The following is a 72,089-nucleotide window of genomic DNA, read 5'->3' as shown; positions in this document are numbered from 1 at the left end:
TGGTTTTCATTTTTACTATAAATTGTTATTCTTCTTTTAGGTTTGTTATATTGTAAAGTATTTGAAATGGTTCTTTAAGTTGGGGGTTATATTTTGTAAAACCACTTCAAGAACTTTTGTCAATGAAGTAGAATAATAATAATAATAATAATAATAATAATAATAATAATAATAATAATAGAACTATTTTCTGAAAAAACAACAAAGTGTCTTATAGCACCTTAAACATGAACAAATTTATTCTGGCATAAACTTTCATGGACTATACTGGGCTTATGGCAGAATAAATTTGTTAATCTTTAAAATGCCAGAAGTCTCTTTGTTGTTTTGCTGCAATAGACTGATATGGCTATTCCTCTGGAAATAGTTAAAACAGAAGGCACTGTTTTTTGGAGGATCTTTTACAAAAAGGCACTTTGAGGCAGAAGCTGGTTTCATTCATATGAGAAAAAAACAGTATTGTGTATGTGTTCACATACATACTAGAATCAGACAGAAGATTAACAAGTTCCTATCACCACTTTACTAAGCACACCATAATCATAAGATCATAGGATAGTAGAGTTGGAAGGGGCCTACAAGGCCATCGAGTCCAACCCTTGCTCATTGCAGGAATCTACCTTAAAGCATACCAGACAGATGGCTGCCCAGCTGCCTCTTGAATGCCTCTAGTGTGGGAGAGCCCACAACCTCCTTAGGTAACTGGTTCCATTGTCGTACAGCTGTAACAGTCAAGAAGTTTTTTCCTGATGTCCAGCCGGAATCTGGCTTCCTTTAACTTGAGCCCTTTATTCCGTGTCCTGCACTCTGGGAGGATCGAGAAGAGATCCTGGCCCTCCTCTGTGTGACAACCTTTCAAGTATTTGAAGAGTGCTATCATGTCTCCCCTCCATCTTCCCTTCTCCAGGCTAAACATGCCCAGTCTTTCAGTCTGTCTTCATAAGGCTTTGTTTCCAGACCCCTGATAATCCTCGTTGCCCTCCTCTGAACATGCTCCAGCTTGTCTGTGTCCTTCTTGAAGTGTGGTGCCCAGAACTGGATGAAATACTCAAAATGAAGCCTAACAAGTGCTGAATAGAGGGGAACCAGTACCTCACGCGATTTGTAAGCTATACTTCTATTAATGCAGTACAAAATAGCATTTGCTTTTTTTGCAGCTTCATCACACTGTTGGCTCATATTCTGTTTGTGATCTACAACAATTCCAAGATCTTTCTCGTTTGTAGTATTGCTGAGCCAAGTGTCCCCCATCTTGTAACTGTGCATTTGGTTTCTATTTCCTAGATGTAGAACTTGGCATTTATCCCTATTAAATTTCATCCTCTTGTTTTCAGCCCAGCACTCCAGCCTATCAAGATCACTTTGAAGTTTGTTTCTGTCTTCCAGGGTATTAGCTATCCCACCCAATTTTGTGTCTTCTGCAAATTTGATAAGCGTTCCCTGCACCTCCTCGTCCAAATCATTAATAAAAATGTTGAAGAGCACTGCGCCCATGTCTGAGCCCTGCGGTACCCCACTCGTTGCCTCTCCCCAGTTTGAGAAGGTTACGTTGATAAGCACTCTTTGAGTCCGATTCTGTAGCCAACTATGGATCCACCTAATAGTTGTTCCATTCTAGCCCACTTTTAGATAGTTTGTTAATCAAAATATCATGGGGCAGTTTGTCAAAAGCTTTGCTGAAGTCAAGATATATTATGTCCACAGCATTCCCACAGTCCACAAGAGAGGTTATCCTATCAAAAAATGAGGTCAGATTAGTCTGACAGGATCTGTTCTTGACAAATCCATGCTGTCTTCTAGTAGTCGTTCCATTATTTTCAAGGTGCTTACAGGCTGACGTCTTTATAATCTGCTCCAAATGTTTGTAAGCAACAGCTGGCAGCAGCTGGCAACAGTTTGCATGTGTGTGGATGATGGCCCTGCCTTTTAGGAAGAGGGGAGGAGAGCTGGCGTGCATGGGCTTTTGGGCCTGCTCAAATTCTATGATCTAGTGTAGCTAGTCAGGTGTGCTGTGATTAATAAATCATATTTGGTATACTTAAAATGAGTTGATCAACTTTAAATTGATTAATATGAGAAGCCCTTTGCTACAACTTTTAATGCAGTGGAAATTTTCTGAGCAGATAAGAAAATGGTAGGCTTGAGGGTGAGTTGCTGAAAGAATGATATGGGGGATTTATACCAAGAACAAAAGCTTTAGCAGCTCTCACCCTTGTCAAAGAGCAGCACAGAGGCCATCCTGTGCTTTGTTGAATACACAGTATATCTGCAAATCTCTCAGACAGAAATGGTGACCTTTGCCCTCAAAAGTTAACAAAAACTGCTAATGTGCAATACCTTTTGCCATCAGATGCTGCTCATGAAGATCCCACACAGGAATAACCTGGGGACACGTAAGACAAGCCTTCAGTGATTGTCTCTATCTCGTTCTATTTCTTCCTATCCTGTTTACAATACAACAGCTTTTCCTTGAACAAAACTCCCCACCCCCATCCCATCACTGCATAAATAGCCCTCCATGCTTCTGGCTGTTGTCCGCTATTTGAGTCAATTTGCACTTCTCAATATCTCCCCAGAGCATCCGAATTTCTTGAGAGGTGTGCCAGGTTGCTGCACCTGAAATAAACAAACAAATAAATTCAGTTTTCAAAAATTAGAAAAAGAACATATCGATTAGCCTTTTCATTGAAAGAGCAAAAGACCTCTCTTTGGAAACTTGAACTAAGAGATCATAAGCATGGGTTGATTTCCTTGACCACCCTGATGTTGTTCAGCCTTTCAGCTTTGCCAGGACTAACCCAGGCTAATTATATTTTCTATTTAGATAACTTCTTTTTGAACCCTATTTCTGTAATACTGATAATAGTCTTCCCCATCCTCATGCCCTCCAGATGTGTTAGATCACAACTCCCATCATCCCCATGTAGAATACCCATTGGCCATGCTGGCTGGGGATGACAGGAGTTGTAGTCCAAAACATCTGGGAGGCACCAGGTTGGTAAATGCAGACTTATAACAACCCTGTAAAATAGATGAGTATTGTTGTTTATTCGTTCAGTCGCTTCCGACTCTTCGTGACTTCATGGACCAGCCCACGCCAGAGCATTCTGTCGGCTGTTGCCACCCCTAGCTCCCCCAAGGTCAAGTCTGTCACCTCCAGAATATCATCCATCCATCTTGCCCTTGGTCGGCCCCTCTTCCTTTTGCCTTCCACTTTCCCTAGCATCAGCCTCTTCTCCAGGGTATCCTGTCTTCTCATTATGTGGCCAAAGTACTTCAGTTTTGCCTTTAATACCATTCCCTCAAGTGAACAGTCTGGCTTTATTTCCTGGAGTATGGACTGGTTTGATCTTCTTGCAGTCCAAGGCATTCTCAGAATTTTCCTCCAACAGTACAGTTCAAAAGCATCTATCTTCCTTCGCTCAGCTTTCCCTATGGTCCAGCTCTCGCAGCCATAGGTTACTACGGGGAATACCATTGCTTTAACTATGCGGACCTTTGTTGTCAGTGTGGTGTCTCTGCTCTTAACTATTTGATCAAGATTTGTCATCGCTCTCCTCCCAAGAAGTAAATGTCTTCTGATTTCCTGGCTGCAGTCAGCGTCTGCAGTAATCTTTGTGCCCAGAAATACAAAGTCTGTCACTGCCTCCACGTTTTCTCCCTCTATTTGCCAGTTATCAAGATGAGTATTACTATACCCTTAATACCAATGAGTAAGTGGGGTGAGACCAAGAGAAAGCATCTCGCCTAGGGAGTTCATTCATGGCAGAGGTGAGATTCCGGGGCGGGGGGGGGGGGAAGAGTTAAGAGACAGCAGATTAGAAATTCTCACTGCTAAGCACAATTCTATGCACACTTACTCGGGAGTAAGAACCAATGAAGTTGAACTCAGTGGTAGTGATTTCTGAGTAAGCCTCCATAGGATTGGGCTGTCAGCCTACCCACTTTCATACTTCAATGATCTTCTCATGGTATCATAGAATCATAGAATAGCAGAGTTGGAAGGGGCGTACAAGGCCATTGAGTCCAACCCCCTGCTCAATGCAGGAATCCACCCTAAAGCATCCCTGACACATGGTTGTTCAGCTGCCTCTTGAAGGCCTCTAGTGTGGGAGAGGCCACAACCTCAGCAGGCAACTGATTCCATTGTCGTACTGCTCTAACAGTCAGGAAGTTTTTCCTGATGTCCAGCTGGAATCTGGCTTCCTTTAACTGGAGCCCGTTATTCCGTGTCCTGCACTCTGGGAGGAACAAGAAGAGATCCTGGCCCTCCTCTGTGTGACAACCTTTCAAGTATTTGAAGAGTGCTATCATGTCTCCCCTCCATCTTCTCTTCTCCAGGCTAAACATGCCCAGTTGTTTCAGTCTCTCTTCATAGGGCTTTGTTTCCAGACCCCTGATCATCCTGGTTGCCCTCCTCTGAACACGCTCCAGCTTGTCTGCATCCTTCTTGAATTGTGGAGCCCAGAACTGGACGCAATACTCTAGATGAGGCCTAACCAGGGTTGAATAGAGAGAAACCAGTACCTCACGTGATTTGGAAGCTATACTTCTATTAATGCAGCCCAAAATAGCATTGGCCTTTCTTGCAGCCATATCGCACTGTTGGCTCATATTCAGCTTGCGATCTACAACAATTCCAAGATCCTTCTCATTTGTAGTATTGCTGAGCCAAGTATCCCCCATCTTGTAACTGTGCCTTTGGTTTCTACTTCCTAGATGTAGAACTTGGCATTCATCCCTATTAAATTTCATCCTGTTGTTTTCAGCCCAGCACTCCAGCCTATCAAGATCACTTTGAAGTTTGCTTCTGTCTTCCAGGGTATTAGCTATCCCACCCAATTTGGCGTCATCTGCAAATTTGATAAACATTCCCTGCACCTCCTTGTCCAAATCATTAATAAAAATGTTGAAGAGCACTGGGCCCAGGACTGAGCCCTGCAGCACCCCACTCGTTGCCTCTCCCCAGTTTGAGAAGGTTCCATTGATAAGTAGTCTTTGAGTTCGATTCTGTAGCCAACTGTGAATCCACCTAATAGTTGTTCCATCTAGCCCACTTTTAGCTAGTTTGTTAATCAGAATATCATGGGGCACTTTGTCAAAAGCCTCGCTGAAGTCAAGATATATGACGTCCACAGCATTCCCACAGTCCACAAGGGAGGTTACCCGATCAAAAAAAGAGATCAAATTAGTCTGACAGGACTTGTTCCTGACAAATCCATGTTGGCTTCTAGTAATCACTGCATTGATTTCAAGGTGCTTAGAGATTGACTTCTTTATAATCTGCTCCAGAATTTTCCCAGGGATGGATGTCAGACTGACTGGTCTGTAGTTCCCAGGTTCCTCCTTTTTGCCCTTTTTGAAGATAGGGACAACGTTAGCCCTCCTCCAGTCGTCCGGCACCTCACCCGTCTTCCATGATTTTGCAAAGATAATAGACAAAGGTTCTGAGAGTTCTGCCGCTAGCTCCTTCATTACTCTAGGATGCAGTTCATCGGGCCCTGGGGATTTGAACTCATTCCACCCATCCTGCACTCCTTTTCTCATTAGGCTCACTTGCCACAGAACCTTACTTATCATAGTTCTGAGTTTATTAAAATCAGCTTTCCTAAAATCCAGAGTACGTGTATGGCTACACTCAGCTTTTGTCTCCTTCATAATCAAGAATTCAAGTATGACGTGGTCACTTTCCCCCAGAGTTCAAAGAACAGTGACAAACAAGGATTTAGTAAGAGGAGTGGTCAAAGGCAGTCCAAGAGTAAGTAGCATGAGAGGTCAGTTAAAGGAATAGTGAAGTCAAGCAAGCAACATTTCAAGGTATCATAAACTGAGGTAAGGTGTTGTTCCAGCAGTTCGCAGATCCCAACTGAAGGCTTATAAGCTGAAGTTTTCAGAGCCCTACCCAGGACCTAGCTGTAGTACATCAGTGTTTTTTCAAAGAAGTCCTCTTCATGGGGAGGGCCCTACTCACAATAAGTCCTTTACTCATGAGGAGCCTTCCTTTATTTATTTATTTATTTATTTCATTTCTATACCGCCCAATAGCCGGAGCTCTCTGGGCAGTTCACAAAAATTAAAACCATTCAAAGTATAAAACAACAGTATAAAACAACAGTATAAAACCATAATATAAAATATAATATAAAAGCTCAACCAGATAAAAACAATATAAAAGCTCAACCAGATTATAACCTGACACTTCTCATAGGAGATCAAATCAAATCAAATCAAATCACTTTATTACAGTCCGAGACCAGCACAACATTAATCCAGCAACAGCAACCATACAAAGTAGTACAGATCCTTAGATCCCATCTCCCAGAGATTTAACAGTCCTCCGAGGTTAGTAGGTTATGACATGTCATCATAGCCAAGTGGCAGAATTTAGCAAGAATTTCTAGCTCATAGAATTTCTAACTCATAGGAGATCTTCTGGCCTGCCTATTGAGACACCACTACTTTTGGGGGTAGGCGGTCCCTCAGCCTCTTTCTCAGAGATGCAGTTCTCTTCCTCTTGCAGGGATGGACCTGTAGCCATCTCCCCTGAGGGCCCAGGCTCCTCCTGGTCTTCCAGCTTGGGCGGTTCAATGGTGTTCTCTGCCTCTGGGAACTTTACAGGGAGCATGACATGATCAAAATGGTACCATTGTTTCTTGCAATCAGGAGGTACATTCCCAGCCATTGCAGCCAATGGATTTTTGTACTCTCCCGATGAACTGTTCACCCCTTCCATGCCCATCCCTGGCTCATTCACTCCATTTCATGTCTTTGTTCATTCTCTCATGCATTGGAATACTTCTGGAGGAAAACAAAAGAGCTAGCTGATTTTGTGCCTTACAAATTCATCCTGTCTTCCTTCTCCTCTTCCATCTACCAGGCCAACGACATGTCTTCTGATCCACACCAATGCTAGAAATCCTCAGCACCTCTTCTATAACTTTAATACTCTCATAAGGCGTGCCTTGCCCCCTCATGTCTCCTCCAACTCTGACCAAGATTTTGCTTCCTTCAGTACATGATGCTTAAGAAATCAGAGATGCTGCCAGGTGAACATGTCTAGGGAAACAGTTCCCTAGTTTGGGCACCAAGTCAGAAAAGGCCCTCTCTCCAGTAATCACCTGCCTGACCTCAAAAGCCAGAAGTACTTGAAGAAGAGCCTCTGAAGATTATCTTAATTGGCAGGCAGGTTCATGTGGGGAAATGCTTTTAGATACTCCAGCCCTAGGCTGCATAGGACTTTAGAGGTCAAAACTTCATTTGAATTGAGCCTTGGAGATTTTAACACTGGAGTATTATGTTCAATATTCTGCACTAGTTGAAGTCCCTAAATACTTTTGGGATGACTCCAAATGAGCATTTATTGTGCCCTCGCATTTTACCAGAGGGCAGGAGGAGTCCACTGGACATCATCGTTCATTTGCAATAATCCTGTGTTTTCCTAGTGCCTCTTCCACTATCTTCCAGCTCACTGCCACTATCACAGTAGGGAAAATATTGTGATTCAAAATGGCATGCAACTGCAGCCTGCACTGGCCAGTGCAGCAGTTTTCTTTAATGTGTGACAAACTTTGCCAGGTTACAATGGCTGCAACTTGCCTGGAGATTGTTTGGCACCTTGGATCTGTTGGTGCCATAGGTGACCATCCACTCCCACATCCCTTTGCCAACTTTGGAGGATGTGTGCACCCTATGAGGGCAGTGGAGCAGTTAGAGGCTTGCCCCCTCAATGCCCCAGGGTCCTTTGGGGCTGTATATTCCCAAAGCACTGTCTGATAGTTTCAGCTCACTGCTGAATGGGCAAAATAATGACTGCACATTTAGCCTCCTATATTGGGTTCTACAAAAGCCAGTGTTAATGTTGTTCTCAAGACACACAATTGTTTATGGACCTTCTTCCCCTTGGCAATAGTGCATCTTGCAAGAGGGGACCTAATGACTCTCTCACACACTGGCTTCTTCAATAACAAGGGTATTTAAAATATACATTCTTTAATTGGGGCAAAACACTTAACATGTTCCGAGAGAATCCAGTTGTGGAGAAAATTACCTTAGTTCTTCCAGTGGCTGGAGCAAGTCCGAGGAGATTGGGGATAGGCAAAAAAGAAACTCTAACACTAATGGGAGAGAAAAAGGCATATAGAGTGAGAGGAAAGAACAGATTTCAAGGAAACTTATCCTAACAGCACATGGTGCTAATCCTGAAGCACAGGTGCAATGACAAAACGGCCAAAGATTGCAAGATGAGGTTATCTATGACTAGAATCATAGAATCATAGAATAGCAAGTTGGAAGGCATAGAATAGCAGAGTTGGAATCGGGTCTATTACACAAACACTAATTACTATTACACAAACACTAATTTCCAGTGCTTTGTGTGCAATCTGTTTCTTCCTGTTCCCAATCAGGGAAAAGGATGGCACTTCAGAAGGCAGTAAGACCTTTCTTCTTGACTATAATCACATTCAACTAAACCAAATCTTCTGGGAAATGTGGCATAACTGATTGGGCATAGTGAAGAAACCAGCGGAAGAAATAGGAGCCTTGGCTGCAACTCTTCCCACCAATTGGCTAGGGAAAGACTGCAAATCCATTGTCCAAAATTAGACCTAACTGTTCTCTCTCTCTCTCTCTCTCTCTCTCTCTCTCTCTCTCTCTCTCTCTCTCTTCAGAAAAAAGGCTGCAGAGTTACGTGGCCATATTTTGTAGATGATACCGCCCTGAAAACAGGATAGAGTTGTGAAAGATACCTTTTGTTGGGTTCGATTAACCCTTTCCTAATAAACTCAGAACCATGATAAGTAAGGTCCCATAGCAAGTGAGCCTAATGAGAAAAGGAGTGCAGGATGGGTGGGAGCATTTAAAAAAGGAAATTTTAAGGGCACAATTACAAACAATTCCAACAAGGAAAAAAGACAGAAGACAACAGAAGAAACCAATGTGGCTCCACAAAAAGCTTAGAGATGACCTGAAAACAAAAAGGATACATATAGGAAGTGGAAGAAACGCCAGGCTACAAAAGAAGAGTACAGACAGGAGGTACAGAAGTGCCGAAATGGCGTCAGGAAGGCTAAAGCTGAGAATGAGCTGAGATTAGCAAGGGATGCTAAAAGCAATAAAAAGGCTTTCTTCAGATACGTGAGTAGTAAAAGACAGAGGAAAGAAATGGTGGTTCAACTGCTTAATGAGGTTGGCAAATTGATAACAGATGACAAAGAAAAGGCTGAAGTGCTCAATTCCTACTTTGCCTCAGTCTTCTCCCAAAAGCTGATTTATGACCTCCCTGGAAAAAGTGAAGCACAAGCTGACGGGGCAGGATTGCAGATTGAGATTGATAAACAAATGGTCAAGGAACACCTACTTTCTTTGAATGAGTTCAAATTTCCAGGTCCCGGCGAACTATTTTTATTTTATTTATTTAAGGATTTTTATGCTGCCATTCAGCCAAAAAAGGCTCTCACAGCGGCTTACAAAAGTATTTCTCGACAGTTCTTGCCCACAGGCTTACAATCTAAAAGACATGACACAAAAGGAAAGGGGATTGGGAGGGAGGAGGAGGAGGGGGGAAAGGAAAGCAAATTCAGGCACTACAATCTTAGTTGTAAAGTTCAGCAGTTACAGTTGACAGCAGGAGGGAGGGGGCTCTCAGTTGGAACTGGACCCAGGCACGGTGGAGAGGTGCCTGGCTGCTGCTTCCTCCCTCACTGGTGGCCTCTCCAGTGAACTACATCCTAGAATAATGAAGGAGCTAGCAGAAGAACTCTCAGAACTACTGTCGATTATCTTTGCGAAATCATGGAAGACGAGTTAGGTGCCGGACGACTGGAGGAGGGCTAACACTGTCCCTATCTTCAAAAGGGGCAAAAAGGAGGAACCTGGGAACTACAGACTAGTCAGTCTGACATCCATCCCTGGGAAATTTTTGGAACAGATTATAAAGAAGTCATTCTGTAAAGCACCTTGAAAACAATGCAGTGATTACTAGAAGCCAACATGGATTTGTCAGGAACAAATCCTGTCAGACTAATTTGATCTCATTTTTTGATCGGGTAACCAATGTGGACTGTGGGAATGCTGTGGACATAATATCTCTTGACTTCAGCAAAGCTTTTGACAAAGTGCCCCATGATATTCTGATTAACAAACTAGCTAAAAGTGGGCTAGATGGAACAACGATTAGGTGGATTCACAGTTGGCTACAGAATCGGACTCAAAGAGAGCTTCGGCTATTGGGCGGTATAAAAATGTAATAAATAAATAAATAAATAAATAAAATTATCAACGAAACCTTCTTAGACTGGGGGGAGGTAACAAGTGGGGTACCACAGGGCTCACTCCTAGGCCCAGTGCTCTTCAACACTTTTATTAATGATTTGGACGAGGAGGTGCAGGGAACGCTTATCAAATTTGCAGATGACACAAAATTTGATAGATAACACCTTGGAAGACAGAAACAAACTTCAAAGTGATCTTGATAGGCTGGAGTGCTGGGCTGAAAACAACAGAATGAAATTTAATAGGGATAAATGCCAAGTTCTACATCTAGGAAAAAGAAACCAAATGCACAGTTACAAGATGGGGGATACTTGGCTCATCAATACTACAAATGAGAAGGATCTTGGAATTGTTGTAGATCACAAGCAGAATATGAGCCAACAGTGTGATGTAGCTGCAAAAAAAGCAAATGCTATTTTGTACTGCATTAATAGAAGTATAGCTTCCAAATCACGTGAGGTACTGGTTCCTCTCTATTCAACCCTGGTTAGGCCTCATCTAGAGTATTGCGTCCAGTTCTGGGCTCCACAATTCAAGAAGGACGCAGACAAGCTGGAGTGTGTTCAGAGGAGGGCAACCAGGTTGATCAGGGGTCTGGAAATAAAGCCCTATGAAGAGAGACTGAAACAACTGGGCATGTTTAGCCTGGAGAAGGGAAGATTGAGGGGAGAGATTATAGCACTCTACAAATACTTAAAAGGTTGTCACACAGAGGAGGGGCAGGATCTCTTCTCGATCCTCCCAGAGTGCAGGACATGGAATAATGGACTCAAGTTAAAGGAAGCCAGATTCCGGCTGGACATCAGGAAAAACTTCCTAACTGTTAGAGCAGTATGACAATGGAACCAGTTAACTAGGGAGGTTGTGGGCTCTCCCACACTGGAGGCCTTCAAGAGGCAGCTGGACAACCATCTGTCAGGTATGTTTTAGGATGGTTTCCTGCATTGAGCAGGGGGATGGACTCGATGGCCTTTTAGACCCCTTCCAACTCTACTATTCTATGATTCCATGATAAGATTTGGTCATACTGAAATTCCTAAGAGTCTCTGTTGGAAAATAAGTCCACTTAAAAAAGGACGTTTCAGTGGGTCTTTTCCTTGGACAAAGTGGGAACATAGGCAGAGAGTTTGGGCAAAAGTTTGTGGAGCGAGTTGGCAGAACCGTGTGTTTGATGCCTCTCAAAGGTTCTCTCTGTGTTATGCGGGTCCACAGTACTCTAGTGTTTGCCCTACTCCAAAAGCAGGTTGGAATCCTGTCAACAGTGATTAGGCCAGGAGATAAGGTGGTTTCAGTAGAGTAAACCGGCACCTAGTGATTTCAGTAATGTGGTGGAACCAATTTAGCAAATTGGCAGACTGAGAGCTTCATCCCACCAGCTTTACATTGTGCTGTTGCAGCGAAATCTACGCAAAAGTCTCAAATGCCGCCATTATTGTCTGCTTTCACTGCGAAGGACTCGGATGACATCGACTATGTCCTGCTGTGATTGGGGTTCTCCCCCACCCCCTCCTATAGTGAAATATTTTGGTGCGGGGAAAGTCTGGTTCTTTCGGGTATGTGAAAACACATCACTCAAATTTCAACATGCGTTTTCATCCATCATTTTCAATGCACTGTATTGTGGGCATATTTTCAAGGGGTGGTATTGCTGATAAAGGAGAGGGGTGTGCAAAGTCAAATCCTTTCCTCCTGCTGCTTCTGAACTCCCTGCTCCCTCCTGGCAGGGAAACAGGAGCGGCTAAATCCCCCAGTTGAACAAGCAAAAAGAAGCAGCAGCAACCCTCACCCACATATATACACAAATCAAGCAGACAGGACAGCAAGGGAGGAAAGGAAGGTGTGCGGGGAGAGACGTTTTAGATCTCTGTGTGTGTTTAACCATTTTCCACTGCAAAGGAACATGTTGGTCCATAGGAGCGATCTTCAAAGCAAGACAAGGCTCATCAGTTTCACCCAAATGTCTTGTCAGTTTCAAGCAAAGTCCTTTGACTGCTTCTGAATCAGTGTGTGTGTCTTTTTCCATCCTACTTTGCCCTGTTGCCCTACCCCCTCCTTGCTCTCCATGGGGGTGGGGCTCCTCCCTACATCACAGACACAGGCTGTTTGTCTCTTCCCTTATTGATTCATCTCCCTAAAAACATGTGTTGCTCTTGTTCGTATTTGGACTGGAGTTGGTGGGGGAAGGACACAGAACGTACTTCCATTCCTTTGAGCATGTGAAGCTGAGTGGGGGATGGCAGGAGACACAAACAGGGGGAAGTAGAGATGGAAATGTTCTCCATGGGAGGGGGATACTGCACCTCCTCACCTTTTTCTTTTCTTTTTTAACAATGGGGGGTCCAGTTTTTATTGGGAGCCTCCACATGGGAAAGGATGGCTTAATCCTCTCACTAACTGTGATTTCCCTCTCAAATTCTCTGTCATTGGAGGTCCTGGCGCTGCATTTGAAATCTTCTCCTCCGCATACTGGGAGTTGAGATGGCCACTTCCTACCTCGCTTCGCTCCCCCACCCCAGCCACCCACCTCACTTCCCCCCTTTTTTTAAAGTTGCAAATATGAAGACTGCAATCCAAAGGGCTCTAATTTGGAAATGCATTCCGTTGAACTCAATGGGATTTATTTACTGAGTAAGCATGCAGAAGAGTTGACTGCAGTCTTATGGAATGTTATACTTTGGTGTTCAGTAAGAAGAGAAGCAAATCCCAATCCCTGTTGTCAGAGGGGGAGTTGTCCCCACTTCAAACAACCAATAAACGGTAGGAGGAGGTACAAAGAAGATCTGGGGGTGGGGATAACAACATGTGTGAGTGAACCTCAACGGATCTCTGCAACGCGCTGCAGCAGAGGTGTAAGTTTACAAGTTTTCATATGCTATATAAGCACTATATAACCAAAGTGGGATAATTCGAGGGTTAACCAGAACAAAAGTGTATGTGGAATGAACTTTTGAGGTTCCAGAGCTTGGAGTTCAGGGGAAGACATGGCACATATTGTTGTACCCCAGCTTCAAAACGCCAGACCCATTTCCTCTATCTTTCTACAAAAGATTTTGCAACGGCACCGACCTCATACAGAAGGCTTTACCTAGCACACCCTTCTCAAGCCATGCGCTACTTCTTGAAAAGCCTGAGGAAAGGGTAAAACCAACACAACCTCTCCCCTATATAGTACAGCAGCTTAATGACAATTTCTGGCCAAATCGTGCACAAGTGTGAAATTTGGTATGGTGGTATTTATGACCATGTAGATTAAAATGAGATATAGGGGCATCTTGGGAAATCATCATCATGGCCACCATCTTGGAAAATGGTGGCCAAAATCTAGTTTTCACACAATAGCTCTATTATTTGTAATCTCACAGAAAAGATGTCTCAATACAAAATTAAAGAGCATAAAATTTGCTACAAAAAAAATCATTAACAATCCTTTCATAGGAGCAACCCTCGGCGAGATATAATGGTTTTATTCCTACCCATTTGTCTGAGATGTCAACAACATGCACTATCTCACCATCATTCCAATCTTGCACTTTGTGTTGAAAGCCTGAAACTTTCAGAGGTTACACTTTACACATTTTTCAACAAAAATTCATACTGAGGCATCAATTTGGGGCAGTTGGGAAGAGAATTAATAGAAATAATGCAAAATTTCAATAAGAGGCTCATTTATTCTTTCTCGATTTGGGTTTCAGATAATTATAGAAATCTGTTTACTGAATAGCAAATGTATTAAATTAACTTGTAACACATATAAAAAATTACATTTAACCATTTTTGTTTTGTTTTTTAAAATAACAGAGCTTAAAACTTTTGGTTTTAGTGATTTTTTTTTTAGTCTCGACTACGTTCTCCATCACACTGACACATCACAGTACAAGGTAGTCCAGCAGTACTGCATTTGCATCTGTTATTAGTGTCACATTTTGTTTTACAGCCACGAGAAACCAACTCGAGGCAGGATTTTGAACCAGGAGGAAGTGTAGTCCATGTAGGTAGCCAGCCAGATTCAGCATCTTTCTCCCATCCCCAGTTGCTGGGATCAGGGTATGATGGTATTGGCTGTAAAGAGGTTTCCCCCCCCCCACATGACCTGCTTCAAAGACGGCACATTTTACAGGCTGTAACAGAGCACTTGAAGTTGGTGGGATCCATTCCATGTGTCTTCCTTTTTTTGCAAATAGTTATTTCCTGTTTAACGTCTTCTTTGATGCTAGTACAATCATACATTACTATAACAAACTTTTCTATTGCTTTCAATTACTGCTGTGTCACATCAGAGACTGGCATGCTGAATCAGAGTAGAGCTCTATCACACCAGTGATTTAATACACTCTTGCCATGCCTGGTGTGTGGTTTTGCAGCATGGTACTCACATGCCTCTTCCCCAGCCTTTTCTGTCTTTTCTTAGAATGGGGAAAGCCTGGATTATTTTCCCAAGTGAATTTAATGTACCCTGAAGCCTCCATGTAGGGCTGTCCTCTTGCTTTTTCCTTTGTTGGGGGTGTGTGCTGTAAGGGAGAGCTTGCTGATGAAAGGGGAGGGTGGGGTGGTTCTCCTCCTCCACACCTTTCAAACCAAGGGGCTGAGCCGGTGTAACATAAGGTACTTTTGCTGCTCCAACCCTATGTCCCTCCTTGCCCACAGCTGCCTTATTTTTAAAGGTAAACAGATGAAACTTGGGACCCTAAGAGCTTTTAAGTAGGGCTTTGGGAATGTCAAGCTTGAATCAGATCGGTCCATCCCTTGATTTTTTTTAATGATTTTTTTTTTTAAAAAAAAAACCCTTAAGCCATTCTCCTGCTAGCCCACCAATGTGAAATTCCACGTGTTTGCATCTGTGGAGGATTGGTTTTCCTTTACTTTGATAATGTTGAACAATGTGTAAAATGTGACCTGTGAAAGTTTCAGGCTTGCAACACAATGTACAAAATTGGAATGATGGTGAGATAGTGCATGTTGTTGATTTCTCAGACAAATGGGAATAAAACCATCTCGACGGGGATTGCTCCTATGAAAATATTGTTAATGACTTTTTTGTAGCAAATTTTATGCTCTTTAATTTTGTATTGAGACATCTTCTCTGTGAGTTTACAAATAAGAGTTATTGTGCAAAAACTGGATTTTGGCCACCATTTTCCAAGATGGCAGCTGCGATGATGGTTTCCCAAGATGCCCCTATATCTCATTTTAATCTATATGGTCATAAATACCACCATACCAAATTTCACACTTGTATTACAATGTGCACAACTTTTTTGCTATGCCACTGTACTAATATGTGAGGAAACAAGGTAAAGGGTTTTGGGAAATAGGTTCTGTTACTGAGGTACTGAACTGCAGGTGTATCGTTAGATGTTTTTACACTGTGTACTATAGCAGGTAATAAATCCGAGCTGACATGTGGTTTGTGGTAACAGAACACAAAATAGAGTTTATTGAAATTTAACAAAACTTTAGTATTTCAATTTAGATCAAACCTGCATATTTTTATATTCAAAACAATCCCAAGTTTAAAAGGTGCTTCAAGGTGGGGTGTGTTTGGCTGGTGGGGGGGAAAGAAGAACAGAGACTGCTGGGGCTTGCCTCTGCAGTGTCTCCCCTCACCTGCTGGGCATCAGCTGACCAAGTGCTCCACCCTTCTCTACAGGTACATCTGCAGCCTGCCAGAGGCTGGGAAGGTGGGGTGTGTTTGGCCGAGTGCGCACTTGGCGCTGCACTTTGCGTCGTACAGAGGAGCTACCATACTGCTGTACCTGCTGAAGATCTCCAACCAGCAGCAATTTGCAAAAAACCCAAAACATTTTAATTACTTTTTAATATGTGCCCAGGGAGCTCTGGGGGATATGGGGATGCCCACATAACTGTGGTCACGGGTAGGGGGAGGTATGGTGCTAGGGGAGGAACAGGCCAGATGAGGAGAAGAGGGGATAGATTCCTTACAGCTATTCCCTCTTCTGGTTCCTACCCCAACCGGATAGTTCCTGGCAGCCTTATCAGCTTGCTCTCGGGTCTGGTGGTGCTGCTGCTGAATGCCAGGTCAGTCCAGAACAAAATCTCCCTCATCCATGATCTGATTGTGGATGAGGGGGCTGACCTGGTATGCATCACTGAGACCTGGGTGGGTGAACTGGGGGTAGGGGGTTGCTCTCACCCAGCTCTGCCCTCCTGGGTACTCGGTGCAGCACCAGCACAGACTCGAGGGCCGGGGAGGGGGGTTTGCCGTGGTCTATAGGAATACAATCTCCCTCTCTAGGCTTCCTGTTCAGTCGAGTGCTGATCTTGAGTGTCTGTACTGTGTGTTGGGTACTCGAGACAGATTAGGGATTCTGCTGGTATACCGTCCACCCCGCTGCCCAACAGTCTCCCTGCCTGAGTTGACGGAGGTTGTCTCGGACCTGGTGTTGAGGACCCCCAGGATGGTGGTTCTGGGGGATCTCAACTTCCATGCCGAGGCTGCTGTATCCGGAGCGGCTCAGGACTTCATGGCTGCCATGACAACCATGGGGCTGTCTCAACATGTCATCGGCCCAACACATGCAAAGGGACACACGCTTGATCTGGTTTTCTCGACTGGGCAGGAGGATGGTGATCTGAAAGTGGGGGAACTAACATCTACCCCCTTGTCATGGTCAGATCACTTCCTACTGAGGTTTAGACTCTCGGCGGCCTTTCCCCTCTGCAAGGGTGGGGGGCCTATTAAAATGGTCCACCCCCAGAGGCTAATGGACTCCGATGGATTCCAGAGGGCTCTGGGGGATTTTCCTGCTGATATGGCTGGTGCTCCTGTCGAAGTCCAGGTCGCTCTGTGGAATGCAGAGATGACTCGGGCGGTTGACACGATCGCACCCAAGCGTCCTCTCCCTCTGAACAGAGCCCGGTCAGCTCCTTGGTATACACCTGAGCTGAGGGCAATGAAGCAAGAGGGGAGACGGCTAGAACGCAGGTGGAGGAAAACTCGTGCTGGGTCTGATCGAACACGGGTTAGAGCTCACTATCGAGCCTACTCTGTGGCGGTGAGGGTGGCATAGAGGCAGTTCTTTTCCACCAGCATTGCATCTTCTCAGTGTCGCCCGGCGGAGCTTTTCCGAGTGGTTCGTGGCCTGTTATACTCTGGGCCAGGGCGTGAGATAGTTGAACCCTCGGTAGCACGCTGTGACGAGTTTGCACGGCACTTTGAAGATAAAGTCGCTCAGATTCGTCATGAATTGGACACCACACTTAATGCAGCACCACTAGTAGAGGTGTTCAGAGCGCCGTCCAGCTCAGTTTTATTGGATGAGTTTCAGTTAGTGAGGCCCGAGGATGTGGACAAGGTGCTTGGCCAAGTCCGGTCGACCACCTGTGTGCTTGACCCTTGCCCCTCGTGGCTCATTACATCAAATAAGGAGGGGATCGCCGGCTGGGTCCAGGAGGTTGTAAATGCCTCCTTGAGAGAGGGAGTGGTGCCGGCCTCTTTAAAAGAGGCGGTAATTAGACCACTCCTGAAGAAGCCTAATCTGGACCCGGAGGATGTTAACAACTACAGGCCAGTGGCTAATATCCCTTTCCTGGGCAAGGTGCTTGAGCGGGTGGTTGCAGGACAACTCCAGGCACTCTAGAATGAAACGGATTACCTAGATCCATTTCAATCGGGTTTTAGGCCTGGTTTTGGAACGGAAACTGCCTTGGTCGCCCTGTGGGATGACCTCTGTCAGGAGAGAGTCAGGGGGAGTGCGACCCTGTTGGTTCTCCTGGACCTCTCAGCAGCCTTCGATACCATTGACCATGGTATCCTTCTGGATAGGTTGTCTGAGCTGGGAGTTGGAGGTACTGCGTTGCAGTGGTTCCGCTCCTACTTGGATGGCCGATTCCACAAGGTGGTGCTGGGGGATTATTGCTCTGTGCCGTGGCTCCTAAGCCATGGGGTTCCGCAGGGCTCTATCTTATCCCCTATGCTGTTTAACATATACATGAAGCCGCTGGGGGAGGTTATCCGGAGATGTGGACTGAGGTGTCATCAATATGCGGATGATACCCAGATCTACCTTTCCTTTTCATCAAACCCAGGTGAGGCAGTGACTGTTCTGAACCAGTGCCTGGGCACGGTAATGGACTGGATGAGGGCTAACAAACTGAAACTCAATCCAGACAAGACGGAGGTACTGTTAGCGGGTGGTTCATTTGTCCGGCGAGGTGATGTTTGCCCTGTCCTGGACGGGGTTGCACTCTCCCTAAAGGATCGGGTCCGTAGTTTGGGGGTGCTCTTGGATCCAGAACTGTCACCTGAGGCACAGGTGAACTCAATGGCAAAGAGCACCTTTTATCAGCTTAGGTTGATATACCAACTACGCCCTTATCTGGACAGAGATATCCTAGCTACAGTTATCCATGCTCTGATAACCTCTCGTTTGGATTACTGCAATGCGTTATATGTGTGGCTGCCTTTGAAAACGGTCCGGAAGCTTCAGCTGGTACAAAACAGGGCAGCCCGTTTACTAACAGGGACTGGCCGGCGAGATCACATTACGCCAGTCCTTCTACAACTTCATTGGCTGCCAGTCCAGGTCCGGGTCCGATTCATAGTGCTGGTATTGACATTTAAAGCCCTAAACGGTTTGGGGCCAGGTTATTTGAAGGAACACCTCCTCCCATATGTACCTACCCGGACCTTAAGATCATCTACAGGGGCCTTTCTCCGTGAGCCCCTGCCAAAGGAAGTGAGGCAGGTGGCTACCAGGAGGAGGGCCTTCTCTGCTGTGGCACCCAGGTTGTGGAATGAGCTCCCCAGAGAGGCCTGGCGCCTACACTGTACTCCTTTCGTTGCCAGCTGAAGACCTTTTTATTCACTCAGTGTTTTAACACTTAATTTTAGCTTAAATTTTAATTATACTGTTTTAACTCTGTATTTTAACCTTATATCAATTTTGCTGCGTGGTTTTATCCTGGTTGTGCTTTTTATACTGTATTGTGTATTTGTGTTTTTAACCTGTTGGTTGTTTTATGATGGTTTTAATTTTTGTGAACCGCCCAGAGAGCTTTGGCTATTGGGCGGTATAAAAATGTAATAAATAAATAAATAAAATAAGTCCCTTAAAATTCTATCTCCTCACACCAAACACTCTCACGAAGCACAAGCCAGACTAAAACTCCCAGGCTAAAACCAAACCTCAAACTAAACTCACAATCCCCTCAGCCAACCTATTTATACTCCTCCCTCCCTCCCCGCATCACTAGCCACACCCACTCAGTCAAACATTCTGCACTCACTAGACATACAAACTCAGACCTCCAATCATGCCTGAGTACAAGGGGGAAACTATGCTGGTGTAGCTTGTTTCTCTCCCTTTGGAAACAATGGGAAGAGAGAGTTGGGAAGAAAGGAAACAGCCAAATAAAAAAGGGGGAAAACACACATGCACACCCACTTTCCACCCTGCCAGCGTAAGCTGACAACACTTTGAAAAAGATAGTTCATCCACCGCATTCCCTCCCTCCACTTTAGGATTGCTCTGCTCCAGCATAATCCTATACATATCCACTCAGACGCTCATTGAGTTAAATGGGCTTATTGAAATGCGCTCAAATTCCTGGAGAAGGTGGTCAATGGCTACTAGTCTTGATGGCAATGTGCTACCTCCACTATCAGAGGCAGTATGCCTATGTACACCAGTTGCTGGGGAACACCGGGGGGGGGGGGGGAGGATGCTCTTGCACTCACGTCCTGCTTGTGAGAATCCCATCAACACTGGCCAGCCACTGTATGAACAGAATGCTGAACTAGATGGACCCTTGATCTAATCCAGCATGGCTCTCCTTGTGTTCTTAAGACAGTCCTGCCAGAATTTCAGCATAGATGTTGAAGTCGCCCAGAATCAAGGCCCTAGGGTTCTAAACCCTAGAACTTCCATCTCTATCACCAGGAAACCACTCCATCTTGGAGCAGGCCTTGAAGGTTTGCATCTTGTGTTGGGCCAGAGAGACAGATTGGGGATGCTGCTGGTATGCCGCCCACCCTGCTGCCCGGCATCCTCCCTGACTGAGCTGGCGGAGGCAGTCTCGAGTGTGGTGTTGGAGGAACCCAGGACGGTGGTTCTGGGCGACTTCAACTTTCATGCTGAGGCTGTCTCTGGGGCTCCGGCTCGGGACTTTATGGCCTCCATGACAACTATTGGGCTGTCTCAGTTTGTCATTGGCCCAACACATAAAGCAGGGCATGATTTGTTTTTTGCTCCAAGCTGTGAGATGGGTAATCTGAAGATTGGGGGGGTCCAAGTAACCCCATTGTCATGGTCAGATCATTTCTTGGTGAGATTTGAACTCACGGAGTTACTACCCTCCTGCAAGGGTGAGGGACCCATTCGGATGGTCCGCCCCAGGAGACTGATGGAATCCAATGGATTTCTGAATGCTCTTGGGGATTTTCCAGTGGAGAGAGCTGGTGATCTAGCTGAGGCCCCAGCCTCACTGTGGAATGGTGAGATGCGGAGGGCCATTGACTTGATCGCACCTGAGTGTCCTCTCCGGTCCTGTAGAGCCCGCTCTGCTCCTTGGTATACTAAGGAGTTGCGGTCAATGAAACAGGCTGGATGTCGGCTGGAGCGCAAATGGCGCAAGACTCGAAGCGAAGATGACCGAGCACGCTGTAGAGCGCATAATTGTGCCTATTGCGTGGCAGTGCGGGCAGCAAAGAAGGCTTATTTTGCTGCCTCCATTGCATCCTCGAGTAGCTGTCCAGCGGAGCTCTTCCAGGTGGTCCGGGGGCTGCTAACATCCTCCCCAGCAAATGGGGCCCTGGCTCCATCAAGGACCCGCTGTGACCTTTTTGCATCACACTTTGAGGACAAGATCGCTTCTCTCCGCAGCGAGCTTGACGTTGTTTTTAGTGCAGCTCCAGTTGAGGTGTCCGATGTCACCATCTGCCCAATTTTGTGGGATCAGTTCCAGTTATTGCGGCCTGATGATGTAGACAAGGTGCTTGCAGCAGTGCGACTGACCACTTGCCCTCTCGATCCCTGTCCCTCCTGGCTTATAAAAGCAAGCCGAGGGGGTCTGACTGGGTGGGTCCAGGGGGTGATAAATGCTTCCCTCCGGGAAGGGGTGGTCCCTGCTGTCCTTAAGGAGGCAGTAGTGCGACCACTCCTGAAGAAGCCCACACTGGATCCGATGGTATTAGGCAACTACCGCCCAGTTGCTAACACTCCTTTTTTAGGGAAGGTACTTGAGAGGGTTGTGGCGGAGCAACTGCAGGCACTCTTGGAGGATACTGATTATCTAGATCCATTCCAGTCTGGGTTCCGATCTGGTTACGGGACTGAATCAGCCTTGGTCGCCCTGATGGATGACCTTTATCGAGAGAGGGACGGGGGGAATGCAACCCTGTTAATCCTGCTCGATCTCTTGGCGGCTTTTGATACCATTGACCATAGTATCCTCCTGGATCGACTCTGTGGGATGGGCATCGGAGGCACTGTTTTACAGTGGTTCCGGTCCTACCTACGGGGTCGTTTTCAGAGAGTAGCATTGGGTGGAGTCCTCGGCCTCCTGGCAATTGAGCTATGGAGTGCCGCAGGGCACCATCTTGTCCCCAATGTTATTTAACATCTATATGAAGCTGTTGGGAGCGGTCATTAGGGGATTTGGAGCTAAATGCCATCAATACGCTGATGACACGCAGCTCTATCTCCCTGTGACAACTGAATCAGGTGAGGCTGTCCAAGTCCTGGACCAGTGCCTAGACTCAGTAATGGGCTGGATGAGGGCCAATAAACTGAGACTAAATCCTGGCAAGACGGAAGCCCTGTGGGTGAGCGGTTCCCGAGTCCGGGAGACAGGCTCATTGCCTGTTCTGGATGGGGTTGCTCTGCCTCTGAAAGAACAGGTTCGTAGTTTGGGGGTACTCTTAGACCCGTTTCTGTCGTTGGAGGCTCAAGTAGCCGCCACGGCTCGGAGTGCCTTTTACCATCTTCGGTTGGTTCGCCAACTATGGCCTCTCCTGGACAGGGATAGCTTGACCACGGTGGTACAGGCATTGGTAACCTCAAGATTGGATTACTGCAACACGCTCTATGTGGGGCTGCCCTTGAAGCTGCTCCGGAAGCTGGAGCTAGTGCAGAATGCTGCAGCTCGGCTGTTGTCTGGAGCTGCCCCTTTCCAGCATGTAACTCCTCTGCTGAGGGAACTGCACTGGCTGCCTATTCGCTACCGGGCCAGGTGTAAGGTTCTTGTACTTGTGTACAAAGCCCTAAACAACTTGGGACCAGGATACCTGAGAGAGCGCCTTCTCTCTTACCGACCTGCCCGGTCACTGAGGTCATCCGAGGGCCTGCTCCTGGTGGTTCCACCTAGATCCATCCTCCGATTGGAATCCACCAGGGGAAGAGCCTTCAGCGTGGTGGCGCCCCTCCTGTGGAATTCCCTGCCTCTGGAGGTCAGGCAGGCGCCAACCTTGTACTCTTTTCAGCGCCTCCTGAAAACATCTTTATTCCAAGAAGCTTTTCTTTAACATGCAGCCTTGGATTTCTGTTTTTTTTTTTTTTTTTTTGCTTCTTTTTAAATTTTGTTTTAACTGTTTTATTCTGTTTTTATTTTCATTTTACCTTGTACACCGCTCCAAAAAATTTTCAATCAGGAGCGGTATATAATATTCTAAATAAAATAAATAATAAATAAAATAAATAAATAATAAACACTGTTAAGGTGGTCAAAAGACCCCTTTCTGGGGGGAAAGTGTACTCCAAGCACTCAAGGCTCTGCCACCAGACCCCTCCCTTCCCCGTTCCTTAATAAAGCGCCATTGGAATGCAGTTGGCCAGTTGCTCAAGGTTGCTCTGCACTTTCTACCCCCGCAGAGCATGTCTAACCTGCCTGGTCAAATGTAGCAACTTCCTACACTACAGCTGCCAGGGCCTTGGACCCCAGATCCAAGCCTCCATTCTTCCAGACACCTTGGCGCACTTGCTCCTTGTTATCACAAAAACCACCCCAATGGTCAGCAAAGTCAGCTTCGCCCACCCTTGCATGGGGGGCTTATCTGGTACAGTAAGTTACATAAACATGGCATAGTTGTTACAGTATTAGCTGTCAGAAAGTTTCATTTATGGAAAATGTATAACTCTGCAATCAACAAGGGATGGGAGGAGGGAGGAGCCATGAGCTCATCAGGAGGGGCAGGGATGTGATAAAAGATGTTGGTTGTGGATGATGGGTAGAGATGCTCGTCTTCGATCCGTCAAGGGTGAGTTTCTTTCTACACGTGTAGTTCAATAAATAAATGGTCACTGCATCTGGGCTTGTCTGGTTTTCCTGTCCCCACCCTTCTAACAACACCACATCTAAAACTTCCCAAGTCTGTTCAGTAAGGGAAGCCGTTAGGCAGCAGGGTGGGTGGAAGTATACCAATAGCATCCCCAATCTATCTCCTTGGCTCAGCACAAAGTAAAGCCCCTAATAGCTCATCCCAGGGCAGAGGGGTTTCTTTGTGAGCAAGATGGAACTTCTAGGGATCACGCTTGGCCCTCCAGCCTGGCCTGGTGCTGTAGTGAGTACAGAGCGAGACAAAGCTGAATAAAGAAACAATTGTGACAGAATTGTAGGTAGGGTGTTAGCTGAGCTGGAGGTGGGCCGATCTGCAGGAATGTTGCTGCAAGACCAAGAACATCAATTCCAAACTCCTCAAGGGCTCCTTGGGCCCAGGTGCGGGGGGGGGGGGGGTAGCGGTCGAGGAATGTGGAGGTGGTTGCATTAGTGGAAAGGCAATTTCCTGTAAAGCCCTCAGTTTGACCTGTGGCTGAATAATTAGAAGCACGACCTCCTTAATCTATTAGCAGTTGAAGGCCGAGCCACGTATTTCCTGAAGGCGATTCTCTTCAGATTATCAAGATACCAAGAAGGTATTTTGTAATGACTCCGTATTCTAGGCTCACACAAACTGCCTCGCTGGCTCAGGGCCACAGGGCCACCTGGCCCAGCGCCGCTCCACACAGCTCGCCAAACTCCCAGGCAGGGCAAGAAAAGGGCCCGGCCGGCATCCAGGCCTTGTGCGACCCCCGGCCTGCCTCAACCCAGAGATCTCTCCGCCCTCCGTAGTCATGACACCGCAGCTCCTCGCCTCCCTCGCTCCCGGCCCCTCCCGCTGCGGCCCTGCCCCGGTGCTGGCCACGGGGAAGGGGCGGGGCACGCGGGTCTGCCCCCGCCCCCTGCCCTTCCCCAGCAATAGCATTCACGGGGCGGGGGGGCGGAGCGACCACGCACGCACGCACGCACGCAGCCCGATGCCCGCTTAGACGGAAGTCCTACAACTCCCAGCATCCCCCACGCAGCCGGGCCAGGAGCCGCGGCGCTCACTTCCGCCTAAACGTGCGCGAGGCGGAAGGGACGCGTGTGAAAGCGCCACGCGGCAGCGCGCGCCCGCCCGCCCGCCCGCTCTGTCGTCAGGCGGGAGCGAGGGCTGGGGCGGGCCAGCCTTTCTCGGGCCGGAAGCCGGAAGCGCCGGGCCTGGGCGACGTGTGGGAGCCGCGCTGCTCCGCGGCTGCCATGGAAGGGCTGTACCACCAGACCTACAAGTGCGTGTCTGGGGATCGTGACCCCGGGGATTTAGCGGGGCGAGGCTGGCGTCTACATAATGGCAAAGCCGGGGTGCGCGCGGGGAGGGTAGCGCGGGGCGGGGCGGGGCCCAGAGGAAGGGGGCTGCATGTGGTAGCCATGGCGACCGGGGACAGCAGCCATCGTGTTGTGAATGCCCGGCGTTTATGCTTCGCGTCTGTGAGCCTGTTGTAGCGGAAACCACAAGGAGCAGCAGCCTTGGGGCACCGCGGAGGCTGCCGGCACGTGCATGCTGGGCCCCGGCCTTCACGGACGCTGCCCGCGTCAGCCGGCGCGGACGCTCCAGGCCCGGCTGCTCCGCCGAGGGCGGCTGTGGCGCGGGCCTGGCGCTGCTGGCGGGCCCTCCGTCCAGCGACGGCAGCTGTGCTGGGAGACGCTGACCAGCAGCAACTCCTCGGCCGTCGACACGTGCCGCCGCTCGCACGAGCGCAGGAAGCCCGGCCTTCGTGGCCGCCGCCAGCCAGCCTGATGCCGCTGAGCCTCGGAGCCCGTGCACGAGCAGCAGCGGCGGGTGGCTCCGGGGCTCCTCTCTGATTCTTAGGTCAGTTAGTAGCCATTGCGCTGCAGCGACAAAGAAGGTTTTTTTGCCGCGATGTTCGACGGTGCCCTTTGGGTGATAGCTTATATTTTGACACAATACACCAATTAAACACTCAAAATTTTAGATCAACGAATAAGAACCAAAGAGAGCTGGTGAAACAAGATTTCTCATTAGGACCAACCAAAAATCACAAAATAGCGTGCAAGCTTCTGCAAAACTCTTATTCAGCATGAATGTTTATGGACTTCTGAGAGTCTGAGTGTTAAACTCAGTTCCTTTTAAATACTGGCTTTTCTTTGCTCTCTTACTTCTGATTCTTGACTGACTCTCGGCCATTACATGTTCAAGCCTGTACGTGTACAATGACTAGCACTGAACTTGGATGCCAGGTTCTCGCTATTTAACCTTAAAAGGTTAAAACCATGCCCCTTGATAGTCTGATGAAAGCACCGTTGCTAATTCTTGTGTATTTTTGAGGTCCACTCGTGAGCTAGTCAGTTCTTTGATAGCGTAGGTTTGAGGAGTTACCATTTCTTTGAAAACTTTCCTAAAAGTTGATTAAATAAGGGTATGGTAATTTAAGATACAGTGATATGGCAAAGCAATCATCATGCTTTTTTCATCACATGGTGAAGTCAGTGACAACAGACTGTGGGGCAGCACTGCAGATAAGTGCCTTTACAGCAAAAGGCTTCATCTGGCAATATTCGTGTTGTGGCATTAATATAACATTTGTTCTTCAAACTATAGCAGGCCTGTGCGGTTTCTTTCAAATTGTCGCAGGTTTTCTACATTTCAGCACTGCTCTTTATTGCCCTTTGCCTTCCGTCACTCTCATCGCACGCGCAAGTGATTTCTCTGCCAGACATCCATTTCTAGGAGGTGATAAGGGGCGGAATGTGCTTTCCCTGCCGCATCTCCCGCTCCTGTTGCCTTTTCTGTGTCTCTGGCCTGTCATCCTTTGTCTGTTTCCAAAATAGGTTTATCCACCATACAAAAATTAGAATAGCACAGGTACAAGTATGTTCATTAAAAATGGAGATGCCCACTTAGCCAATGATTGGAAACTAGGGGTGTGCACGGACCCCCCACTCCACTTCACTTTAACATCCGCCATTTTCGGATCGGCCCTCTCCACCCCGCCCCCACTCCACCTGTGCCCACTCCGCTCCGCTCGGAGCTCCGGATCCGGATCGGAGCTCCGGTCCCCCCCCCATAGATCCGGATCGGAGCTCCGGTCCCCCCCCCCCCCATGCGGCGACGGCGGCAGAGCCCGGTAAGGGACCAAGGGGGAGGGGGGCCTTATCTGCCTCCGTCCGCGGTCCGTCACCGTCTTCAATTGAGCCCGTGGTTCCACCAGGAAGTCTGGGCCGCAAGTGCGGCCCAGACTTCCTGCTGGAACCACGGGCTCAATTGGAGACGCTGACGGACCGCGGACGGAGGCAGGTAAGGGAGAGGAGGGCGGGGGGCGTTACCGGGCCCTGCTGCCGTCGCCGCATGGGCGACAGCGGCAGGGCCCAGTAAACCCCACTTACCTTTCCGGCGGAGCTCCGGATCGAGGCGAAGGATCCGCCTTCACCTCGATCCTCTTCGCCACGCTCCGCCGGCCCCCCAATCCTCTTCGCCTCCGCCTTAAGGGCAGGCGAAGCCCCCCGCTCCGCTACTGCTTCTCCGGTCCGATTAGAAGCGGAGCACATCCCTATTGGAAACATTAGCTCAGTTTAGACAACACGTTAGTCAACACAGTGTGAATATTCCACTCAACAGTTGAGTTTTTAGGGTGTACTCCCCACACAACATGTTCTAACTTCACCGTTGTGTGACTGGGCTACCATAGAATTGAGTAAAATCCATTGCACCATTTGATTGGAAGTTCCTCCAACCTCTCTTCTCCCCTGGTCCTCCTGATGGGATCCCATCAGCTATTGCTGCAAAAAAACAATCCCAGTGGCTCTCCTAGAGCAGCAATCACTCCTATCACCGCTCTTACCAGCAAACTCTAGCCAGTGGGAAAAGTCCACTCAACACAACGCAACATTCCACAGAGCCCACCACACACCACAATGGTTGTAGAGGAACTCCCTTCTGCACAGCGTGGATATTCTGTTTGGAGTGCATCCCACAACACATTTCCCAACGGTGGTGTAAAAACTGCATCGTGGAGTTCTAAAACTACCATTGAGAAACATGTCTGAACTGAGCTATTGAATGGAAAATTTGCCGACTCTATAAATTGATTGAGATTTGATTTAGCATGTCTGATTGATTTGATAAATAACATTGTAAAAGTGTGTCATGCTAATTTTACGTATTGAAGAAATACTTCAAAAGTTTTTCCAATAGCCAAAGACAGTTGAATTGAAATATCAGAGTAGAAAAAAAATCTATAAAAGATACCTAGTGCATATTCAGTGTTATATTTTTTAAAAAATGAAATTTTACTTGGGAGTTAATTTTATAGTAATATTAAATATTTTATGGCATGACAACTCAAAAGCATAATTTTTTCTTAAATTGTTTAAAATTTCCAGGGGTGAAAATTCATGTCAGGCTAAAATCATGTCAGGCTAAACATGCCCAGTTCTTTCAGTCTCTCATAGAATCATAGAATAGTAGAGTTGGAAGGGGCCTACAAGGCCATCGAGTCCAACCCCCTCCTCATAGGGCTTTGTTTCCAGACCCCTGATCATCCTGGTTGCCCTCCTCTGAACACGCTCCAGCTTGTCTGCGTCCTTCTTGAATTGTGGAGCCCAGAACTGGACGCAATACTCTAGATGAGGCCTAACCAGGGCCGAATAAAGAGGAACCAGTACCTCACGCGATTTGGAAGCTATACTTCTATTAATGCAGCACAAAACAGCATTTGCCTTTCTTGCAGCCATATTGCACTGTTGGCTCATATTCAGCTTGCCATCTACAACAATTCCAAGATCTTTCTCGTTTGTAGTATTGCTGAGCCAAGTGCCCCCCATCTTGTAACTGTGCATTTGGTTTCTATTCCCTAAATGTAGAACTTGGCATTTATCCCTATTAAATTTCATTCTGTTCTTTTCAGCCCAGCACCTATCAAGATCACTTTCAACCCTATCAAGATCACTTTGAAGTTTGTTTCTGTCTTCCAGGGTATTAGCTATCCCACCCAATTTTGTGTCATCTGCAAATTTGATCAGCGTTCCCTGCACCTCCTCGTCCAAATCATTCATAAAAATGTTGAAGAGCACTGGGCCTTCTCTCCCAGCCACCCCTTTACCCATTCCCATGCAACCTTCTCAGCAAGGAGAATTTTTTTTCTCCCTGTACAAGTGAATGGAGGAATTGCTTCATTCACTTGCATTGGGGTGGGTGGGGTGGGGGGAATAGCTTGGCAGACACCTCAGCCTGGTCTTGCAGGCCTAGTGGCAACTGTGGGCACCACACTGAGGGACTTGTACTCGGGGCTTTGTTTCCATGTTTGGATTGGCTCTGCTTCAGCAATTTATATGTCACTTGTTTACTTTTTTTCTCCTGAAATAGCCACAGACTGACTAGAACTCTCCCTTTTACTGCCTTTCTTTTTTCAACAGGCAAGTTCATGAGGTCCAATCATACATGGGCCGTCTAGAGACTTCAGATAAGCAATCAATTCACTGTGAGTAATTGATGCCAGAGGGTAACTTAACTGCTGGCTTGGTCTAAGGCAGGGTTGGAAACGTGTAGCATGTGAGACTGGCTGGGCTGCACTTGCTTGCATGCATCCACACATACTTGCCCCCACTTCCCCACCCTCATACATACACACACACTCCCTCCCACCCCAATTCAGATCTTTGGGAGGAGGGATAGATTTAACTTTGTCCTCTACCCCACAATTTTGATGGGGTGGAATCTGTTTCCCTGCAGAAACATCATGTGCTGGAGAAAAGCAGTACATAAGGGATGACTTTTCTTACACACTCCTTTTCTCCAACACAAGATGATTGAGGCCAATCCTGAGTTCACTGGAACCTATTAAGACTAATTGGAATAACTGTACGAATTGCAAAGAAGTGTTTTGCTGAAAAAAACTGTAAAGAAATGTTTTTCTAAAGTGTTTTAGGACTATTTTTCTGAACCCTTTTAGTGTTCCTAGTGCTTTTTGTATTTATTTATTTTCACTTTGTTTTGTGGAACCTTCTCCTTTTGCTTTTGCTTTCCCTTCTGAACAAGACAGACATGGCACCATGGTCAAAAATTGGATTCCATCTAGTTTGGAAGCTACTAACCACAGTTTGCATGTACTGTTTGCTATTTACTGTTTTACTCTGTACAGCACCATGTACATTGATGGTGCTATATAAATAAATAATAATAATAATAATAATAATAATAATAATAATAATAATAATGTAATGGCAATCATTGAAATGGAAGGGGCCATTTAGGCCATCAAGTCCAACTCAGTGCAGGAATCAAATTTAAAGCATTCATGACAGATAGTTGTCCAGTTTTTTGTTTAAATACTTTCAGTGATGGAGAGTCCACCACCTCCCTAGGCAGTTGGTTATATTGTCTGATTGCTCCAACCATTAGGAGGTTTTTTCCTCATGTTCAACTGAAATCTGCCTTCCTGTAAGTTAAACTCATTATCTTGTGTCCTACATGTTGTGACCTTCTTCTGTGTGACAACCCTTTAGGTACTTGAAAACTGCTATCATACATCCCCCTCAGTCTCCACTTCTGAAGGCTGAACATACCCAGTTCTTTCCACCTTTCCTTGTAGGACTTCGGGGCTGTCTTCACGGCTCTGAGTTGGTGCCGCTCTGCCTCCAAACCTCGCAGTTTCACTTGTGCGGGATGGTGGCAAGTTATCTAGACAGAGGGAGGCAGCATGGGCCATTTGGCTCATCGGGTCTGCCCTTCCCCAGTTTCAAGCATCAACATCAGAAACAAACAAGAGTCACCTTGAGCTGAAACACAGTCAAACAGAAGGAAGAGCAAAAACAACAAAGGGAAAAAAGAGTCGGCCGTAGTCCTAACATCACTCCAACCTGGGGGTTTGGGTGGGTGGGTGGAAATCAGATGCCCTGCTTGCACACTTTCAGGGGAGGTTTTAGGGCAGGGATGCGAGGACATCCTCTTCCCAACTTTTCTGCTCCGCATCTTTGGCTCTTTGCTCCGGGTTGGCTCTGAATTGGCAGCTGAGTCATATAACTGACACAGCACGGATTCAGAGCCACCCCAGAGCAAAGACAACATATAGACAGACCCTTCATTTCTAATCTCTTGATCATCTTTTTTGCCCTTCTCTGATCTCATTTTAACTTATCTGAATCCTTCATAAAGTGTGGTGTCCAGAACAGGACACAATACTCGAAGTGAGGTCTGACTAGTGCAGAGTAGAGTAGAATGATGACTTCCCGTGATTTTGAAACTATACTTCTATTGATGCAACCTAAAATTGCATTTGCCTTTTTTGCAGTCAAAAAGCCTCGTGTGGCGCAGAGCGGTAAAGCAGCAGTTTCTGCAGCTGAAACTCTCCCCACGGCCTGAGTTCGATCCCAGCGGAAGCTGGTTTCAGGCAGCCGGCTCGGGTCGACTCAGCCTTCCATCCTCCCGAGGTCGGTAAAATGAGTACCCAGTTAGCTGGGGGAAAGGTAATAACGGCTGGGGAAAGCAACGGCAAACCACCCCGCTATAAGGCCTGCCAAGAAAATGTCAGCGAAAGCTGGCGTCCCTCCAAGAGTCAGTAATGACTCAGTGCTTGCACGAGAGGTTCCTTTCTTTTCCTTTCCTTTTTGCAATCACATCACACTGCTGACTTTTACTCAGCTTGTGATTGACTGTAACTCAAAGATCTTTCTCACTTGTAATATTGCCCTTCTAATACTTGTGCATTTGATTTCTGTTTCCTAAATGAAGAACTTTGCACTTGTCTCTGTTAAATTTCATTCTGTTGTTCTCAGTTTTCTGACCTATTGAGATAATGTTGAATTTAGTTTTGTCTTTTAACTGGGTATTAGCTATCCCACCCAGTTTTGTGCCATTTGCAAATCTGTTAAGCATTCCTCCCACCTTTTCTTCCAAGTCATTGATACAAATGTTGAAAGAGTACAGGGCCTAGGGCTAAGCCCTGCAGCACCCCACTCAGTCCCTCCCTCCTGCTGTGGTTGATTACTGCTTCCTAGCTTCTTTTGCTCACTTGCCTAAAGGGAGGAGGAAAACAGCAGCCAAGCGGTTGCATGTGAGTGCAGGATGCTCATAAGGATTATAATGATCCAAATGTGGCCCAGTGTAGGCAGAGCTTTTTGGCAAAACCAGGCATTGGGCTGGGAAGAAAGTACTGTGCAGGTTAATAGAGTGAGTGACCCTCTCACCCTGATACTACTTGCCCTGGTTCTTTTTTCCCCTCTTCCAGTGGTAGAAAACGAAATTCAGGCACGAATAGACAGAATCTACAGCAACTTAGAACGGTTGGAAATCTTTTGTAACAAGGAACCACCCAGCAAGCGACAAAATGCCAAACTGTGAGTTATCCTCTTCTTTTGCCCTCCGATGTTGCTTCTTGTTATCTAGAACATTCCTTTGTGTGGTATTCTGACCTGTTATCAAGGGCCATTTATTGTTAAAATGATGATATTGGTATCTGCCTTCCATATAAAGGTGCAGGGTTTTTCTTCGTGGTCTCTATGCATCACACATATGGGCTTTGCGCCTGCGCAGAGACCAGACCGGAACCTTCTCTAGCTGAGTGGAACGTTTTTGGTGGGAACCCCTCCCCCACACTACCGCGCATGTCCATGGGGTTCCCGCCCTTACCTCAGTTTACAGGAGTCCGACATTGTGCCTAGACCGAAAAACTTTACCTCTAGCGTTTCTCTGTTTAAAACTGTAAAAAAAAAAAAAAAAATTCTTGCTTACCTTTCTTCAGCTTTCTTTTTTGCCTTCCCTTTATTCTCTCTTTATCTATATATATATATATATAGATAAAAAAATTATATCTTCTTTGTAGATAGTTTTTCCTCTCAGCGACTACGGTCGCAACTATCGTATGGCAGTAAAGGCTCCGTTCCGCAAGTGCGTTAAGTGCGGGGCCAAACTGCCCCCAACGGACGGACACTCCCTTTGTGTCCTTTGTTTAGGAGAAGGCCATATTGTAGAGGCGTGCCACCATTGCATGTCCTTTACAAAACAGACCAGAAAGAACAGGGCAGATCGTCTTCGTTCTATTCTCTGGGAGAAAGCCCTCAGGGCTACAGAACCACCGATGGATAAAATGGCATCAGATAAGACCGTTTCTGACCGAAGCACAGAGAGTGTGCAAGCCAGAGCAATTGATAGGGCACAGATACCAATGACGCCTGGCCAGTCTTTGGCAAGTTCTGCAGCCAAGAAAATTTCTAAAAAGGCCAGAACACCAAAATCTTCCATTGAAATGGAAAAGAAAAAGAAAACGAAGAAAAAGTCTACGGAAAAATCCTCTCATGGCTCTCCCAGACCATCTGAGCCCCCTCGAAGGCAAACAACTCCTCCTGCCGCCGTTTCGGTATCGAGGCATGTCTCGACGCCGAGACCCCAGTCGATACCGAGGAAGACGGTACCGACACACCCTCCCAGTTTATCGGAGGGTGAGTTACGAGACTCGGCATCAGCAGCCTCGGCACGGGAGCCTGTAAGACCTCAAGCGTCTCAGGATATAATCCCTTTGCAGGTTTCGCCCAGACGAACACCAAGGCGTGATTGGGACAGGGTCTCCCAATATTCTGAGCCCCAAGACAGGCAGACCTTCTATGATTGGGATCGATACCGAACCCAAAGATACTATCATACCGATCAGGCCTATCAATATCCACAGGAGGAATGTTTTGCTCAACCACCTCCTACTTCTAGAGTCTGCCAATTGCTGCTACGACCTCCATCAACATACCAGTCTCCATCTCGACGCCAAAGCCACCCTTCAACACCAGCCGCTGCAACTGGCACGGTACCGACAGAGCGGGACCTGATTCAACCAGTGCAACATCAGATGCAACTGGTTACCGTATCGTCCCCAGAGGGTAACTACCCATCTGATTCGGACTCAGTACACTCTGTGGCAGCATCGGTACCGTCACCCAATGATGACGTACATGGAGAGGACCCCTCATCGCCATCGGATGATATGGTGAGGTTTTCGGACCATATGTTAAGGATGGCCCGTGCACTCAGCTTAGACCTGGAGCAAGCAGACGAACCGGTGGTCGATCCCATCTACGATGTCTTTCAAACAAAGACTAGTCTGTCAATTGCAATCCCTTTTCCTCCGGCGCTCAAACAAACAGCACAGCTCGCATGGGAGACACCGTCTGTGACACAACCAACTTCGAAGAGATTAGAATCGCTTTATCGAATTCAAGAACAGGATGCTGGATTTTTAATTAAGCACCCAAAACCAAATTCCATCATGGTTGAATCAGCCCAGGGTCAGTCACAAAGAGCCCATTCCGCTCCCGTGGACAAGGAGGGTAGGAAGTTAGATTTGGCAGGCAGGAAGATTTACTCTGCGGCATCTCTGGGTATCAAAGCCTCAACTTACGAAGCGACGATGGCACGATACCAGCTCTTCCTCTGGGAGAAAGTGGGGTCACTATGTGACTACCTCCCAGAGGATAAAAGAGACTTGGCAAGAGTTTTTCAGTCGGAAGTATCGGCGATTGCAAGGCAACAACTATCGACTGCAAGACATCAAGTCGATTGTCACTCAAAGAGCATGATGGGGGCCATATCTTTGAGGAGACACGCATGGCTGAGGTCTGCCAACCTCGCTACCGAGACTAAATCCAGGATCGAAAACATGCCCTTCGATGGCGAAGGCTTGTTTAACAGCAAGACCGACGAGACCTTAGATAACATCTATAAGGCTCGGTCAACTGCGAAGAAGATGGGTTTTTCTGCTCCTCCTGTACAGTACAGACCCAAAAGATGGACAAGGCCACCTCCGCAACAACAATACCAGCAGCGGCCTCAATACCAAGGCCAACAGAGGCAACAACAACAACAGCTCCAAAGGAAGCGGCCTTACTAGGGCAGATATCAGCAAGACAAGCGTCAACCTGACTTCAGCAAGAAGCAGCGTGTTTGACTCTTCGGCCCCAGATCCACTCCCTTTTGCAAACCTCCTAACACCCCATTACCATCAATGGGAGTCAATAACAACAGACTCCTGGGTGCTCACTATCATCAATTCGGGCTATGCCATCGAGCTCGATGCCCTTCCTCCTTTTTCCGGCGTGAAAGTAACGGCTCCATCCCCCCTCTGCTTCTCGAGGTACAGACCTTACTGTCGAAGGGAGCCATCTCTCCCGTACCTGCAGAGGAACTCAACCAGGGATTTTTCTCCCGTTACTTCACGGTCCCGAAGAAAGATGGAGGTCTTCGACCGATCATGGACTTAAGACAACTGAACAAGTTCATCACCCCGAGGAAGTTCCGTATGACAACGGTTACTTCTATTCTGCAGCTCCTACAAAAAGGGGTTTGGTTCGCAGTGGTGGATCTGAAGGATGCGTACTTCCATATTTCCATCAGGAAGTCGCATCAAGCTTACCTTCGGTTTTCGATCGGTGCATCCCAGTACCAGTTCACCGTTCTTCCGTTCGGATTGGCCACCGCACCGAGGGTCTTCACCAAGGTCATGGCGGTGGTATGTGCCCACCTAAGGCAGAAAGGCATATACGTTTATCCATACCTGGACGACTGGCTTCTGGTAGCGGACAACAGCGAGACGCTCCAGTCAGATATTCTAACTACCCTCAACCTGTTGGACTCGTTGGGTCTGTGGGTCAACCAGGAAAAGTCCATTTTGATTCCAAGACAGAGATTGGACTTCATAGGGGTAAACCTATCCTCTCGAGACGGAACAGCATACTTACCGTCATCCAGGGCGAATACCCTACAGCAGTTAGCCGTCGATACCGAGAACCGCCAAAAAGTTTTGGCATGGACAGTTCAGAGACTATTAGGTCTGATGGCAGCTACTACGGCAGTCATCAGGTTTGCAAGACTCAGAATGAGGATATTGCAGGCCTGGTTTTTGAGAACTTTCGATCTCCGGCACGATGCTCGACGAACTTACCTTTCGATACCGAAGCAGGTGAGGGCATCTCTGAAATGGTGGTTCTCGATGTCGACGCTTCTGGAGGGCGTTCCATTCCAACAGCAGGCGCTCTCGGTAACTATCACAACGGATGCATCCCTAGAAGGATGGGGAGCTCATTGCAACTCCCTTACCGCTCAGGGTCGTTGGCCTCGATCAAAGAGAGAACATCATATCAATCATCTCGAACTTTTGGCAGTAGAAAATGCAGTAAAAGTGTTTGCACAGATGATCGAGGGCCAAAATGTCTTGATCGCGACGGACAATACCACCGTAGTGGCATATATCAACAGGCAGGGTGGGACAAGGTCACACCCTCTGAACCGTTCTGCACTCAGGATATGGAACTGGTGCATAAAGAGAAGGACTTACCTGACTGCGATCCATGTAGCAGGAAAAGACAACATCATTGCGGACTCCCTAAGCAGGTCCTTCCATGTCGACCACGAGTGGGAGCTCGACGCCGATGTCCGAGACGATCTTTTTCGGTACTGGGGCCGCCCTGCTGTCGATGTTTTCGCTACCGAAGACAACGCAGTCTGTACCAACTTTTGCAGCAGGGCAGGAAGAGGAAAGCACTCGTTAGGAGACACTTTCACCAGGACTTGGAGAGGGAATCTCCTATACATCTTTCCACCTTTTCCACTTTTGACGAAGGTGTTAGCCAAGATCCAGATGGACAACTCCAATTGCATCCTCATCACACCGTGGTGGCCTCGACAGACGTGGTTCTCTCACGCCCTTCGGTTATTGAGAGGGGATTACATCAGGCTCCCATCGATACCGAAGCTACTGTCTCGACACCAGGGCAGGGTTCGACACGCAGATTTATCGACCCTCAAGATGACTGCATGGAGGATAGCAACCACTCCTCTGCTGGAGCCAGAGTTTTGACTGTGGACCACATTATATTGGCAGCACTAAAGCCTTCCACAAGGAAAGCTTATGCGGCAAAGTGGCGAAGATTTCAGAACTTTGCATCAGAAAAGGACCATACGCCAGAGTCTTGCCACTTATCCTTGATCCTCAATTATTTATTGACACTCTTCCAGCAGGGGCTCAAACTCGCATCCATCAGGGTTCACCTCGCTGCGATTACATCTTTTCACCGGGGCATAGATGGTTTTACACCTTTTACCCATCCAACAACCAAGAAATTTTTAAAGGGTCTGAAGAACACGATACCGACTGTGAAAAGTATAGTGCCTCCATGGAGCCTGTCAGTTGTGCTGCAAGTACTGACACGCAAGCCCTTTGAGCCCATGGCGTCGACAGACCTTAGGCTGCTTACTTTAAAGACTGTCTTCTTAGTAGCCGTCACATCGGCAAGACGTGCAAGCGAGCTCAGAGCTCTCAGGATAGATGCGCCTTACACTATCTTTCATAAGGATAAGGTTGTGCTACGCACAGACCCAGCCTTCCTACCTAAGGTAGTGTCAACTTTTCATCTGTCCCAGCATATTACTTTGCCTGCTTTCTTTCCTAATCCAACTACCTCTTGAGTCTTCCTTGCATACTCTCGATGTAAGAAGGGCTCTTGCTTTTTACAAAGATAGGACAGAGACTTTTAGAAAAACAAAGCAATTGTTTATTTGTTATGGGGAGCCTTCTAAGGGACTCCCTGTCTCCTGCCAACGACTGTCACGTTGGATAGTGGAGACAATTGAATTGGCCTACTCTATTTCTAAATTAGAGTTAGTGAAACCTGTGACAGCTCATTCCACCAGAGCTGTTTCAACTTCGGTGGCCTTCACCAGAGGTGTTCCACTGACTGAAGTCTGTAGAGCCGCAACGTGGTCCACTCCATCCACGTTTGTCAAGCACTACAGTTTGGACACCCGTGCGAGGCAGGACTGCTCGTTTGGGAGGACAGTGCTCTCGGAGATCTTCAGATGATGCACCAACCCACCTCCAAAGGTATGTCAGCTTGCTACTCGCCCATATGTGTGATGCATAGAGACCACGAAGAAGAAATGCAGGTTGCTTACCTGTAACTGTAGTTCTTCGAGTGGTCATCTATGCATTCACACAACCCACCCACCATCCCCTCTTGGTGGTGTGAGACTTCTAAAATGACACTGTTTTATTGTGGAATGTACTTTATTTTGTTTACACTCATGTTTATGGGGGCACAATGTCGGACTCCTGTAAACTGAGGTAAGGGCGGGAACCCCATGGACATGCGCGGTAGCGTGGTGGAGGGGTTCCCGCCAAAAACGTTCCACTCAGCTAGAGAAGGTTCCGGTCTGGTCTCTGCGCAGGCGCAAAGCCCATATGTGTGAATGCATAGATGACCACTCGAAGAACTACAGTTACAGGTAAGCAACCTGCATTTATACATTTTCTTATCAATAAATGTGGTTTCATGAAGACCTTTATCTCGCTATTATTTTTAAGATTTCACAGACGTTTACAGTAAAGTTCTAAGCAAAATAACTAGCAGATTCCAAATAAACATGAAAAATTCTAAGGCAAATCTAATCCTAAGATAAACCAAACTTGCAGGGTTTGCAGAACGAATGCAAACAAGGGCTGATCTGGATCTATTTGAATGGTTCTATAAAATTTTGGCTACCATAAGGAAGATCCTGTCTTAAATTGCAGTCAGCTTCGTTGTTCTTACTAAGCCAGTCCTCTGGACCAGATGTCATAGGATGTGTGGGCACAAATGGGAATCTTGAGGGAGCTTGTTGGGGGAGCAAAATCATCACGGAATTGAGGTGTTGTTGTTTTTGGTTTGGTTGGCAGCCCATTGTGTCTCGGGGAGTGGCTAAAGGTCCCAGGTTAAACCTCTGGACAAAAAGGGTCTTGGGTTAAAGGTCTGGGAAAGACCCTTACCTTAGAGAGCTGCAGTTAGTTTTAGTATACAGTTGGGGCTAGGTGGTTGAACTCAGTAGAAAGCAGTTACCTACATAGAATCATAGAATAGCAGAGTTGAAAGGGGCCTACAAGGCCATTGAGTCCAACCCCCTGCTCAATGCAGGAATCCACCCTAAAGCATCCCCGATAGATGCTTGTCCAGCTGCCTCTTGAAGGCCTCTAGTGTGGGAGAGCCCACAACCTCCCTAGGCAACTGATTCCATTGTCGTACTGCTCTAACAGTCAGGAAGTTTTTCCTGATGTCCAGCTGGAATCTGGCTTCCTTTAACTTGAGTCCGTTATTCTGTGTCCTGCACTCTGGGAGGATCGAGAAGAGATCCTGGCCCTCCTCTGTGTGACAACCTTTTACGTATTTGAAGAGTGCTATCATGTCTCCCCTCAATCTTCTCTTCTCCAGGCTAAACATGCCCAGTTCTTTCAGTCTCTCTTCATAGGGCTTTGTTTCCAGATCCCCAATCATCCTGGTTGCCCTCCTCTGAACACGCTCCAGCTTGTCTGCGTCCTTCTTGAAGTGTGGTGCCCAGAACTGGACGTGATACTCTAGATAAGGCCTAACCACGGCCGAATGGAGAGGAACCAGTACCTCACACGATTTGGAAGCTATACTTCTATTAATGCAGCCCAAAATAGCATTTGCCTTTCTTGCAGCCATATCGCACTGTTGGCTCATATTCAGCTTGTTGTCTACAACAATTCCAAGATCTTTCTCGTTTGTAGTATTGCTGAGCCAAGTATCCCCCATCTTGTAACGGTGCTTAGGAGCAGACTGGCTCAAGTTCAGCGCACATTTCCATGTCCAGTGAAGCACTGGATTTGGCTATTTGTGGTACTGCATTTTTCTATTATGATAATTCATTCCTGCATTGCAGATTTGGAACTTAGCACCTTTATGTGACTTTTGTTATTAGCCGAGTTGATCAGTTGAAATATGATATCCAGCACCTGCAGACAGCACTGAGGAACTTTCAGCATCGACGCTATGCCCGGGAGCAGCAAGAGAGACAGCGTGAGGAGCTTCTGGCCCGGACGTTCACCACTAACGTATGTCTTAACCTAAAGCCAGGGGATTTGTTTTTTGTTTTTTTAATTTTTGTTTTTAAAACAGAAAGTAAACATCTTACAAAAAAGAAACAACACAACATACTACATACATTTTGAGTAAATGTTGAGTACATATATATGAGTAAATATTATCTATAACCTATCCTAAAATACAATATAAGCATTCTTAACATATTATTTATTTATTTATTTAAGTATTTTTATGCCGCCATTCAGCCAAAAAAGGCTCTCACGGCGGCTTACAAAAGTATTTCTTGACAGTCCCTGCCCACAGGCTTACAATCTAAAAGACATGACACAAAAGGAAAGGGGATTGGGAGGGAGGAGGAGGAGGAGGGGGGAAAGGAAAGCAAACTCAGGCATTACAATCTTAGTTGGAAAGTTCAGCAGTTACAGTTAGTAGCAGGAGGAAGGGGTCTCTCAGCTGGAGGTGGACCCAGGCACGGTGGAGAGGTGCCTGGCTGCTGCTTCCTCCCTCTCTGGTGGCCTCTGCAGTTACAGTTGGTAGCAGGAGGGAGGGGGCTCTCAGCTGGAGGTGGACCCAGGCACGGTGGAGAGGTGCCTGGCTGCTGCTTCCTCCCTCTCTGGTGGCCTCTGCAGAGACAGTTGGTATATAGGTGCACCCCCCACCTCGGGATCTATTCCTGCTTCCAAAATCTCATGCTTTCTTCCGCTGGCGGTTTCCCACTTCCCTTAGAAAACACAAATATTAGGAACTGTTTCCAAATTCCTTCAAACTCATTTATTTTAGTTATACCTTTCCTCCACCTTATATTACAAGTCAATTTATCATTAATAGCTATATCCCAAACTTCTTTATACCATTCTTCAATAGAATATTCCCCCTGAATCTTCCAGTTCCTAGCTACCATCAATCGTGCTGTAGTCAGCAAACTCGATATCAATTCTTTAATTTCTTTTCCACATTTTAAATCTTCAAATAGTGACAGTAATGCAATTTTTGGTGTCTGTTCTATTTTTATTCCCACTATTTCTTCAATTTCAAAAAACACCATCTTCCATAATCTTTGTACATATTTGCATTCCCACCACATATGTAAATACGTTCCTTTTTCCCCACAACCTCTCCAACAATTTGCTGAATGCTGATTATTTATCATATTCAATCTAATCGGGGTTAGGTACCACCTCCACAAAATTTTAAAGTAATTCTCTTTTATTCTCACTGACATACTTCTCAACACTCTTTGTTTCCATAGTCCCTCCTAGCTCTGTCGCCCTATTTGTACCTTCAAATCTGTCTCCCATACCATTTTCTCTGAGCTATCCATTAGCCCTTTTTCTAACAATATTTTATATATTTCGCTCATTAACCCTTTTAAGACTATACTTCCTCCTTTACCTTTTTCCTTATTTACTATTAACTCCTCAAACTTCGTCATTTCTCTACAAACTCTATTTTCTTTAATCCACTTTTTATTCCATTGTTCTAATTGCCTGTACTCTAACCAAGATAATTTTTTCTCCTTTAACAGCTCTTCCATATCTTCTCTTGTTTTTATATCTCTTAACCAATCCTTTAATTTCATTTTGTTTTTCTCTTTTAATATTTTACTTAATCTACCCTTCAGTTCCTCTGGGAAATTCTTTAACATTATTACCGGTGACAAGGGAGAGTTGCTCGGAAGCAGCTTCCCTTTAAATTTACTCCAAATTTCCCATTGAGACCTCAGGAGTGGATTATCTATACTCTCAACCCACTTTCTCCCTTCGTCCTTAAAAAAAAACATTTTCCAAACTCATCTCTACATTACATGTAGTTTTATCCTCCATCCAATCTAAATCTCCTACTCCTATAATTGCTTCTACAATATGTCTTAACCTGTTTGCTGCATAGTATAATTTTATATTTGGGAGACCCAATCCTCCCTTTTTTTGGCTTAAATACCATTTATTCTTATTTACCCTCGCTTTCTTATCTCCGTTACAATATTTGTTAATAATATTTTGCCAACTTTTTATCTCAACTTCTGAAATTTTTATTGGTAACATCCTAAACACAAAATTAATCTTAGCTAAAATCTTCATTTTTATTAATGCTATTCTTCCAAACCAAGATAGATTTAATCTTTTATATTTTTCCAATTTTTCTAATACCTCTTTTTTTAACCTCGTTAAATTCTCCTTTCCTAAATTATCTAAATTTTTTGTAATTTTAATTCCCAAATATCTAATCTGTTCCTTAACTCTCATTTCTATTTCCTTACGTTCCCATTCCTTTTCTTCCTTCTTAGTATGATTAAACAAAATCATCTCTGATTTGGACCAATTTATTCTTAATCCTGTAGCTTCTTCAAATTCTCTCAATTGTTGTTTAATTCTATCTATTTTTCATAGAATCCTAGAATAGCAGAGTTGGAAGGGGCCTACAAGGCCATCGAGTCCAACCCCCTGCTCAATGCAGGAATCCACCCTAAAGCATCCCTGACAGATGGTTGTCCAGCTGCCTCTTGAAGGCCTCTAGTGTGGGAGAGCCCACAACCTCCCTAGGTAGCTGATTCCACCGTCGCACTGCTCTAACAGTCAGGAAGTTTTTCCTGATGTCCAGCCGGAATCTGGTTTCCTTTAACTTGAGCCCGTTATTCCGTGTCCTGCACTCTGGGAGGATCGAGAAGAGATCCTGGCCCTCCTCTGTGTGACAACCTTTTAAGTATTTGAAGAGTGCTATCATGTCTCCCCTCAATCTTCTCTTCTCCAGGCTAAACAGGCCCAGTTCTTTCAGTCTCTCTTCATAGGGCTTTGTTTCTAGACCTCTGATCATCCTGGTTGCCCTCTTCTGAACACACTCCAGCTTGTCTGCGTCCTTCTTGAATTGTGGAGCCCAGAACTGGAAGCAATACTCTAGATGAGGCCTAACCAGGGCTGAATAGAGAGGAACCAGTACCTCACATGATTTGGAAGCTATACTTCTATTAATGCAGCCCAAAATAGCATTTGCCTTTCTTGCAGCCATATCGCACTGTTGGCTCATATTCAGCTTGTGATCTACAACAATTCCAAGATCTTTCTCGTTTGTAGTATTGCTGAGCCAAGTGTCCCCCATCTTGTAACTGTGCATTTGGTTTCTATTCCCTAAATGTAGAACTTGGCATTTATCCCTATTAAATTTCATTCTGTTGTTTTCAGCCCAGCACTCCAGCCTATCAAGATCACTTTGAAGTTTGTTTCTGTCTTCCAGGGTATTAGCTATCCCACCCAATTTTGTGTCATCTGCAAATTTAATAAGCGTTCCCTGCACCTCCTCGTCCAAATCATTACTAAAAATGTTGAAGAGCACTGGGCCCAGGACTGAGCCCTGCGGCACCCCACTCGTTGCCTCTCCCCAGTTTGAGAAGGTTCCATTGATAAGTACTCTTTGAGTCCGATTCTGTAGCCAACTGTGGATCCACCTAATAGTTGTTCCATCTAGCCCACTTTTAGCTAGTTTGTTAATCAGAATGTCATGTGGTACTTTGTCAAAAGCTTTGCTGAAGTCAAGATATATGACATCCACAGCATTCCCACAGTCCACCAGGGAGGTTATCCTATCAAAAAATGAGATCAAATTAGTCTGACAGGATTTGTTCATGACAAATCCATGTTGGCTTCTAGTAATCACTGCATTGATTTCAAGGTGTTTACAGATTGACTTCTTTATAATCTGCTCCAGAATTTTCCCAGGGATGGATGTCAGACTGACTGGTCTGTAGTTCCCAGGTTCCTCCTTTTTGCCCTCTTTGAAGATAGGGACAACGTTAGCCCTCCTCCAGTCGTCCGGCACCTCACCCGTCTTCCATGATTTTGCAAAGATAATAGACAAAGGTCTAGCTCCATCATCACTCTTGGATGCAGTTCATTGGGCCCTGGAGATTTGAACTCATTCAAGGAAATTAGGTGTTCTTTGACCATTTGTTTATCAATCTCAAACTGCAATCCTGCCCCCTCAACTTCTGCTTCACTTTTTTCATAGACCCGCTTTTGGGAGAAGACCGAGGCAAAGTAGGAATTGAGCACTTCAGCCTTTTCTTTGTTGTCTGTTATCAATTTGCCATCCTCATTAAGCAGTTGAACCACCATTTCTTTCCTCTGTCTTTTACTACTCACGTATCTGAAGAAAGCCTTTTTATTGCTTTTAGCATCCCTCGCTAATCTCAGCTCATTCACAGCTTTAGCCTTCCTGACACCATTTCGGCACTTCTGCGCCACTTGTCTGTACTCTTCTTTCGTAGCCTGGCCTTCCTTCCACTTCCTATATGTATCCCTTTTTGTTTTCAGTTCGTCAATAAGCTTTTTGTGGAGCCACATTGGTCTCCTCTTTTGTCTTCTATCTTTTCTCCTTGTTGGAATTTCTTATTGGATTCTTAATAGTCAATAGGGTGTCATCCGCAAACATATTCAATTTTATTTTCCTTACATCTCCAATTCCTTCTATCTCTCCATCATCTCTTATTGCGTTCGCCAATACTTTCATAACCATTACAAACAGGACCGGCGAGAGCGGACATCCTTGTCTTGTACCTCTGGCTAGTCGTATCTTTTCAGTGAGTCCATCGTTTACCACCACTACAGCTGTATTTTGGGAATATAACTGTTCTATTATAGTTTTAAATTTATTTCCAAATCCCATTTTATCTAAAATAATCTTTAATGCCTGCCAGCTCACACAATCAAAAGCCTTAAAAAATCCAATGCCAAAATTCCTGCCTTGATCTTTGATTTTTTTATCGCGTGTATTACATTTAAAACTCTTCCCACTAAATTATGCATCTGCCTCCCCGCCACAAATCCATATTGATCTTCTCCTATATATTCTGATATAAATTTATTTAACCGTTTAGCCAAAATAGATGAAAAAATTTTAGCATCTTGATTTATTAATGAAATAGGTCTATATGAATCGAGGATAGTCAAATCTCTGTCTGGTTTTGGAATTAATATTATCAATGAGTGTTCCCATGATTCTGGTATCTTCTCTCCTTGTAATATAGCATTGTAAAGTTTCAATAATTTCGGAACTAAAAACTCCTTAAAAACTTTATAATATTCTGGTCCTAAGCCATCTGCTCCCGGTGATTTACCCACTTTCAAATTATCAATTACATCTTCAACTTCTCTTTGAGTTATTACCTTCTCCATTTGCTCTTTATGTACCATTTTTATTCCCTTCTTTATATACCTTCCTATATAATCCTCCAACTTCTTTTTTTGAATTTCTTTACCCTTATATAATTCCTGATAAAATTTCTGAAAATTTTTTATTTTATCCTTCATTGTATGACAATAATTCCCTTGATTATCCTTCAATGCTCCTATCCCATTTCTCGCTTTTTCCTTTTGTGTGAGTCTGGCAAGCAATCCAGAATTCTTATTGCTATTTTCAAAATACTCCCTTTTCATATACATTAAATTTTTTTGAACTTCCTCTAAATTTAAATTTTCTAATTGTTTCTTCTTAGCTTGTATTTCTATTAATTTATATTTATTTTTACCCTGCCAATATTCTTCCTCCAAACTTCTAATTTCTATCTCTAGCTTCTCCTGCTCTGCATGCTGTTGTCTTTTTATGTTGCACATTTCTCTAATACAGATTCCTCTTACTACAGCCTTCATGGTGTCCCAAACGACTGACCCAGCTGTTCCTCCCTTTTCATTAATTTTCCATGACTCTGACAATCAATATCAATATCTTATCAATAAATGTGGTTTCATGAAGACCTTTATCTCACTATTTTTTTAAAGATTTCACAGACGTTTACAGCAAAGTTCTAAGCAAAATAACTAGCAGATTCCAAATAAACATGAAAAATTCTAAGGCAAATCTAATCTTAAGATAAACCAAACTTGCAGGGTTTGCAGAACGAATGCAAACAAGGGCTGATCTGGATCTATTTGAATGGTTCTATAAAATTTTGGCTACCATAAATTTTGGCTAAAGCCAGGGGATTTGTGCTAAAATTAACTCTCTTTCCTCACTCCCACCCTTTTCAAATATTTACAACCATGGTTCTCTAACTGGGGTTTGTAAAACCCAGGGGTTCAGCACTGAGAACATCAGTAACGATGGTCAAACTTGCCAAAAAATACACAACTTCTCTGACATTGCCAACCTTCTTCTGTAATTCAAAGGTGTAGCAGACTGTTATGAGGCATAGTCTCCAGGCACACAAAGGGACAGGCTTGCTGGCCCACTGTACAAACAAGTCATTTTTAGAATGTGTAGGTAGTTCTCTGGCAGGCAAATTGATGTTGAAAAGATTCTGTTAGGGCAGGAACTTTGAACTTCACTGTTGTAGAATAATGTTGGTTTCATATGACTTATGTTGACACCCGTGTCCTTTTAGGTTCAGAGTGTCAAGGAAAGGTAACCAAGATGCTTCCCTTTCCTTCCCCCTCCCCCTTTGCAGGATTCTGACACCACCATTCCGATTGACGAAACATTGCAATTTAATGAATCCCTTCAAAATGCGCACCGTGGCATGGATGATCTTCTTGGCAGCGGAACCAGCATCCTACAGGGCCTGAGGGATCAGAGAGTGACACTGAAGGTGGGCATAGGATAGGGCCTTCAGGTTTTTGTTTTTTTAATGTGTGGTGACTAGGCACCAAATATTTTTGTAATCTGATGCATTTTCAAAATTCAGAATGGTCAAATTCCAGTGAAAGATCTCTTCCTGTTTCTCTCCCCCACCATCCTGTTCTTGAGTTGCGCATTATCTAATTCTGTCAGTCCTTTTTTTAGATGGCTAAGCTAAGGTTTTGACGTTTCCAGATCTTTAGGGAACCCTGAATTTCAGAGTTTGTGAACTTAATAATTCATCTCTTCAAGTTTTTTGTAGTTGTGATGAGCATATCTGAAATTTGAACTGAGTTTTGCAAATTTGCTTCTGGAAAGGAAGCCCTTTTGACTGTTGTAATTTCAGCAGTGGTAGCTCAGGGGTAGAGCAAATCCTTGCCATGCAGAAGGTCCCACGTTCAGTTTTGGCATCATCAGTGAAAGGGTCAGGAAGCCTTCTGCTTGGGACTCAGGAGAGCCACTGCCACTCAGGGTAGACAATACTGTCTGTCCATGTATAAACAGTGCATGTATAAGCTAGCTTCCTGTGATAACCTAGTAGAGCTAAAAGAGAATCTGAAGGTTGCCTATCCTGCCCCAAGCCTGTCCTGAAAGACGATCCTCCATGCCAGTGGTTCCTAGGGAGAGTGAGATTTGTTAGTATGAAGTTTCCGCCAGTTTGCCTTTCTCTTTGGCCTATCGATCCTCCAACTCGCTCCCTCCTTCAGCCTGCGATTTCCACTTCCCATCCCGTCCCATAGATCCCTCCTTCTTTCATTATTGCTGCCTTTAATCTCCTTTCTGCAGTCATCCTGCATCCTTGCATCCCCATCACTTCAGCTCCTCTACCTTTGGGGGCCGCCTTCCCAGCTCCGCACCATATCTGCCTTGTCCCTGCGCTCCCCACTGCCAATGTCCTATTCCTACACCATGTACCCTTTTCTTTCCTTTCTCAACCACCTCACCCCACCACCCTGCAGAGGTTAAAATCTCAAGAGCTCTTGATAGCTGCTAACATAAAATGCCATTTCTGAACTCAGTGCCTGTTTTTGTTCCAGTTCCAGCCATTTTCCTATGGTGAAGCTATCAGTTGGAAGCTGGCTGGCTGTGGGCCTTGAGAATAGGGCAATCCCTATATGTGCAAAGCTAGAGGAATTGCTTCCCTGTGTTATCTTGGCCCCACTTGAACACAATTTTCTTCTCAGGTCAAAGTAACCAATGTCAGCTACTTCTGTCACTTAAGGACACTGCAGAATGTGACCCCCTTGGGGTTCTCTTCACATTTTGTGTCCCGTGGGTAATATTGTGGAAATGAACTGTAGCCTTTTACCATCCCATTGTAGTCATGATTTATTTATTTATTTATTACATGTATTTATTACATGATAAATAAAGATGGCTCAGCTAGATAGAGGCCTATTGGCAGAATATCTGTAGATGGAAGTGGAAGACTCACACATACCCCCTTTATAATTCTGGTACAAGAATTCTCATGCCTTCTGTATCTGTAACTCAATAGTCAGCTTGCAAATATCAAACCTCTTAGACTTCTCCAGCTGGCTACCTCACCTTCCTCACATGCAGCTTTGCTACTGCTCTGGTGGCAAAAGTCACTGCCATTCTTCCATCATACAGCATGTGAAAGGACTGCTGGGTCGACCTCCTGGGAAAAGGAAGTATAAAGGTTCCTTGGTCCTGATTTTCTAAGGGAGGACCTCAGTGATGTGAAGATCTTAACTAAAAAGCACACAGCAAAATTTTAAAAGTGTAATACACAGAATTTCACCATCAAAGCCATCAAAAAAAGAGGTCATTTCTTTGTAATTAGTGAAAGGCTGGTCCGTGTACCACTGGTCTTCAACACAACTCTGTTGCCGTCTGAACAAAGGTGGGTTGCAAAAGCACTGGAGCCCCATTGTTTAAACAACATGTTCAGAACTATGAAATATAATACATTCTCTTATCAAGGTGAGCAATTTGGTGCAGTTCCAAAAACAAGAGTCGAAACACCAAGAAGAAAATGAAAAATTAAATGGAAGATGCCACCATTTTTCTTTTTCTTTGTTTGAAATGTATGTTTTAGAAGTCTTGAGCAGCAGTAACATATTTACAAATGAGATGGGAACTCTAATCAACTGCTAAAGGAAGAAGTTTGGTGTGGAGGGGGAGAGGGGGAGTAGAAAAAAGGAGAAAGATGGGTATATAATGGGTGCAGAACCTCCAGGACATAGGCCTTATACAGCTCACGCAGCACCCCAATCTAGACCATGCAGCCTCCTGGGGTTCCCAGCCCCCAGAGGAATCCTCTTGCAGGGATTCTTCTTGCTGCTATCTCTGATCTGAGACTGGAAATCAGTGGGGATTCCTCTGCTGGCAAACAACCCACCCTGTTACCTCTGATAGGAGAGAGGACCCAGGGGGGAGGGGGGGCAGTGGCGATGGGACGTTACGCATGCTGGGGAAATCAGCCGGCGCAGGCGAGTCCCAATCCCCATCATCCCTGGCACTAATTCTAATCTGAGATAGCAGCAGGGATGAGGGGCGGTGGAGGTGGGGCAGCATTCCTTTCATCGCACGCCAAACCTTCTTGCAATGGGGGAAGGAGCTGGAAGCACAAAGGGGCTGAGTCCCCTGTGCTCCTGTTGCTTCTCCTTCGTGGGGAAAGGAGGTGAGACGGGTGAAGATGGTGTAGAGCTGACTTGCCTAGTCTCCATTGCTCCCTCTGACATTGGACGGCCTGTGGAGGGCTGGATGGGGGCACCTGGCCCCAACCAAAACATTCTGTACCTGTTTTGTAAGGTAAAGCAGGTCCCACACATCAGGGCTTGGGAAAGGTTGAAGGCCACTTCTCTATAGGGCGTATTTTAGACCGGAAGGTACCAAAGCCTTTCAGGCATCTTGGGAGCTGGAAGGCTCTGGCGACTGCTCTTTCACTAACATTGCCATTTCTCTGTCACCTTCAGGGCACTCACAAGAAAATCATGGATGTTGCCAACATGTTGGGCTTATCCAATACAGTCATGCGCCTCATTGAGAAACGTGCCTTCCAGGATAAGTACTTTATGATTGGAGGCATGCTTGTGACATGCGTGCTCATGTTCCTCGTGGTGCAGTATCTGACGTGAGTGGCCAGAGGACTTGAACTGTGTCGGACTGACTTTCTTCATAGACTTCCAACTTAACTGTGAACCTCCTGCCTACTGGATTGGCTATGATCGCTCTCTGGTTCATGCGATACTCAATTTTGCTGACTTGGTACTAAGTAGTACATATGAAGCCACATAGTCAGATTTAACGTCATTCTTCAGCCACGTTGCTCATCTGATGCTCAGCTTTAGAGGACAATGTGGCGTGTACTGCTCACGTTTGTGGTGCCCATTCAATGTGGCCACATAATCCCAGTGTGATCATGAAGGATCCCTGCAAGAAAAATGCCCAAATGTACTACATCATAACATCAAAGGCCATGGTTGTTTCATATGAGCCAGGTGAATGCCTTGGTCACCTGAAAGAACAAAACAGCTGTACTTTACCATATTACATGTTGGCTTTATTGTAATACAGTGCTAGGAGTAAGGGACAGTGTCTTGTTTTCCATAATGATTGAAGTAAATAGATGCCCTCATGGTCCATGTGCCAAAAATACCTTTTCTTTTCTTCTTCTTTTGGTAGCCATGAATTTTGTTTCTTGCCTTTTTTCTAGGATAAGCAGATCATAAATGTTGGTCTAATTACAGTGAAGTAACTCACTTTCGAACAACCAATAGTAAGGAACGCATTCAAGGATCTGGTTGTGATGGATCTAGGGACAAGAAATGAAGGCAGGGGGTGTGTATGTGAAGCTTTCAACCTGCTTTATAAAATGCAAAGTGCATTTATAAAACAGTTTCATTGCAATCGGGGCCACTAGTTAACAGCATACCTGTAGTGTTTGTCACAATCAATAGACCATTGGCATCCAGCAAAGCAGTGAAGTACCTGAGAATCCCAGCTTCTCTATGTTAGTTTTTTCCCTAGTATTCATGGATACAAAGGAAGGCATAAACAAAGCAATATACTCTATGGAAATTGTTATCTGCTGCATGACTGTGGCTGCAATCCTATGCACTGTTTACATGGGAGTAAATCCCATTGAACATAGTGGACTGACTTCTTAGTTAACGCACAGAGCATTGCCCTGTAACATGCCACCACCACCTCCTAGTATCCCATGAATCCTATTGTCCTTCACAATGCATATTCTGATAACTGGACAATAGGCACCCTGTTTGGTTGGGGTAGTTCTAGGTAAATGTGCACAGACTTTACCCCTTGGTATAGCAAGGAGCATGGAATCTGTCAGATGTCCTCAGGTTTGACTAAATCCCTATAGTTGGCATATTCTGTTCTAGCTGCAAATTTAGTTGCAAATTTTCTGGTTGCAAACTACCTTAGAATTCCACTTAATTGCTATGTTATCAGGGCTGCAGTTTGAACCCTTTTCCACCACTCCCCAAAGCATTAGCAATAGTTTTCTGCACATACAAGTTGCTATCTGGGCCTGTTTTTTTTTTTTATAATCCCTTATTTGATTCTTGCTCCATTCATACTGATATGAATAGAGTTTCAGTTGGTTTAGGCAGATTAAAAATACTTCCAAAATAGGCAAGGTGAACATTCAACTTAGCAATGGTGATTTCATTCTGCTTCTTTTCCGTCTGGCATTTTAAACATATGTTCTTGTCCTCCCCCCACCCCAACTCAAGTGCATTTTCCATGCTTTTTCTGGGGGTGGGAGGTGGGCATTAAATGTTCTAAAAGGAGATCTGTAATTGAGAGGCTTGCTAGACATTCATAGGACTGCTGTTCTGCTACATATTTTTGTTAAGATAGAATCTCAAGTATATGAGTTTTTGTGTTGGTGTTTTGTTTTTAAAGTGCCTAGCTTTCAGATGCATGTATGGGGAAAACACCCTGAGAATAACTGGGCAACTTCTAGGAAATATCAGCAAGTCCAGGAGTCTGGCATACTGACAACTATTTTGCCAAACGCAAGCCTCTCTTCTTTGGAAGCGCCCAGTTCTATGCAACTTGCCCTCCATAGCCCCACCCACCCACCCATTCAGGATAATAGGCAAAAAGTGGCTGTAGTGAAGACATGGAATATTTATGAACATTCACGTTGATGCAAAAGGGCAGAATTGGATTTAGTTGACTTTTTTTAAAGGCGTTTCAAAGCCTTATGATGGCAAACAAAGGATCTGCACTTCTGATCTGCACTCAGTACATGCAGTTGGAAAGTGTCCAAAAGCCACAAAATCCCAACACCATAACCCTCCCTGCTCCCCTGATCAACCTATACTATCCAGGACACAGCAGTCTGTAGGCCAAGGATAAAGGTGCTATAAAAATTAGGGGGGGGGGTGCTGCACCAAAAATTTGGGGGTCCGACAGACCTCCAAAATCGCAGTGTGGTTAGGGGGCAATTTTAAAACCATTGGAAACCTGCAGTGCAGTTAGCAGATCGTTCAGAGCCCCAAATGGATCCGTAAGTATCTGAAGGTTTTTTAGACAACGTGAGGGCACGTTTCATGTTGATGGACAACTAACTGAACACTTCTATATTAGGAAGATGCTGTTGCTGATGGGTGAGGGAGGGGTAGTTTTGAGATTGACATCTGTGGCTAACCAATAGCCACAATCTCTTCTTTGTCCCCCCCGCCCCAATCGCAGTGCTTAGGGGGAGGGAATGCGAATATAGCCATTTCCCTGCCCTGGAAGTCATTGGTTTGCTCGTGGAGAAGTAGAAAAGAAGCAGGAGAGAAAGAGTCTAAGTTACACTCCCCATATTATCTTCATCTTATCTCAAGAGAGCTTGCAGAACTTTCAGAAACTAACCTACAAAAATTGAAGTCCCCTGTGTCTGTCTACTTGGTACCATATGTTTAAATTATGGGAACTGTGTCTGAACTAGAAACTATGACCAATTTTCTTCACTTCTTGAAAAATTGATGTTGGCTGAAAGGAAAGATTTAGGAAAAATGGCCCACATTATGAAAACCATTCCATGTAAATGAGTTGTCCCAGGAAGTGATGACGATGGGCAGGCAGTGTAGATCCATAGAGTCTCACAAGCCAATATTAGGATATGGAAAGAATCTTCTGCCAAAGGCTGATCTTGTACTGCAAAGTATGGATGCAACTTGGGCGGGCATAAAGTCAAGAGAAGAAGGGGCAGCGAGAGAAACTTTTGCTACTGCTAGTACATCTCCTGCTTTGAAGACAGGACTCAAGTTTATATGTTTTGAAAATATATACATAAAAAATAAAGGTATATTTATATTTGTTCTTGTCTGACCTCTCATAGGGAGAACACTTCACACACACCCATTTCACCTCATTAGAGCAAATGGTCAGGGAACAGATATCTATTTTTTATAAACTGAAGCAGATTTCTATTTTTATAATCTGAAGATGCACAACTATGACTTAACTGTCTGTTTTTAATAAATCCCACTTGATCTGGACCAACCAGTGTTGTAATAACCTGTTGCAATCTATCAGCTAAAATTAGTTAAGATTTTAATATCAACATTTATTAGTGAAATTTGTTGATAATTACCACAGTGGTAGGGATTACTGCAATATAAGCATCATTTAATGATGAGGAAAGCAAACACATATCAAATATATATTTGTAAATTTGATAAAGTTTTGGAGCTAGAAAAGTAGAAAAGGTTTTATACCACTCAATTGGGAACCCATCTGGACCTGGGGATTTTCTATTTTTCATATTCGTAATTGCTTTTGTGATCTCTTTGAGTCTTATAGGAGCCATAAAATGTTGCCTTTGTGAAGAATCTAAGCAAAGGGGCTTGATCTGAGCAAAGAAAGTATTCATATCCTGCTTTGATACTTCACTACCCTTACTATACAACTCTGTATAAAACATTAAGAATTGTAAATTTATATCTGCAGAAGTATGAATCATATTTTTTACTTATTTATTTATTACATTTTTATATCGCCCAATAGCTGAAGCTCTCTGGGCAGTTCACAAAAATTAAAACCATGAAAAGCATAAAAACAACCATTTAAAAACATGAATACAAAATACAAAAAGCACAACCAGGATTAAAAGCACACAGCAAAAATTGATATAAGTTAAAATATAGAATTAAAACAGCAAAGATTAAGTTAAATTAAGTGTTAAAATGCTGAGAAAATAAAAAGGTCTTCAGCTGGCAATGAAAGGAGTAGTGTAGGCGCCAGGCAGACCTCTGGGGAGCTTGTTCCACAGCCGGGGTGCCACAGCAAAGAAAGCCCTCCTAGTAGCCACCTGCCTCACTTCCTTTGGCAGGGGCTCAAGGAGAAGGGCCCCTGTGGATGATCTTAAGGTCCGAGCAGGTACATATGGGAGGAGGCGTTCCTTCAAATAATCTGGCCCCAAACCATTTAGGGCTTTGAATGTTAGTACCAGCACTTTGAATCGGGCCCGGATCAGGAATGGCAGCCAATGATGTTGCAGAAGGACTGGCCTTCTACATGTTGCAGAAGAATCTTGCCGGCCAGTCCCTGTTAGTAACCATGCTGCCCTGTTTTGTACCAGTTGAAGTTTCTGGACCATTTTCAAAGGCAGCCTGACGTATAACGCATTGCAGTAATCCAAACGAGAGGCTATCAGAGCATGGATAACTGTAGCTAGGCTACAGTTATCTTTTGCATCTTAAATACCAGAAATAACATGTTGATGCTTTTGGTGTTTAAGACAATGTGCCAAAATTTTACCAGGACATTCCTCATTTTCCCAGTATACCAGTCTCAAACAAGTTAAGGTAAATTCTGCTTGCGGAGAATTACATGTACTCTGGATTTTAGGAAAGCTGATTTTAATAAACTCAGAACTATGATAAGTAAGGTACCAAGGCAAATGAGCCTAATGAGAAAAGGAGTGCAGGATGGGTGAGAGTATTTAAAAAAGGAAATTTTAAAGGCACAGTTACAAACAATTCCAAAAAGGAGAAAAGATGGAAGACAACAGAGGAAACCAATGTGGCTCCACAAAAAGCTTAAAGATGACCTGAAAACAAAAAGGGATACATATAGGAAGTGGAAGGAAGGCCAGGCTACAAAAGAAGAGTACAGACAAGTGGCGCAGAAGTGCCGAAATGGCGTCAGGAAGCCTAAAGCTCAGAATGAGCTGAGATTAGCGAGGGATGCTAAAAGCAATAAAAAGGCTTTCTTCAGATATGTGAGTAATAAAAGACAGAGGAAAGAAATGGTGGTTCAACTGCTTAATGAGGATGGCAAATTGATAACAGAAGACAAAGAAAAGGCTGAAGTCCTCAATTCCTACTTTGCCTCAGTCTTCTCCCAAAAGCTGGTCTTTGACCCCCCTGGAAAAAGTGAAGCAGAAGTTGAGGGGGCAGGATTACAGTTTGAGATTGATAAACAAATGGTCAAAGAACACCTAATTTCCTTGAATGAGTTCAAATCTCCAGGGCCCGATGAACTGCATCCTAGAGTAATGAAGGAGCTAGCAGAAGAACTCTCAGAACCTTTGTCTATTATCTTTGCAAAATCATGGAAGATGGGTGAGGTGCCGGACGACTGGAGGAGGGCTAACATTGTCCCTACCTTCAAAAAGGGCAAAAAGGAGGAACCTGGGAACTACAGACCAGTCAGTCTGACATCCATCCCTGGGAAAATTCTGGAGCCGATTATAAGGAAGTCAACCTGTAAACACCTTGAAATCAATGCTATGATCACTAGAAGCCAACATGGATTTGTCAGGAACAAGTCCTGTCAGACAAATTTGATTTCATTTTTTGATAAGGTAACCTTCCTTGTGGACCGTGAGAATGCTGTGGACGTCATATATCTTGACTTCAGCAAAGCTTTTGACAAAGTACCACATGACATTCTGATTAACAAACTAGCTCAAAGTGGGCTAGATGGGATAACCATTAGGTGGATTCACAGTTGGCTACAGAATCGGACTCAAAGAGTACTTATCAATGAAACCTTCTCAAACTGGGGAGAGGCAACGAGTGGGGTACCGCAGGGCTCAGTCCTGGGCCCAGTGCTCTTCAACATTTATATTAATGATTTGGATGAGGAGGTGCAGGGAACGCTTATCAAATTTGCAGATAACACAAAATTGGGTGGGATAGCTAATACCCTGGAAGACAGAAACAAACTTCAAAGTGATCTTGATAGGCTGGAGTGCTGGGCTGAAACAACAGGATGAAATTTAATAGGGATAACTGCCAAGTTCTACATTTAGGAAATAGAAACCAAAGGCACAGTTACAAGATGGGGGATACTTGGCTCAGCAATACTACAAACAAGAAGGATCTTGGAATTGTTGTAGATCGCAAGCTGAATATGAGCCAACAGTGCGATATGGCTGCAAGAAAGGCAAATGCTATTTTGGGCTGCATTAATAGAAGTATAGCTTCCAAATCACGTGAGGTACTGGTTCCTCTCTATTCAGCCCTGGTTAGGCCTCATCTAGAGTATTGCATCCAGTTCTGGGCTCCACAATTCAAGAAGGACGCAGACAAGCTGGAGCGTGTTCAGAGGAGGGCAGCTAGGATGATCAGGGGTCTGGAAACAAAGCACTATGAAGAGAGACTGAAAGAACTGGGCATATTTAGCCTGGAGAAGAGAAGGTTGAGGGGAGACATGATAGCACTCTTCAAATACTTAAAAGGTTGTCACACAGAGGAGGACCAGGATCTCTTCTCGATCCTCCCAGAGTGCAGGACACGGAATAACGGGCTCAAGTTAAAGGAAGCCAGATTCCAGCTGGACATAAGTAAAAACTTCCTGACTGTTAGAGCAGTACGACAATGGAAACAGTGACCTAGGGAGGTGGTGGGCTCTCCCGCACTAGAGGCCTTCAAGAGGCAGCAGGATAACCCTCTGTCGGATGCTTTAGGGTGGATTCCTGCATTGAGCAGGGGGTTGGACTCGATGGCCTTGTAGGCCCCTTCCAACTCTGTTATTCTATGATTCTATGAAAAAAATATATTATTTAGTTCACATTTAACTTTTTGATACTCCTGGTACAGTTGTGCTGATGGGGAACTAGCAAACTGGATTATAAGATATTTCAACTTCTTATCTAAAAGCAGCATAAGCAATGCAGCATAAGCAATCATTTGGCCCCAGATAAAGGCTTTGCTGGCCTCCCATAAGAACTCTCAGTAGCCTCATTGATATCAAAATTTTCAGTCAATTCAGCAGTAATCTGAGATTTGATTACTGAGTGCCTGGCTGCTGCTTCCTCCCTCTTTTAGCTTAGAAAGCATCGGTTTCAGCTTGTTGATATTTCAGATCCCCTTGACATCCCATGACATCACATTAAGCATTGGAGAGGAAAAGAAAACATACCATTTGCACCTTCAAATAGACAGATCATATCAATATTGCAAATATTTCTCACATTTAGATCAAAGGCCACATTAAACCTTAGTAGAATTCAATAAACAAAAAACCTACAGTTTACAAAACAACATTAAGGCTCTACACTTGTCAACCAAGCTCCAAAATGCAGGGAAATTGGGAGTTAAGGTTCACAAGCCTTAACGCCACATTCTCCCTAAGGAGGCAGAAAGTGCCAGTGAAATTCTCATTGTCCTGAAGCAGATAAACCATGAAGACAGGATGGAGAATAGGATATGCAGAGGTGACTGTGGGGTTGTGGAAAACTGATGACGAACAACTTAGGGCCACCTACTTTTTTTGTTTTTGTTTAGAGCAGCCCTTCTCCAACCTGTTGCCCTCCAAAGGTGTTGGACTACAACTCCTATTAGGCATGTGCTCCGCTCTGATTAGAAGCGCAGAAGCAGGAGCGAATTGGCCTGCTCCGCCTTGCCCAGAGGAGGAGTAGAAGCAGACCGCGGACCCCTAGAAGCAAGGCGAAGAGAAGCGCCCATTTTCGGAGCGCTCCTCTTTCCGCGGTCCGGTCCGATCGCCATCTTGAATCATTTCGCCCATAGGATTGCATTGAGGAAAAGAAAGGGGGATAACTGTGTTGTTTTTGAAGCTATCTTTCTGAAAATTCTTGTGCTTTGAGAGTCGTGGATGGGGGTCATTTTGAGCCTACTCTCAGCTCTCTGCGTGGTGCGGTTCGCATGCTAGAATTTTTTAAAAAGTAGGGTAAAGGCGGGAAAAAGGTTGCCTATTTCGATTGCTGAGTGGCAGAGTCAACTCCCGGTCATGATCACATGATCCCAAAGTTGGAGGAGGGGATAGGCAAAATGGGTAACTTGGGATTCTGGGAAACTTCTCTTTCTACTCTGAACGGAGTTTTCCCAGTGTTTTTTTAAAACAGTAGCTCCACCAAATGCACTAACACAACCTGAAATCATACTAACAGATAGGAAACACACAGCAGTGCTACCCACCCTAACTTTGGGGAACAACTGAATACATGTGGTGCAAGGGGATGAGCTCCCCTAGGGCATGCCATGTGGACGTGCCCCCACTCTCTCCTGTACTGGCCATTAGAGCCCTCCAATGAGAGTAACCCGGTGAAGCAATGCCTATCATGAGTTGAAGTGACAGCTTTACTCCTCAGTAGAGCTCTCGTGGTGGAGCAATGGCTTTCATGAGTTGAACTGACAGCGTTGCTTCTTAAAAGACTGGTCACTAGGACCAGTCAAATTGGCAGCTGCTTCCCCCTCCCCTGGGCAGCACCCTGGGGTGTTGGATTTTCATAAATTCCCCAAAAATCAGGGGATGATGGGACTGCCTTGAGTCTGGGCATGCGTGTGTGTCCCTGGATAAGCTATCATGGTGGCGAGTTTGAGATTTTTCACGTGCAAATTGACGGAACTATCAAAAGGGGTGTGAATGGGGTGCCCGATTTTCAAAAATTCCCCAAAAATCAGGGGATGATGGGATTGCCTTGAATCTTGGCGTACATGTGTATACCTCCCTGAGGTGTCATGGTGCCAAACTTGAGGTTTCTAACTTTCACAGAAAAAAAGTTGTATACTTTTTTAGCTTAATGCAAGCCTATGGGGGGGGGAAACGGAGCTCCGATCCGGATCTGGAGCTCCGCAGCGGAGTGGAGCGGGCATGGGCGGAGCGGGGGCAGAGTGAAGCGGCCCGATCCGCAAATCACAGATCTGGAAGTGAAGCGGAGCGGGGGATCCGTGCACACCCCTAGTGGAAAACTGATGATAAACAACTTAGGGCCACCTACTTCTTCTTTGTTTAGAGCAGCTCTTCTCCAACCTGGTGCCCTCCAAAGGGTTGGACTACAACTCCCATCATTGCAAGTCAGTTTGTCCCATGGTAAGGAATGCTGCGACTTGTACTCTCAAACATCTTGAAGGAAGCAGGCTATCATATGAAGAAGTGACTTTGAGAGACTGACTCTCAAAGCACAAGAATTTTCAGAAAGATAGCTTCAAAAACAACACAGTTATCCCCCTTTCTTTTCCTCAATGCAATCCTATGGGCGAAATGATTCAAGATGGCGATCGGACCGGACCGCGGAAAGAGGAGCGCTCCGAAAATGGGCGCTTCTCTTCGCCTTGCTTCTAGTAGTCCGCGGTCTGCTTCTACTCCTCCTCTGGGCAAGGCGGAGCAGGCCAATTTGCTCCTGCTTCTGCGCTTCTAATCAGAGCGGAGCACATGCCTAATAGGAGTTGTAGTCCAACACCTTTGGAGGGCAACAGGTTGGGGAAGGGCTGCTCTAAACAAAAAAAAAAGTAGGTGGCCCTAAGTTGTTCATCATCAGTTTTCCACTAGGGGTGTGCACGGATCCCCCGCTCCGCTTCACTTCCAGATCTGTGATTTGCGGATCGGGCCGCTTCACTACCTAGGGAGGTTGTGGGCTCTCCCACACTAGAGGCCTTCAAGAGGCAGCTGGACAACCATCTGTCAGGGATGCTTTAGGGTGGATTCCTGCATTGAGCAGGGGGTTGGACTCGATGGCCTTATAGGCCCCTTCCAACTCTGCTATTCTATGATTCTATGATTTGTTTTGGCTTTTTTGGATATTTTTTTCGCAGTCGAGATTGTTAGTGAGGGCCCTGCAACCTGCGTATCAGATTGCATTGGGAGAAGATGGATACCATTTGCAGCCATCTTCCTGAGGAGCATAGAGAGCTTGCCAGAGTTTTTCACGGCGAAGCCTTACTCCTATCCAGGCTACAACTTAATACCACCAGACACCTCACAGACTGTGAAGCTAAGGCAATGATGGGGGCAATAGCATTATGCCGTCACGCTTGGCTTCGCTCTGCAGGTTTGACACCAGAGGCGAGAGCTAAAATTGAAAACCTTCCCTTTGATGGGAAAGGATTATTTAATGCTACCACAGATGAAGCGATGGAGGCTGTTCAAAAAGCAAAAATGACAGCAAAAAAAATGGGCATCTCCCCGCAGCTACAACAACCACAGTATAAGCAGCGTAGATGGCCACGCCCATCACCCTTTTACCAACCTAGTGAAAATGCTAATCGCCCACCTAGATATCAACAGCAACAGCAGCAGCCTAGAAGGCAGCAGTCAACAAATCAATTCCGTCCTTATTGTCAGAGACCTGTACAGCAGCCTAAAAAGCGTTTTTGACTTCACCGACACTCCACCGTCCGCCCTTCGAGTTGCCCCACTTTTTGGCAATCTCCTATCCAAATTTCACCACAATTGGCAAACCATAACATCAGAAAACTGGATCCTAGAAATTATTCAATTAGGTTATCACATAGAGTTCAAAGACCTCCCTCCCCTTGGTACCGTAAAGATATCACCGACATCACCAGTCCTAATTTCAGAGACTGCAACCCTATTAGCCAAGGGTGCTATCCGAAGGGTGACTCCATATTCCACTCACAACGGATACTTCTCCCAGGACTTTACGGTTCCAAAGGCGGATGGTGGTCTTCGGCCTATATTAGACCTGAGGGACCTCAACCAATATATAGAAACCAGGAAATTCAGGATGACCACCCAAACCATTCTTTTCATAGGGGCTACCATAGACGCAATAGCAGAGAAGGTCTTTCTCCCTACCAAAAGACAGGTTACATTGTCGGGACTGGCCGAAAAGCTATACCATCATTGTCACACTACAGCCTTTGTGATCCAACGATTACTGGGCCTCATGGCTTCTACAGTCATAGTAGTAAGATGGGCCAGGCTCCACATGCGAAAACTCCAAGAATGGTTTCTACGAGTTTTTCGCAGGGAACAGAATGCATGAAGAGTCAAACTCGTCATTCCATTGGAGGTTCAGATCGACCTCAAGTGGTGGACGAATATCGAGAACCTGAAGCAAGGCATGCCCTTCAACCCAGTGCGTATATCCAGGACTTTAGTCATGGACGCCTCACTCATGGGCTGGGGGGCACACTGTGGGCCTCTTCGGGCACAAGGAGTTTGGACTGTCTTGGAAAGGACTTTTCATATAAATCTATTGGAACTTACAGCGGTGTTTATGGCACTCCGCTCTTTCAAAACTTACCTATCAGGACATCATGTCAGAGTGATTACAGACAACACCACAGTTCTGTGGTATATAAACAAAGAGGGGGGAACACGTTCTTCAAAACTCAATTGTCTGACTATATTAATGCTCACCTGGGCAGTCGACAGGAATATTCTGCTGTCGCCAATCCACATAGCAGGCGAAAACAACTGCCTTGCGGATGCCCTGAGCAGGGTGCAAAGTATGTCTCACGAATGGGAACTCAACCCCATCGAACTCAAATATTCCAAATATGGGGCCAGCCTCAAGTGGACCTGTTTGTGACAGTTCACAACAGGATATGCATGAACTATTGCTCGAGAGCGGGCATAGGGAGGGGCTCATTAGGAGATGCGTTCCAACTCAGATGGACGGGAATTCTCTTCTACCTATTCCCACCATATCCTCTCATTGCCAAATCACTCCAAAAGATTCGGCGGGACATTCTGGTAGCCCCATGGTGGCCTCGCCAGCACTGGTTCTCTCACCTGAAGGCACTGTCTCGCAATTGCTTCATTCGCCTCCCATCATCTGTGACTCTTCTAACCAAGGACAGAGGCAGAACGAGATGCCTGGAATCAGAGACACTCAATCTGACAGCTTGGAGGATCATGATGTAAGGGGAGGATTTGGGGATGCAATTAATTCCATTCTAACAGCGGCTAGGAAGCCTGCAACAAGAAAATCTTATGAGGCAAAGTGGAAGAGATTCTCATCTTTTGCTACTACGACGGGTTTTAACCCTTCTTCTGCGTCCCTAAAGGATATACTCGTTTTCCTCAATTCGTTATACGAAACAGCTCTTAAATTATCCTCCATACGGGTGTACTTGGCAGCTATTTCAGCATTTCATCCTCTGATCCAAGGTTTTTCGGTTTTTACTCACCCTACAGTTCAGCAGTTTCTGAGCTGTTTGTTGTTTATTCATTCAGTCGTTTCCGACTCTTCGTGACTTCATGGACCAGCCCACACCAGAGCTTTCTGTCAGCTGTCGCCACCCCCAGCTTCCCCAAGGTCAAGTCTGTCACCTCCAGAATATCAACCATCCATCTTGCCCTTGGTCGGCCCCTCTTCCTTTTGCCCAATCCAGCTCCGCCAAAGGTGGATCCAAATTGGGTAAACTGGAGTGACGCGGAGCAGTTCTTTCATTTGTGGAGCGCTCTGCATATTTTCGGAGTTCCGCCCAGCATTTTGGACTTTTCCCCATAGGAGTGCATTGGGCAAAAATACACCTATAACGTCTTTGTTTTTAAAGCTAGATACCTGAAACTTACTGTGCTTAGACATTGATGATTGGGGGTCATTTGTGTTGATTTTCAGAAATTTTCGTCATGCAGTTTGCTTGCAATTATTTTTTATATAATGGGTAAAACGGGAGGGGGACCCTTTTTTTCTCCATGTTGAGAGATAGATTTATCTCCCAGTCATGATGAGAAGTGATCACCTGATGTGAAGCATCCTCCAATCCCAATGTTGGGGGGGGGGGTCTAAGCCAGAGGAACCAAGAGACAGTTTTCTTTCTCTCTCTTTGTGGGTTAGGAGTTCGCCGAGAGTGGAAGGGTATTCTGTAGCTGTGCTTTTTGTGCTTCCCCCCCCCAAAACAAAACAAAAAAACAAAACAAAGGAAATGTCCATCAGTTGGAGGAAGCTTGCTGCCACATTCAATGCATTTATGAAAAGGGCCTTTTACTTTCACCCCTCATGTGATCAGAGAAGGCCAAAGAGAAAAGATTGATGAACATTTTTTTGATCAACTTTTTTTTTAAAGAGAAGACCAGACAGAAAAGTTAACAAACAGAAACAACAATAAACCTCACCGAGAAGTCCAAAGATGTTCTCCTCAGAGAAAAAACCTACAGAACCTCCCAATGACACGTCCTTTCGGCAAGGCAGCCGAAAGAGAACTGAGAAGAGCGGGAACCTGTGGTACATGCACAGTAGATGGTGGGGGATTGTTCCCACCAAAAGCATTTGCCTCAGCTATGGAAGTTTCCCAAAATGAGCTCTGCAGAGGTGTGGAGCCCACGTATGTGCTGCAGAGACCATGAAGAACAACAACTCTTTTTAAACACAGCCAAAATGGCTGCCTTGACTTTTGGCATCACATTGATGATAACTCTTTTGTTATCACTATCATCCTTCATAACTATTTCTATCTAGCATTATGATCCATCTGCCACAAGGTTTAATGTAATGCTATTGTAGATTGATAGGCATAGGGGTCTACAAATTTTGGCTGAGCTTGTTTTTAATGGTCACTAAAGCTAGTCTTTCTTTTTTCCTGGTTCAGACAGGCAAGGTGTGTCCTTTTTGTATCTACTGACTGGTAAGACAGTTTTATAGGTGAGGAGTAGATGGCTACATGTGTGCACATGTGTGTGTATATAGCAATTCCAGCACAAGACAATAATACGTCTCCATGTGTGTGTGTGTGTTTTACTGATGTAGTGGAGCATTCTCTATAGGCTAACATACATACATTTCACCTCACCACTGGCAACCTTTTGGTTGTTGTTCTGGAGCTTTGGGTATGCATAATTCATCAGTGAATCAACGGTAGAATCTCTAACATAAGGTTTATTTAAATTCCTTCAGAAATGGGGTGGGAAGAATATAAACATTTTATGGACAACCCTCTGTCAGGGATGCTTTAGGGTGGATTCCTGCATTGAGCAGGGGGTTGGACTCGATGGCCTTGTAGGCCCCTTCCAACTCTGCTATTCTATGATTCTAGGATTAAAGTTGTATTTACCACCACAAGGAGGCAGACCTTGCTTACCGAATGACTTTGGGGAGCTGAAGGTAGCAGCAGCAACAAATTAGAAGAAGGAAGCAAAGTAACCTGGAGAGGGTTTTTTTTTTATCTCCAACACAGTGTTGAAGGTAATTAAGGATATGTTGAAATTTTTAAAAGTATTAAAAAGAAAATAAAGAAAAATAAAGGAGAAGGGAGAGAGAAGAATGAAAGCATAAGAAAAGAAAGGGGGAAAGATGAAGAGAAGAGCTGAAACAATGGTATTGTAAATATGGCAACTGGTGCAAAGCCTGGAAGCTCTTATCAGCAGGCTTTGCACCAGTTGCCATATTTACTTTGACAAGAAGCTTATGCTCAATGGCATTACAACCGCCTTTCAGATACAGAGACTGCTAGGTCTCATGGCTTCTACCGTCACAGTTATTCGGTGGGCAGGGCTTCGGATGCAAAGTCTGCAAGGATGGCTTCTGACAGTATACAGAGGGGATCTGAATGCTCACAGACTCATAGCATTGCCTGCTTACCCTACCCTGTGCCTGTGTGCCTTCTCTTCCCCTCCTTATTGTTTTACTATGATTTTATTAGATTGTAAGCCTATGCGGCAGGGTCTTGCTATTTACTGTTTTACTCTGTACAGCACCATGTACATTGATGGTGCTATATAAATAAATAAATAAATAAATAATAATAATAATAATAATAATAATAATAATAATAATAATAACAGAGCTTTATGTTGGTGGACATGCATAGGCAACCTACTTGAGGACATAGAATCATAGAATAGCAGAGTTGGAAGGGGCCTACAAGGCCATCGAGTCCAACCCCCTGTTCAATGCAGGAATCCACCTGAAAGCATATCTGACAGATGGTTGTCCAGCTGCCTCTTGAAGGCTTCTAGTGTGGGAGAGCCCACAAGCTCCCTAGGTAACTGGTTCCATTGTCGTACTGCTCTAACAGTCAGGAAGTTTTTCTTGATGTCCAGCTGGAATCTGGCTACCTTTAACTTGAGCCCATTATTCCGTGTCCTACACTCTGTGAGGATTGAGAAGAGATCCTGGCCCTCCTCTGTGTGACAACCTTTTAAGTATTTGAAGAGGGCTATCATGTCTCCCCTCAATCTTCTCTTCTCCAGCCTAAACATGCCCAGTTCTTTCAGTCTCTCTTCATAGGGCTTTGTTTCCAGACCCCTGATCATCCTGGTTGCCCTCCTCTGAACACGCTCCAGCTTGTCTGCGTCCTTCTTGAATTGTGGAGCCCAGAACTGGATGCAAAACTCAAGATGAGGCCTAACCAGGGCCGAATAGAGAGGAACCAGTACCTCACGTGATTTGGAAGCTACACTTCTATTAATGCAGCCCAAAATAGCATTGGCCTTTCTTGCGGCCATATCGCACTGCTGGCTCTTATTCAGCTTGCAATCTACAACAATTCCAAGATCCTTCTCGTTTGTAGTATTGCTGAGCCAAGTATCCCCGAACTTGTAACTGTGCCTTTGGTTTCTATTTCCTAAATGTAGAACTTGGCATTTATCCCTATTAAATTTCATTCTGTTGTTTTCAGCCCAGCACTCCAGCCTATCAAGATCACTTTGAAGTTTGTTTCTGTCTTCCAGGGTATTAGCTATCCCACCCAATTTGGTGTCATCTGCAAATTTGATCAGCATTCCCTGCACCTCCTCATCCAAATCATTAATAAAAATGTTGAGGAGCACTGGGCCCAGGACTGAGCCCTGCAGTACCCCACTCGTTGCCTCTCCCTAGTTTGAGAAGGTTCCATTGATAAGTACTCTTTGAGTTCGATTCTATAGCCAACTGTGAATCCACCTAATAGTTGTTCCATCTAGCCCACTTTGAGATAGTTTGTTAATCAGAATGTCATGTGGTACTTTGTCAAAAGCTTTGCTGAAGTCAAGATATATGACGTCCACAGCGTTCCCACGGTCCACAAAGGAGGTTACCCGATCAAAAAATGAGATCAAATTAGTCTGACAGGACATGTTCTTGACAAATCCATGTTGGCTTCTAGTGATCACCGCATTGATTTCAAGGTGTTTACAGATTGACTTCTTTATAATGTGCTCCAGAATTTTCCCAGGGATGGATGTCAGACTGACTGGTCTGTAGTTCCCAGGTTCCTCCTTTTTGCCCTTGTTGAAGATAGGGACAACGTTAGCCCTCCTCCAGTCGTCCGGCACCTCACCCGTCTTCCATGATTTTGCAAAGATAATAGACAAAGGTTCTGAGAGTTCTTCGGCTCACTCCTTCATTACTCTTGGATGCAGTTCATCGGGCCCTGGAGATTTGAACTCATTCAAGGAAATTAGGTGTCTGTCTGCATGTGGGGTGTCTGCATGTGTCTGCATTAAGTGTCTGAATGTGTCTGTCTGCATGTGTGTCTTCAGTCTGTCTGCATGTGGGGAAAGGCTGGGAGTGTGCAAAGAGAGGGAAAAGGGTGGGGATGTTTGAGGATCGGAGGGTGGCAGCTTTTGATAACTACAATGATTGCTTAAAATGGTAGTTGCAGTGGCTGACGTTTCAGCCTGAAGGAGGACACATATATTACCTAGGTGACCTGTTCCCTAGCTGAGAACCTGGCAGGGTTAGCTGTGGTCGTTCACTGGATCAGAAAGGCAGCTAGACAAGCTCAGAGGCATTCTTTATTGCTTTGGCTGTTCCAAGATCCAGCCATAGGAATTAAACCAGGTTCTAGAGCTTGCTGCTCCCTAGGACAAATTAAACTATGGCAGGTTATGGCTGTTTCTATACCTTTCTTGTCAGCCCCATTGTCAATTCCCTATAAGAGAGGTCAGCAACACGGTGCCCATGGGCCCAGCAACACCACCACACCCTCCTCTGGATTTCTTCCTCATCTCATGCTTCCATGCTTCCCTCCTTCTCTGGCCTGAAATTTCCTTCCCCACCACTGTGCTCGCTTCTTTCAGCTCCCCCTTCATCGCCATGTTCAGCTCCTCTACTGCTACAGCCACACTCACCGCCTCCCACCTGAGACTTCCTTCCCTACAACACCATCTCCTTGGTAGGAATACAGAGGTGAGTGTAGTGGGAGCAGGGAGGAAATTTTGGGTGGGAAGAGGAGGAGGAGGTAGCACAGCAGCAGTGGGGATGCAAGCATGGTTGGGGGAGGAAATTTCAGGACATGAGTATGCTGAGATACGCCGAGGAGGTGATTGTGGTGGAGACAGCCAGTGTCCCCCAGCACACTTTCAATCAGTGAAATGTCTCTGAAATGCCAAGAAGGTCACCTATCCCTGCTCTTGAAGTTAGTGGGTGGAGGGGATGCTATTGGAGAGCCAATAGCTAAGGTGTTGGACTGGGAGTCAGGAGATCCGGGTTCTAGTCCTCACTCAACCATGGAAACCCACTGGGTGACTTTGGGACAGTCACAGACTCTCAGCCCAACCTACCTCACAGGGTTTATTTATTTATTTATTTATTTATTTATTTATTTATTCATTACATTTTTATACCGCCCAATAGCCGAAGCTCTCTGGGCAGTTCACAAAAATCAAAACCATAATAAACCAACTATCAGTCTAAAAACGCAAATACAAAATACAGTATCAAAAGCACAACCAGGATAAAACCACGCAGCAGAAATTGATATAAATTAAAATATAGAATTAGAACAGTAAAATTTAAATTTAAGTTAAAATTAAGTGTTAAAATACTGAGGGAATAAAAAGGTCTTCAGCTGGCGACGAAAGGAGTACAGTGTAGGCGCCAGGCGGACCTCTCTGGGGAGCTCGTTCCACAGCCGGGGTGCCACAGCGGAAAAGGCCCTCCTCCTGGTAGCCACCTAGTTGTTGTTGTGAGGATAACATGGGGAGTAGGATTATGTACGCCGCCTTGGGTTCCTTGGAGGAAAAAAGGTGGGATATAAATGTAATTAATTAATTAATATCTAGAGCACTTGTGTCTGATGAAGCACTAACCAGCTGCTTCAATATAGGGATGTTAAATGACTAGGGTCTGTTCTAGGATATCCTCAAGATACTGAAATCAAAAGTTATTCTAATAGACTACTGAATAACACCAGCCAGCTTCTGAACATTCTCTCTCTTCCTGTCCCATGGCATCAGAAAAATCCAGAATGCAATTTGGTTATAAACAGGGCTGGACTTGTTAGAAACATGTCCAGAAGCCTTCCTTAAAACCTAGTGTTTAAATTCCAAACCATACTGTGTGAGAGAGAGAGACAGACAGGAACACACAAACATCTAGAGGACTGGAGAGCAGTGGGGGTGTCAGGCTGCCTCACAGGTTTAGATAGCATGTGTGTATTTATGTGTGTTTAAATTTATGTGTATTTATGTGTGTTTAAATAGCATGTGTGTATTTATGTGTGTGTTTAAATAGCATGTGTGTGTTTAAATCTCCGCCTTTCTTATTAAAATACATGGAAGTGGCACTGGCAGCTGCCATTCATTCAAATTGTGTGTATTTTGTGTTTGAGTATCCATTCTGGAGCACAAAATGTTAAAATGTGAAGTGACCTTGAGGGACCTCTTGTGGGCTTTGATAAATAGAATTGATGCTGCCACTTTTTGAAATAAGTAATGAGAACTGAACTGCCTTTCTAGAGCCAACCAGGGCCCCGTTCAGTCAGTCTTCTTGGCCAAATCTTTGCCACTCCTGAAAAGCTCTTGAGCGGCACATAATAGCGGTGGCTGTTCCCTGTTTGCCACCACTACCTGGTTCTTGGAGATAAACTGTTTCACATAATGAGATTGTGTTTGAGCATTAGTCATGGCAGATATGGAATTTGATAAATGAGTTCAGAGATGAGGCAGCTTGATTTTATGGACATTCCTAAAGAGCCCAGGAGAGGGCAGTACTGTGCTAGTGAAAAGACCTGGACTGCATAGAACTCCTTTTGGTATTACATATTATTAGTATGGGTAATGGCTCTCCTGCTACTACATCTTTTTCCTTGAGGAAGGTTTAGTACAGGCAGCATTTACCATGTCATCCCCAGAATTAAGAAAAGTCGTGCACTTTCAAGCCATTGCCTTTTACAGTTAGACCTTGAGCACAGTGGGAATGGACCTCTTGAGAATTTTATTTATTTAAAATGGTTTTAGGCACCATTTAAGGATTGGAAATAATAGGGAAGAAAAGTTCCAAAGAATCCTTCAGCTGTCCTGACATCAAAGTCTATGTGACTTTGATGTCAGTTACCTAGGGAGGTGGTGGGCTCTTTCACACTAGAGGCCTTCAAGAGGCAGCTGGACTACCATCTGTCGGGGATGCTGTAGGGTGGATTCCTGCATTGAGCAGGGGGTTGGACTCGATGGCCTTGTAGGCCAGTTCCAACTCTGCTATTCTATGATTCTATGTTACTGACTTTTCATATGAAGCTTCCTTATACTGACTGGTGCTCCACCTAGCTCGGTATTGTCTGCCTTGACTGGTAGTGGTTCTCTAGAGTCTCAGCCAGAAATGCATCACAGCACTCCTTCATGCACCCAAACACATCCGGGATTGAACCTGGGACCTTGTACATGCAAGGCACGTATTCTTCCATGGACCTACAGCCCTTCCCTTCATAGCAAGAGTCTTGCCAAAAGGTATAGAATTTGGCCGTTAAAGTGAACAAGTGGAACCTGCAACCCTATGTTGCAATGTATCTCCAGCAGCCTGGAGTATTGGACTCATGGTGGTGGTGCAGGTTTCAGGAGTAGGGAAGGTATAAATAACACCTCCTTGCTCTTCTTGAGGTCTTCCTCTGCTATGCTGTCTAGTCGAAGAGGACTGCAAGTCCCACACCTGGGCATTTTATACCAATATAGTGTGGGATGATAGGAGTGTGATTGTGCTGGAGACGCTGCCATACTCTTCTCACACAATGGCCTGGTTCACACAATGGCAACAATCCACCCTGCACCCATTATTATAAGCTGTGAATTCACAACGGCTCCCAGGATACACCAGAAGCAACTGTAGCTTAAATGAACCATAGTGGACTTGTGGTGAAGCTGGGAACCAGCCCACTGTCTTCCCCAAGAAAATTGCAGCAGCATGGGGGAAGGAAATTTGGTGGAGGTGGCAGCGGCAGTAGCAGCTTGAGCACCTGCAGCGGGCTGCACAGACAGCCTCTGAGGGGCCCATAAGGGCTATGGATTGCTCAGATGTGTCTTACAACAAATATGTGAGGCACGTCAGCATTATTTTAATTTTGCAAGCAGAGGAGCTGGCTGTTTCTCTGAAAATCCATCTGTGTGCACCTCTAAGGGCGAAACTAAAAAAAAAATGCCTCTCTGAAGCTACTTTCTCCATTTCTGAAATTGGAGAAATTTCTGAAATTGAGCTTCAGAGAGACAATTCTTGTTGGGACTCTGGTGAGGAAAGAAAGAGCTAAAAGCTCCATCACACCGAGGGTTAACACGCTTCACTTCTCTGCTGGTGTTTTCGTTCCTCAGTTACTTCCTCTTTTCAAAGTCGGCATTGAGTCCGCTGCTCTAATGGTGCTGCTTCTTCTGCACACAGCAGGAGAGAGCAGCGATTCCCAGTTTAAAAAAACTTTGGACTTATTTAGTTTTTAGTTGTTGTTGTAGGCCAGGCAGACCAGAAGGGGCGGAGGCGTGTGGGAGGCAGATGATGTCATGTGAGGGACCTGAGCAAACTCCGCGAGTGCCCAGTAACAAGCATGCAATAAAACACTCATCGGACAGAGCTCTAACTGTCCCAGCTCCTAAATGACCCCTAACCCCACCCCAATTGTGAGGCTGGGCAAGCTTCCTCTGTGGCTGTTATTTGCATAACTAAAATTGTCCACAGTAGCATTCACGCCATTAACATCATAACTAATTTGGCCCTCACTCAAGTTATGATGGCAAAAGCTTGGCTTGAGGGGTAGGATTCCTCTGTTTTCTAAGCTTTTTGGCATATCACTGTTTTCCAGTTTCTTGCATGTCCGTTTTTGCCACTAAAAGATTTCTAGTACAGCTTCTGGCCATGCGATGTCCACAGTATCAGCTCCTGTTTGCCATGTGTAAAACGGGAATTGTAGGGACAGTATCTAACAGTATTATTATGAAAATGAGCACTGCAAAACCTTGCAAATTTAAAAGTGCTTCATAATTTCTTAGAAACTATTAAAGTGACTGTCAGTTTGGGTTATGTCCTAGCCTTTCTTACCAGTAGTATAGCCTTGCCTAGCCCAGCAACACTTGCAAAGGTAAGACTGTGTATATCCCAATCTTGCAAGCTGCTAACAACTCCTTTGGAAACATGCAGAGGTAGAAGCAGCTTTGGGAGTCCCAGCATCTCTGTCAGGAAAATAATATGATGTATATGATTCCCACTGGGAAGGCCTCCAAGTAGTATTGGCAGGAATTGCATGGCCAGCATCGGTTCCCTGCTGGGAACGCTAGGCTACAAGTCCTTGTCCAACCCTCAATGGGAAAAGCTGCTGCACCGAGACCTGGGAGTACCTGAAGCTGCCTCTGTCCCTCAGAAAGTTTCTGAAGACCTTGTGTTAGGGGTAGGTGGTGGTGGTGGTGGTGGAGGAGGAGGCAGGCACTCTGTGAGTGCTCTCAAAGGCTCAACCCATGTGGTGGTGAGCTGAAGGATGTGCATGCATCCCTAGGACAGAGTACACTGGGAGAGTACGTGCTACATATGTAGGACATCACAGTTCCTACCTCTGACATCACAGATGCAAAAGACCTCAACTTCAAACCCTTGGTAGATGACTGCCCAGACACTATATGTAGCTACTCCATTTTTGCCTCTGACCCCTAAAGACAGAGGGATCAATGAATTCTAAGGAAGATGGTGAGGGCAAAACTAGAATAGTATATAATTGATAGCCATAAGGTGAAGCTTGATGTGCTGAATTTGACCCAGAGACAAATAGTTGCCTTAAGAATTTTGATGGTTATGGAAAGGCTATTAAAATTAAAGCTTAACTAGCAATGTGAGGGAGTGTGTGGATGGTTGTTAATGAAACCTTTTGTCGTGCAAAGATGTCAAGGCAGTTGCTAGTTGGATAAGATACAAGTCCCACTTTGAAGGAATATCCTACATCTGACTCATCTTTAGTCAAACTAATTAGCAAAGTCCAATGTGGACTTGGAGCAGTGCATTTCTCCCATCCACCCACCCCTGCTCTTGCAGGGGTAGCAATTCTATTGACAATGACATGAAAAGGGTCTTATTTCAGCACCTGGACAGCTCTCAATTTCGGCCTGATGCCAAGAGCCTGCATCAGGTGCAAGTGGAAATATAACTTTGGAATGGAACTGGAAGCCTTTCCTTTCAGGAAGCAGCTGGAAATTTGTCCATTTGTATTGGAGAGGTATTTTAAGAATTGAGGGAGGGAACTCTTGTTCCCACTTTTCAATTTTCCTTACCTTTTCTCCCTTACCGTTTCATGTGTTGTGTCTGTCTTAGGTCAGTGGCTTTTAACTTTGTCCCAGGGAATCCTGAGGTTGCACAGAGGCTTATCAATGAAAAGAGCACTGACCATGCACAACTCTCATGAAAGACACTTTGCATACAATGAACGAGTACAAATGTTCCCCTGCATGACACAGTAACAGGGGATTAAAAGCTGGAAGCAATACCTAAGCTACATCTATATGGGCTCTATAACTCGCCTGTGCTGCGCCTTTCCCCGTTGCTTGTCACATGATGCAGCCGTCAATTTGATTTGCTGCTCCACCGGTTTAAATGCCCTAAGATGCGTATATTCGTAGGTGCCAATTTGCCTCAACTTTTGTGATAAAGACTTTGGTGACTTTTAAATCGCATCATGGTAATGTATCGTTGGGGGACTAAAAGCGTCTGCCTTGCAGAAGTGGGGGTGGGAGGGAGTGGAGATGTACCCTCCGTGCACAGGGGGAACTTACTTCCGAGTAAACAC

General features: G+C 45.2%; 1 protein-coding gene across 2 annotated transcripts; it reads left to right on the top strand.

Moving 5' to 3' along the window:
• The first annotated feature begins 24,731 nt into the window (after positions 1-24,731).
• On the top strand, positions 24,732-50,866 carry GOSR2 (golgi SNAP receptor complex member 2). 2 transcript variants are annotated; one of them, XM_063137803.1, is made up of 6 exons: positions 24,732-24,812; positions 28,957-29,021; positions 31,767-31,875; positions 39,272-39,404; positions 45,830-45,970; positions 48,942-50,866. In XM_063137803.1, the coding sequence occupies exons 1-6, from the start codon at positions 24,784-24,786 to the stop codon at positions 49,101-49,103; spliced, it is 639 nt and encodes a 212-aa protein (XP_062993873.1). In that variant the 5' UTR covers positions 24,732-24,783; the 3' UTR covers positions 49,104-50,866. The 2 variants fall into 2 exon arrangements, with proteins under 2 accessions (XP_062993873.1, XP_062993874.1); XM_063137804.1 differs by lacking the exon at positions 45,830-45,970.
• The last annotated feature ends 21,223 nt before the right edge of the window (positions 50,867-72,089 follow it).

This window comes from Elgaria multicarinata, chromosome 11, assembly GCF_023053635.1.
Source record: "Elgaria multicarinata webbii isolate HBS135686 ecotype San Diego chromosome 11, rElgMul1.1.pri, whole genome shotgun sequence".
Classification (NCBI taxonomy): domain Eukaryota; kingdom Metazoa; phylum Chordata; class Lepidosauria; order Squamata; family Anguidae; genus Elgaria; species Elgaria multicarinata.
The sequence above is the reverse complement of the archived record's forward strand: the minus strand, read 5'-3'. Positions and strand labels throughout refer to the sequence as shown.

Bases quoted from the DNA above. Each gene is read 5' to 3' on its own strand.
- GOSR2 (XM_063137803.1), top strand. From the start codon at position 24,784: ATGGAAGGGCTGTACCACCAGACCTACAA. The intron at 24,813-28,956 runs GTGCGTGTCTGG...TTTTTTCAACAG, and splicing joins CTGTACCACCAGACCTACAA to GCAAGTTCATGAGGTCCAAT. The intron at 31,876-39,271 runs GTGAGTTATCCT...TTTTGTTATTAG, and splicing joins AAGCGACAAAATGCCAAACT to CCGAGTTGATCAGTTGAAAT.